Source organism: Ochlerotatus camptorhynchus, unplaced genomic scaffold, assembly GCF_037179485.1.
Source record: "Ochlerotatus camptorhynchus isolate MF236.1 unplaced genomic scaffold, CSIRO-AGI_Acam_v1.1 ptg000563l, whole genome shotgun sequence".
In the NCBI taxonomy this organism is placed as follows: domain Eukaryota; kingdom Metazoa; phylum Arthropoda; class Insecta; order Diptera; family Culicidae; genus Ochlerotatus; species Ochlerotatus camptorhynchus.
In genome coordinates, this window is record NW_027041045.1 from 1,710 (window position 1) to 66,672 (window position 64,963).

The 64,963-nt window shown below is 38.6% G+C and overlaps 2 pseudogenes; one reads left to right on the plus strand and one right to left on the minus strand.

Moving 5' to 3' along the window:
• Positions 1 to 2,940: 2,940 nt before the first annotated feature.
• Positions 2,941 to 3,618, minus strand: LOC135713529 (histone H3.2-like; annotated as a pseudogene).
• A 241-nt stretch (positions 3,619 to 3,859) lies between these two features.
• On the plus strand, positions 3,860 to 58,980 carry LOC135713528 (histone H3-like; annotated as a pseudogene).
• Positions 58,981 to 64,963: the final 5,983 nt, after the last annotated feature.

Genomic DNA, 64,963 nt, shown 5'->3' on the forward strand with positions numbered 1-64,963 from the left:
CGGGCAACTTTGCTATTTAACCCCTGTGCTATCCTCTCACCCCAGCAGGCCTGGGTTCAATCCCAGTCGGCGCCGCCGGGATGTTCTGAGGCATAACATCTCTGATCACGCCTTCCTTCGGATGGGAAGTAAAGCCGTTGGTCCCCGGTTCATGAGTTGATGGGTCGATAGGTAGGGTCCAGGTGTGGGAGCTGCCTTCCTGGCACGTCGGTAGCATTGGTGCTCAGCACGGAAAACAAGATCGATGGAAAAAAACAAACCAAAGAAAAAAAAACCCCTGTGCTACGAGACGGCGAACAGGTCGACCGGAAACTGATAGCCGAAGGGTTTCCTCGTTATCACGGACAGTTACCTTCGGGTTCTTCATGACTTTGCGCATGATCTTGATGTCCGTTCTCACATCCGTTTTGCGCGTCCTGCCTCTGCCAGGGCGATCCAACACTGATCCGAACGTTTTTAGTTTCAGAAGAATTTTCCCAACCGCTGCCTTGCTGATACTGTACTTCCTAGCGACAGCCCGGTGCGATTCACCGTTTTGCACATCACGATCCACCAATTTTCGTATACACAAGGGAATTGCTTTCGAAATCGCTGCGTTCTCCATTTTTTTGACGTAGGACTACGTCTTTGATTTCTATATGGGGGTACACAATGTGAAAACTGAAAATGGAACATCTAACCAAATTATGAAAGATTTTGAACGTTAATACCTCAGCTGCCCCTGAACCAATTTCATTAATTTTATCACCAATCGATCAGGGCTACGCTTACGCATCGATATCAATGCCTTTTATTGTTTATGTTCAACAAGAAACTATTGAAAAAGTAGTAAATTTCAAGTATTGTCCAAAAGCATCGAAATAATTAACAAATCCACCAATTACGTACATGCATATGCTGCTTCCCCAGCACAGTCGTCCGAGAGTAGTAAGTAGACGAAACAAGTCGAAGTGGCATTCGCCTCCGATCCTCGGGCGCGTGTGAATAGGGAGGATGGAATTGCGTAATATTTTGCACACTCATCAACATATTCAGAACTTCACGCTCGCAACGACCACACAAAATGCTCTCCATAGTTGTAATCTTGTAACCAAACTTGGAAACAGGGGATACACTCAAAAATATATATATAGGGGATTATCATTTGAAGTTCCTCCCATTTTGCATATTCTGCATAAAAAATACATAAAAATTCCCTCCCTTTTAGCATATTCTGCAAGAAAATACTGGTGAATGGTTTCTTTTGACTTTTTTTGACCATATCCAAAGCGATCCATCCATTTTTCCAAATTTCTTACTTAGTATCAATGGAACAGCGCCAACAATGAGGAAAAAATAGCCTTGACTTAATGGTGAAAACTATTTTTGTAGTTCTTTAAAAATTCTACTCTAACTCTTTTCTTAAATGAACTTGGTGGCCCTGAAAAGGGCCGTTTTGTTACTTGATTATTGGTGATAATACATGGCCGTGACTGTCTGCGCTTGGTGTTTTCAGTGACGGCATCCAAGTACCATAATTTGTGTTGCTACTTGGATGCCGTCCAAGTACCATATTTATTGTCATTATTATCTAATGTTTTTAATGTGCATTAGGGTGTTACAAACAAAAGTTTGTATAGCGGCAACTCTGGGAAATGTTGTTTAGAGGTCGCCCGACGAGATTTTTGAAGAAAAGTCCATTTTTCATAGCTATTATCCATTAAATATTTTTAGCTCTTTAAATTTCAGTGAAATATCACCCTTTTATATTTTTCGCAGATTCCCAAGAGTCAAAACTATAAGGGAAAACATTGCTACGGCATGTTCTGTGTCCAATTTGTTAGTTACAATTTTTCAAATTCTCTAAAATGATGTTTTTTGTTGTACATCACTGCATTCAATCATCAAAAGTGGGTATCAAACATAGCGCTAGCCACAACTTAAATGCTCTTTCCGATTGAAAATTGTTGGGTTTCATGCTTGAATCGAAAGTACCTGATGACGGCCAACTCCGACGGCAAACGGTTTCTGGGCAAATGCTTCCTCGCAATACCGGTGATGAGATCCGACCTGAGCTTGGTTTTTGGTGACATGATTTTCTTTATTGGTTCTGCTTGCTACGGAAATCAAATGGAAACTAATAAATTCTGTGATCCCTCTCCGCTCATATATCCTCCTATTGAATTCTAGAAACTTCGAAACAAATGTTATCAAGTGATTTGCAACAAGGTAGATGATTTGTATTTATCGATTTCAATGATAGTTTGATTTGCTGGTGGACATACTGCAATTATTCAAATTCTGAACTTTTCTTTCCACAGTAAATTACAAATAACTTTTTAACGGTTAAAAACTTAGTTAAAGTGTCTTCGGCAAAGTTTTTGCTTATGAAATTTCCTGTATATTCGCTGCATTGATTGATAATAACGCTATGTTTGATACCCAGTTTTGATGATTGAATGCAGTGAAGTACAACAAAAAACATCATTTTAGAGAATTTGAAAAATTGTAACTAACAAATTGGACACAGAACATGCCGTAGCAATGTTTTCTCTTATAGTTTTGACCCTTGGGAATCTGTTAAAAATATAAAAGGGTGAGATTTCACTGAAATTTAAAGAACTAAAAATATTTAATGGATAATAGCTATGAAAAATGGACTTTTTTCAAAAATCTCGTCGGGGCGACCTCTAAACAACATATCCCAGAGTTGTTGCCATACAAAATTTTGTTTGTAACACCCTCAGCTATCATTTGGAGGGTGAGCTCCCGGATTTCCAGACATAGTGCAATTTTGGGACACCCTAGTGTACATTGCTCGATTGGAATATTTAAAATTTTGACTTCAGTCTTCGCGTCTCTTATTAAACATCGTCTCTGGCTCGACCCATGTACCGTACCGTGTATGGTGAACAGTGCCAGTCCGCGATGATTTGCTAGCCCAACTCATGGGATGTATGGGACCAGGATGTATGTTTGTTTTCAAAATCTCGAAGCCAACCCCGCGTCAGAAAGCGAACGCGTGAACAAATTGAACGTACATTTTTGAGAGCATGTTTTTTAACCCGTACACGGAATAGTTTTGCTCCGTTACTGATTGCATAGAATCCACAGAACAAACTTAGCCGATCTAAATCTGAATTTTAAAAGTTCACTTAAATAACTCTCTTATGGAGTCTTTGTAGTGGCCCTGGAAAGGGCCGGTTTTGTAAGATTTTCGACGGTAAATTAAGCGCGTTCACCACGGATACGACGAGCCAGCTGGATGTCCTTTGGCATGATTATGACACGCTTGGCGTGGATGGCACACAGGTTGGTATCTTCGAACAGACCGACCAGATAAGCCTCGCTAGCTTCCTGTAGAGCCATAACAGCTTAGCTCTGGAAGCGCAGATCGGTCTTGAAGTCCTCGGCAATATCACGGACCAGTCGCTGGAAAGGCAACTTGCGGATCAGCAGTTCGGTCGATTTCTGATAACGACGGATCTCACGCATGGTAACGGTGCCTGGCCGGTAGCGATGAGGCTTCTTAACTCCTCCGGAGGCTGGAGCGCTTTTGCAAGCGGCCTTCGTTGCCAACTGCTTGCGAGGAGCCTTTCCTCCAGTGGACTTGCGAGCGGTCTGCTTGGTGCGAGCCATTTTCCTTAGGAGCGATGTGGATTCGATAAAAGCAAACTAGAATAAAAAATAAAAACGACTTCCATTCTGTTTTATAACATGCGTTTGCTGTGTGCAACCAATCAGAAACGATGAAAGAACAAGAATATAACAACTAACAAGAAGAATTTAACCCTCGAGTAGGTATAAAAAAGCCGAAATTTGAAATTTTTGTTCACTTTCGTTTCAATCTTCACCGACGATACATCTATAATCGTAAACAATGACTGGACGCGGCAAGGGAGGTAAAGGACTCGGCAAAGGAGGAGCAAAGCGTAATCGAAAAGTGCTGCGTGATAACATTCAAGGCATCACTAAACCTGCCATCCGCCGTCTGGCTCGTCATGGTGGAGTCAAGCGAATTTCCGGTTTTATTTACGAGGAAACCAGAGGCGTGTTTAAGGTGTTTTTGGAGAACGTTATTCGAGACGCTGTTGCTTACACAGAACACGCTAAGAGGAAGACCGTCACCGCAATGGATATCGTTTACGTTCTGAAGCGACAGGGACGCACTCTGTACGGTTTCGGAGGATAAATTAGCATCATCGACTCAGACAAAAAACCGGCCCTTTTCAGGGCCACCAAATGAATTAAAAAGGTGTTTTTGATTAACTTTCTTGTCGGGATTTGAAAGGTGGTAGGGATGTGATCGAATGATGATTTTTTCAGTTTAAGGTTGTTAGATTTAACCTAAGTTGGTTGTTACTGGTATGAGATTTACCACTACTAATCCAGTACCGACAATTATTTGCATTCATTTGTTGTGTTGGGGTAGTTCCAGATAAGTAGTGCGTTTCCAGTGATATTCCAATCGAAATACAAGAGAATCAACAAAAACCACCTGGGTTGTACGCGCCTTGGTTAATCTGAGGGCAATCATAGCCAAACTAAAGAGAATAAACAGAGAGAACCCCGCTAGAATTCCTATTCCTACACAAAACACAAGCTCCTGCTGCAGTTAACAAAAATATTTATTATATCATACCACGTTGTCCTAAGTCATCATTGCGTACAACTTCATTGGGCTATCCCTTGTAGTTTTTTCTACTGAATCAAGTGTGATCACGTGTTCAAATGCACCAGGTCAAGCTATTTGCTTCAAAAAATGTCAACATATCAAAACAAACAATCTAGGGGTTTTCAGTCACTTTTTACAATGTTTTTACTTTAAATTGAACCAAATAATTGAAAAAAATACCAATAATGTTATTTGTATAGCACCTGTTTTTCCTTAAATCTCTCTAATAAAGTTTAAAAAAAAACCTGTTTTTCCTACATCCTCCATCTCTTCAATGAACAAAATGTTTGGATTTCCCATAGTAATCGCCATACAAACTTCAAATTATTTGTGTAAAGTTAATTTCTAACCAAACGAGATCAAATTTTGAGAGGCTAATCAGGACCCGATTTGGAAGTGTTTGAGCACTGTGAATAGAATGTAATGCTGCTTCAAAATCAGCTATCAAATTTAGCTATCTCTATTGAATCGCGAAGGGACGATCCTTCTTCGACGTCCTCAAAATATCGTTATCTGTCATGTTATAGTTAGAGATGTGATCCGATATGTTAGAGATGTGATCGATAAAAAAAACGACCATTCATGTTAAAGATTTGAGCGCGATTATATCGGATAAAATGGATTTATTCATAAATTAATCAATTCGTGGAAAAAAAAAGTTTTTGATACAATTTGAATAAATCAGGGATTTTTGTCCCCCTTGCCAGCACGGTGGACATATCTTCGAACGAGAGCATTGCGTTGCCGAACTGTCGATGTAAGTGCTTCTACGCGATCTTCATTGCTGCCTCTCACAACCCACAAAAATGTAGGGCTTTCGGCGGTGCCATACACAGCAAAAAATAAATTTTAGTATTGCATCCAAGAAGACGAGCACGAAAATCTCATGTAATTTTTATGGCCACAAAAATAAACAAATGCAGTAAAAACAGCGTAATGTCAGTTCATGCACTGTATTAATGATTATTTTATCCATTTCGGTCAGTAATATTACACAATATTTTTGACACGATTGAAGTGCATCCACTTTGATGTGATATCAAAATTATTTTTTTGCTGTGTATGGCACTGCATACCCTAGTTTGTACAGTGGGTGGCTATTTCACCGGTCGTCTTCTCCTTCTGCATCAGCTGGTATAATTTGCGAAGTTTGTTTTGGGCACCCTGAAAGTTTTTCCCGTTATCGGAATGGATGTGTGCAGGATAACCACGACGAGCGATTAATATTCGTAGTGCAGGATAAATACGGGAGTGGATAAATCACTCACAAGCTCCAGGTGTACGGCTTTGGTGACGAAGCATACAAACACGCTGATGTAGGCCTTGGTTGGTGTAGCTCGATTGTGGATTGGCCTGATGTATACTGGGCCGGCTTAGTCAACTCCGGTCACTGAAAACAGACGGCTAGGAGTGAATCCGTCTTGAGTTAACTGTCCGGTTTGTTGCTTGGTGGGTACGGGTCAAGCACGAGCGCATCGAAAGCAGCTTCTAACGATGCCATTGATTAATCTACGTCCTTGAATTGGGCAGTATTCTTGCCGGATGGCTGCTAGGGTTACACGGCCACCACCGTGTAACAGTCTCAGGTGTATTCAAAGTCTTGTTATGTTACTTCATACTCAGAGTTTGCAATTTTCAGAGTTGGTTGGAAATGCTAACATGAAGCTTTAGTGTGAAAATTTATTAGCTCCATAATGATATTTAGAAGAGGGTAGGTGGATAGTTGAAAATGAGCGAAGGGCCAATAATGCGACAGTACAAAGTCAAACGCACACCTTTTGTCTAACCCGTACGCGGAAATTTAAATTAAAAAAAATTAATTATAGGCAAAAGGTGTGCGTCCGCCTTTGCTCATTAATGACTACGTCTGTGGAATAGTTCTAGCAACGTTTCATCACTACCTAAAGCCCCACGTTGCCGAGAGCATTTCCAGTCGATGGTGTGTTATAATGCAATTCTTCTTTACCCAACTATTGTGTTGCTCCTCTCGTCATGACCAACGTGGTCATCTCAGAGAGAAAGCAGTAGGATGGTTGTTGCGTGCTGTACCATCAGCATTGTTGACGGCTACTCCCGCCTTGAGTAGTTACATTCAAAGTGCCACCTACCCTCTTCTAATGATCATTCTCTAGCTAATAAATTATCACACTAAAGCTTCATGTTAGCATTTCCAACCAACTCTGAGTCTCAGGTGGTAATGATTGGCAACTAACCGTGTAAATGGATGGGAGCTGGGTAGGAGTTTAACTAACCATTTCCATTTCGTCCACAGTGATCAATGTTGTCTTTTCTACAGGGTCGCTTGACGTTTGACGACGATAGGCACTGATGAAACGAAAACAATACACTGTCACTCGCATCAATCGATTGTAGGAGGATGACGTGCAAAATATCGGATTCTCGCTGGGTTTGTTTTGGATCGCCACTCAAGGATGTCCTCCGTTCTTCCTTTCTGCTACTGCATTAACACAGGCCAAACTGCTTCGGGAGGCTTAAGTCACACTGTTCCATGATACCAAAGATAGCTGCCGAGGAAATCATCAACTTTCATCCCCCTTAAGACAAGATCCGCTGAATTCCGCTTGCCAGCGACGTGATGCCAACGTGATCCCGGAGTAGTGGTTGGGAATTCAGATACCCGATTCACGACGCCATTCGCAGCCATTCAAGTACGACGGTGGAATTTTACCAGAAAAATGAGGCCGATATGGCCATATCCAGTGTGAGGATGACTTTTCGATGCAATCTAACAGCGAGAACAGCTGCTGACAGTTCCAGCCGGGGAATGGATAATCGCTTGAGTGGGGCTACCTTCGATTTCGATGCAATCAGCTGGACGTCGATGTGACCTGTGGGATTGGTGGATCGGTCATAAATGCAAGCGCTGTATGCTTGCTGAGATGCATCCACAATTGTGTTGCAATTGCAGTGAAGTTTGGCAAAAATGCGTATCGGCTGACTCGGAAAGATGAAATTTTCGGTAGCTCGGTGTAGAAGGTGTTTCATTTTGCTCGTATAGTGTCACTTACTTCTTCGTACCATCCACAGGGTTGCAGCCAGAGCTCCTGCAGTAGCATTTTTGCCCGTATGATGACTGGTGCTGTAAGACTAAGCGGGTCGAAGTGGTTCGATACAGCCGACAGAATGGAACGCGGTGGGTGGTCCACTTGTGAGAATCGGAGTGGAATCGAATAGTAGCTGGTCTGTCCCGGGCTCCCAGCTAGCTCCCAATGCTGGGTGATGGGTTTCTTATATGGGTACCCAGCCCAAATGCATTTTAATCTTTTGGGCAGAAACATTACTCAATCATTGTCTTTCAAATACCTTGGGGTCTGGTTTGATTCAAAGTGCACTTGGAATACCCATATTACGTATTCGCAGCAAAAATGTCAACAGATGTCAAATGTCAAATCAATCACTTTCTCCGTTGAATTTGCGGCACATGGTGGGGTGCTCATCCGGGAGACCTCATAACGCTTTATAAAACAACTATTCTCTCTGTTCTAGAGTACGGCTCTTTCTGCTTTCTCTCGGCAAGAAAATGTCACCTGATAAAATTGCAACGAATTCAATATCGTTGTCTGCGTATTGCTCTCGGCTGTATGCACTCAATGCATATCATGTGTCTTGAGGTTCTGGCAGGAGTAACACCCCTCCAGAACCGTTTCTGGAAGCTCTCTCTCAGAATACTAATCAAATGCGGAGTGACGAGCACACTTACAATTGAAAATTTTGAAGAAATTCTTGGGCTGAACACACAATCTCGATTTAAGAGTCTACCACCACTACGTATCCTCGGATATGTGTCTTCCTTGTTATACTCCAGACCGTGCTCACTTCACCAATCGTAGTTCCTCAATTGAATATGATCTGACCATGAAACAAGCAACTCATGGGATTCCCGATCAACTTCGACCTATTATTATCCTGCGTATGTTTACTGAAAAGTACCAACAAGTCAATTGCGTGAACAGATATTTTACAGACGGATCTCGTCTCAGTGGATCCACTGGCTTCGGTGACTTCAATGAAAACTCTAGCGCCTTCCGACCTCCAGCAACCTTGTTCCGTTTTTGTTGCTGAGCTGGCAGCAATCAATTTCGCATTGGGGATGATTTCCAACATGCCCGCAGACCATTACTTCATCTTCTCGGATAGTCTCAGTTTGATCGAGGCTATTCGGTCGATAAAACAAGGTAGACACTCATCTTATTTCCTTTCAAAGGTAAGGAAGCAGATGAGTGTGCTGGTCGAAAGATCATATGTGATTACCTTCGTATGGGTCCCCTCACATTGCTCAATCCCAGGCAATGAGAGGGCGGACTCTCTCGCAAAAGTGGTTTTAAGGCTTGGGCTTAAGTCGTGACTCCATTCGCGTGATGACTAGACTTATGTCCAACCACTACTCACTAGATGCTCATCTCAATAGAATATACCTCGTGGACAGCAACATCTGTTGGTGTGTAAACGGTTACGATGACATCGATCACGCAGTTTGGCGTCCAATGTGCGGATAATGACGCCACCAGAGAGCCACTTCTGAATACCCTTGAGGCCCAAGAAAGACAACCCCATGTTCCTATCAGAGACGTGATGGGAACTCGCGATATCTGCTGTATGCAGTCGGTTTATGTGTTTCTTAAAATTTGTAGTATAAGAATTTAATTACTTTGTCTTTTGTCTCTCTTTATTAGTTTTTGTATGTCTTGTCCCGCCTTCTCGATGAGTATATACATACTGGCGACAACGCTCTGATGAGACAAAGAAACCTTACCCCCAAAGCTCCTCCCCTGATCCTATTTTTTTTGACAATGTACCTCTCTAACCTCGAGTAACCAACGGACCAACTCCTACTAAACATAGAATTAAGTGAATTTTTTTACAAACAAAGAACAATGAATTATCGGCTCCGTAAAGCTAACGCAATTAAAAAAAATTTGAACATTGATATTCGTTTCACACAAACTCGCATCATCTAGCTCCTCCTCTATACTAGATAACGCGTATTGCTGATCCATATCAAGATAATCTCCAGATTCTTCGATATCGGTTAAGATTTGCTTGTTTGTTTTATCATCTGGCCTCTTCTTAGACATTGACATGCATAGAGAGCAGAACAATTTCTCCTTCACTATATGTATTTTCACGTCACTCTTAGTATACATCTTTTTTTCCAAAGTATTTCCACGAATCACTTGAAAGGTTTTTCCCTCTCGAAGTATCAATCGACAGAAAATTCAAAGGAATTTTATTTAAATTCAAATTCGACATCGCGGAGGTCGTCGTGAATGGGAAACAAAACCTCAAAAATCAAATGTGCAACTGAGACGGGACCGATGGGCAGGATCTATAGGTGAGGCAGAAGGAAACTTTAGTCGACTGTTTCATTCATTCGGTGTTCTCGTCGGATCGAGAGAAAGAAAGAGTCGGCTAGTTTCCTTCTGCCTCACCTATAGATCTCGCCGTTCTCGCTCATCGAGACGAAACCAGTGAACTGAGATTTTTGACGTTTGACCAGCGCACCAAAACCACTCCGGTGGCAGAAACGTCATCCACGAACATTTTGCTTGAAGCCAAAGCTGTTGGTTCTTTGGTTCGATTACCTGCCAATCCAAGACAGCTGATGCAAACATCGAGAAATTATGCTCCGTCCACATAGATGTTTGATTTGTTGCGCGGCAAAATAATCGTGATAAATGTTGATGATGATGATGGTCCCACCTGATGGTTTGAGCTGGACGATTTATCTTTAAGATAATTAAATATGACATTTTAACCAGGCTAGCAAACAAAATCGAACTGGTTTCAGTTACAGATATAAATTCCCTCTAGAGTTTACAGTTGCTTCACAGCGGTATAAATGTGGAAAAGCTCAGGCGTCCAACTCTTAGCTCGCATTAGGTCCTAAGTAATATTGACAGATTCTCTTCGTCGCCTTTCTCTTTGTATCTTCATGGTCATGTAAAGACATTCCCAGGTATTTTTAGCACACAGATCGATAAAATAAGCTTTTATCTAGCATCTAATATTACAAACACAACGAGAAACGCTTATATGCTCAAGTTATTAACGAAAGAGAAAGTCGACGAATAGAATCGATCATACAAGCTTGTTTAAGGTTGCTCAAACATACACTCAAAGATAAATTAAATCAAAAAAGCTTAAAAAGTATGCAGTTTCCCGCTTCACCTTATTGAGTCCGAGCCATGATTACTTCGGCAGTAGTCATGCATGATATAATAAAAAAAGATTAAAATTCAATCAATTTTTTTTAGAATAGAATCAAAAATGATTAAAAAATATTCAAAAAAAGATAACCTACAATCTAATCAACCATGATTAAACTGGGATTGATATAAGATGCTCATTTTTTAGAAAGAGAGGATTAATTTTCAATCATTCGATATGATTAAACTGAGTTTAATGTCAAATTGATTAAATTTCAAGCAAAATGGGAATAGTTCAATTTATCAGTGTAAGTCAAACGTAAAGTCTGGAACGCGCAAAAAATTGGTGTATTTCTGTTAAAATACATTTTAAAAAAACCTGAAATGTTGCATTTTGAAGTTGAGTGTATATATATTGGTTGCTATGATGAGTTTTCAGCGTTTGCTCTCCAGTTTTTAAAATGACGTCCAAGCAAGAGGAGCAGCGTGTCAAAATTTTGCTCGCGCAGCAAGAGAATCCGACGTTTTTTTTTACGAATTTTAGAACTTGTTGTTAAAGGCCAGCTATTGGAGTATTTAAATAGTAAAAGTTTGTTGATACCAGCACAATCGGGATATCGGGAAAGTCATTCTTGTGAAACCGCGTTGAAGTTGGTATTAGCGAAGTGGAAAAATAACTTGGAGTGTAAAGTTACGATTTTTGCTGTTTTCTTGGATTTTAAACGCGCTTTTAAACAATGACTAGGCCCTTATCGTTAAGACCAATCAAGCGCTTTGGAATTACGAGTACTGCGTATAAATGGTTTGAAAGCTATTTGTCTGACGGAACAGGACTGTTTTCAATGATTCTGTTTCCAGTCCCGTGGGGAATCACCTTGGAGTGCCGCAGGGAAGTGTTTTTACGGCCCCTGTTATTTATTATGTATATTAATGACGGCAGATTTAAATGTGCAGTGATCCGAACTGTCAAACCCATAGGATATTTTTTTTTATCTAGACAAAAATAATTTGTCCACAATAGATCAGACACGAACCAATTCATAACTTTTGCATGGGGGTTCATTACTTAGCTAAATACTTCTCGCGAACACGAAGCCTGATGTCAGTAATGTGTTTTGGTCAAAAATTTTATTGTTTTTGCTATGGTCATTCATGTCGGTTTGTCGGTGGTTTAAGTATAAGCAGTTTAAATTGCATACAAGTAAAACTACATGTATGGTAATTTCGCGGAATCGATTAAATGAGATCGTTGTTGTAATTGATCCAAATTGTACCAGCTGTTCGAGTTTTTCAAAGCAACAAACTTTTGCTCAACTAGTTGATTGGTACACGTTTTCAAAGCGTTAATTAGAACAGCTGTAGATTCATCTAAGCTACCGGCCGCGAATTGAAAATCCACGCTCCTCTCAACAAAATTCGAAACAGCCTGTTTCGATTATTTTTTCCAGCACTTCAATTTTACTAATTCATCGTTGTTATTAATGTTATCTAATACATTAATCACTAAGGTCTCATGATGGGTTATTTTCAAAACAGTAACCGTAACTGAATAAATGGAATTAAAATTGGAATAAACGTGGTCAATTAAAGTTCTACTGTGCCTGGAAATACGCGTATATTCATCAACGGTTTTTTTTTAAATTGAAAAGAACTCAGCTAAACGCTTCAAATTATTCGAATTGTATTTAACACGCCAATTAATATTAAAATCACCAGCCAATATATTTAATTTACTAGAATCAAAGAATTTCTCGAGCCAGTTCTCTAAAACTTCAACAAAACGCTGGTCACTAGAACTGGGAGAATGATACAAAACACCATAATAACCCATCTTCATGCCAGGCACAACTGTATTGCCCAAGAACCAGCTACCATCAATAACTTCGTGGGTACGAAGGTTGAGTTGAACTGATTCTTTGACATAAATAGCAACACCACCAGTGTGTCTAGAATGTGATAAACAAGCAGCAACAATGTATCCCGGAATACTTTACTGATCAAAAGCTTCAGTTTCTACAATATGAGTTTCGTAGTTTGTTCACAACCCCTCAATATTAAAATACAAAAAATCAAAATGCTTCACATTCCTGGAACTTGGCTGCTATTTATTGAAACGCAAGCTGCTTTTCTTCTGATCAAAAAGTATTTTATAGAGCAAACATTCAGAAATATATGCGGCATGGGTGACGTCCAAGTTTATTTTTCGTTCTTTATTCATTTTCAAACATATAACACATCCTGATGAATGTGGGCTTCTTAGTGGAATACCTGTATAATGAGAGAGAGAGAAGGATTAGTAATTTCCACTTAATTCCACTACCTTATTTGTTTATCCTTGACAGATACGCGTATTTCGTCTACAATGTGCAGACTTCTTCAGTGTCTTGTACTAATACTCGAGTATTAGTACAAGACACTGAAGAAGTCTGCATATTTTAGACGAAATACGCGTATCTGTCAAGGATAAGCAAATAAGGTAGAGGAATTAAATGGAAATTACTAATCCTTCTCTCGCTCATTATATAACACATTTCAATACAGTTGACGTACACTCCGACGTTTTGCGTTATTGGCTGCACCTAGAGCATCTCTCACAATTTTTGCAATCCATGCTCGTGTGCCCAAATTCTCCACATCTCAACACATTAATCGAGGGAACTATCGAGCACCGATCAAACCCTACATTTACTTTTTTCGCACATAACAAACATTTATTCGTATCGACATCGGCTTCAATTACAACACTAAACTTGTTATAAGTGAAGCGTGGATTTTTAAACATGTTCACTACTTTCCAAACACAATAATAGTGAAAATTTGGCTATCTATTTGAAGAATTAAATTCGAAAACTGAACTTGAAATAAAGTCCTGTCCAAAGAACTTCTTCAATTACGTACAAAACAAATTAAAATCCGACAATTTTCCATCAATAATGCATCTTGACGACCGTGACGACGACGGAAAAAATTGTAATCTTTTTTCAAGAAATCTATACGACATTTTCTGAAGAAGATCGCGACCACGATTATTTTGTATTTTATCCAGAATTGTCAAGGGACATTGGCGTCAATCAACTTCAAGTGCAGGATATTTTGCAGGCTTTAAAGAATTTAGACGCCTAAAAATGTCATGGATCTGACGGAATTCCTCCAGTATTTTTAAAAAGTCTAGCAATGGAACTCACTGCTCCATTGTTTCGGCTTTTTAATATGTCACTGGAATCCGGAACCTTCCCAAAAATATGGAAAAGTTGACGTACGTAATTATCGTAGAATAGCCATTACATCTTGTATTCCAAAGCTTTTCGAGGCAATTGTAAATGAAAAATTATTTCTTCAAACCAAAAATATAATTACTGACATGCGTTCGACAGGACGTTCGACTTCGACAAATTTACTTGAATATATAGACTATACATTAAATGCAATGGATAATGGAAACCACGTAGAAGCCCTCTATAAGGACTTTAGCAAAGCATTTGACCGAATTGACATACCAATGCTACTCTTCAAATTGAAAAAAATTGAAATTGAGCCAGGACTCAACGTACGGTACAATGAAAAGGCTTGAATCATATTTAACTAACCGACATCAAATAATTATATTCAACGTAAAGAATTCGCCCCAATTCAAGTCTCGTCAGAAGTCCCCCAAGGCGCACATATGGGACACCATCTTTTTATTTTGTATGTAAACGACATTTCCTTCATTCTCAAATCATATCTATGCCGACGACATGAAGCTCTTTTTGGAAATAAGAAATGATGAAGACATCAATATATTCCAGAGTAAAATACACAAATTCTACACATGGTGTAAAAAAGCCTATTATAACTGAATGTAAAAAATGCAACTTAATACCATTTAGCAGAAAAAGAACACCATCAAACATTTCAATTGTATTAGGAAATCAGAATGCAGACAAATTTAGGGATTATCTTAGGCTTGAAACTAACTTTCATAAACCATTACAATACAATTATTAAAAGGGAAAATAACATACTAGGCTTTATCAAGCGCTTTTGCTATAATTTTTAGGACCCATACACAATTAAAACACTATATATTGCCTATGTGAGGTCAATACTGGAATATTGCAGCATTGTATGGTCTCCATTTTCAATCACACACGAAGAAAGATTAGAATCAGTACAAAAGCAGGTTGGACATCGTTTATATATATATATAGATATAATATATTTATATAAGCACGCTGCATGCTTATAAACATACAAACTTTAAAAGAGCGACGTTTTGTTTGTAAACGATATCGTTTCGCAGCGCATTAACTCAGCAGAACTTTTATCAAAATTACATTTTTAAGCACCTACTCGACAACTCAGAAATCGATATATATTTGCCATAACCCATCATCACACAAACTATGCAGAGTTTGGGCCATTAAATCGCATGATGGCGTCTTACAATCAATACTACGAAACCATTGACTTTTGAATGTCTTGGCATAAACTAAAACAATATTTTAACTCCATACGGAATCATACTCGTAAGGAGTAAAAATAGAATAGCAGACATTTTGTTTAAATATTCTTAAGAAAAACAAATTTGTATATGTATTTGTACAAGTCTCAACCGTTTGATGAAATAAATAAATAGATAAACTTTTACATAATTTATAGCGATGTCTACATTTTGACTTTTTAAGTAGTCAATGACGACATCGGAGGAAAACTGATCGCTCATGCACACTATTTTCAATCTTGGAACCGAAGTGGGAACAACACCTCTATATTTTTCACCCAGATTGCTTTCAATACCGTTTTTCACATCATTTAGATTAGCTCCTGTTGCACACTTAACAATAACAGAGCCATCTTTACCATTCCTAAAATTACTGACTGACGCAAAACTCGCATTTTCTTGAAAACCATCATTATCAGTATCACTATTACTAATTATTTACTAATTTACTTTTTCGCGTACGGTATTTTGGTCCGATTCCGACTGAATACTAGATACACTGCGCTGTTCATTCGTTACATCTTGGCTGAAGACCGGATGTGAATCCGAGTTACCCCCGAAAAGTTATTAGCGTTTCAAACGAACACCACCTGCTGTACTTCTGGGGAGGGCCTAACGCGCTTGTGCAGTTTATATTTTTACGAACAGGTATACGAATAGCAATGTTTGCATATGTATAACTTTTTTGTTTAACCATGAAATTGGTTGAAATTTTCACAGTGAGTAGAAAAATGTCTACTAAAAATTGGAACAGATTGGCCAAGTGGTTCCGGTTTTATTCCGGGTTTCCGAGAGCCCATCGGGGGGGGGGGGGAGAAAAGGTACCAGTCGTCTAGAACAAGGTGGTGCTGAAAATCCACAGCAACAGGCATCTATGGGTAGTGCTGATTAATATTTTAACAAAATCAACCCATAACCTGGTTCTAAATACTGAGCGTCCACCGGAAGGCCTTCCGATGACCCGGATCAACCTTAATCTGGATTATTATGTATTTTTGATCAAAGTAGGCCTTGATTATTCTCTGCAACTATATGAAATGTAGTAAATTAATGATTTTAGATATATAAGCGTTTCAATGGCTTCAAGTGGTCACCAGATGATCCGCCGGAAGATCCAAAACATCCGTAAAATTTAGTGCTACATAAATTCGATCAAAGTAGGCCTTGATTTTTCTCTGCAACAATGAGAAATGTTGTAAATTGGTGAATTTTTATGTGTTAGCTGTTCAATGGCTCCGAGTTATCACCAGATGGTCCGCTGGTAGATACGGAACATCCGTAAAATTTATTGCTGCGTAAATTTGATCAAAGTAGGCCTTGTAAAATGTAGTAAAACGATGCTATTGATGCTTCTTTCTAGGAGTATGCCTGAAGACTGTTTTCATTATTATTATAATTATTACTCAGTCTATAAGTAACCTGCTTTCTAGAGAATATGAGTAAATGGAACTCAAATTTGAGTTGAATTCTACAGCCGTGTGTATCTCACTTGTGAGTATATCAATAAAGCAGTACACCATAGTTTTACAAGCACCTATTTAAAATATCCTTCTGATACGGATATGAACTTAGTTTAACAGAATAATTAGTATTCCTTAAGTATAATCGCTTATTGCTTTACAATGCATATTATATGGGAGTATTCGCCATTAAGCAGTGGTAGTGGTTAAGTAGCATTGTCATCACGGGCAGCATCCTTCCCGCAGCCAGAGTAATAATCCGCAGCAGTAGCGTCGAAATACACTGCTCGGGCAGAAACACCATGAAGCTCAAGTAGTGGTAAAGAAACGGTGGACGGAAAACGGCGAAAGTAAACAGTAAGTTCACTATGCTTTCAAGTACTGTGGTCGTAAGAACACGAAGGTTCGAAGCAGCAGCTGAGGTACCTGCTAAACTGGTGTAGTGTGTAACCAGTATCCTGATTCACTGGTTCAGAAGTTATTAGTTAGTAAGTTTTTGAGGTTAAGGCCCAGTTAGGTCCAGGGGGATTGCCACCGTTTATTGGAACCCTAACCGATGAGATTAGTTTCCGTCGGCGGGCACTCTCTAAAACTCATCGAGCCAGTACCCCATACACGGAACTCTTGGAGTCTTCATTCCTTGAAGGACGACACCCAACAAACCATCTTTCTGAAAAAGAATTAGCACGACTTGTTGTATTAATGTATTATAACTGCTGCATAAAACATCCTAGGTTTAAAGATGTTTTCTTCATACTTCCTAGAATTCAACATTTTCCAAAATAGTTTTCTTTTGCTTTTAACTTTAAATGTTATTTAAACGTGCATCTTACTGTTTTAATACCGCTATAAAACTTGTCGTATGCAAAATCAATCTTAGTTGAATTTATAAAGCTCTTGAAAAGATTCTGTTCTTTCCAGATTGACGTAAACATTGACGGCGCCATTGAGCCGGACTATCACTTCACACAGTGATTGACAGTTTCCTATGAGGTTTTCGGAGGTTTGTTGTAAAGAGAGTTGAAAACACTCTTTTATGACATCTCATAAATTAAAGCAACTGAAAAGGCGCAAGATGTCCTATAAGTAGTTGAAAAAACTTTTAGATAACACTCTGGCAATAAAATGTACGCATTGCTGCTTACCAAACTTCTTCATGACGGATCGAAGCAGGCGTGTTACACAAGAATATAATTTTCATGCCATTGGCAAGAACATGATAGATACTCATAATAAAACTTTTATCAAGCGGAGTTGGTCTAGTTAGGAAATAAAAAGTCTCTCACGCCAAGGGCCTGTGTTCGAATCCCATGCTCAGTTTTTTTTTGCGCTGGTTTTTATGATGTTTTCAAAACATGTTATAAGACCAGTATTTAGTTTTATAAGCTCCGCGTCTTGCGCTTTTTAGGTTGTATAAATGTATTAAATTATGTAAATTAAAGTATTATTTATTCTATACGCAAGTCATTGAAAAGTATTTTCAACTTCATTATGACAAGCCGTGTTGCTTGGGTACCCTCATTTATGTATTTACCTGCATAAACGTAACCCTACCAGCACACTTGTCGCAAACGGCAACTCCTATGTAATTTATTCCAGTTACAATCAAGTTGCCTCAACCTTTAGAGACGGAACATAAATTAACAGTCAGAGTACTAAGGATGCAAAGCGCGTGACGATGCTGTGAACAAGCATGGTTCTCAATAACGGGACAGTCATGCAGTGTTGCAGCATCGTCATGCATTTTGCTCCCTTGGTCTTCTGACTGATTAATTTATTTATTTTTTAATCATAAAATTGATAAATGATAAACATTTATTTCCATTTCGTCAAGCCAGTGTAGACTACATACAATGATTATTACAATGTTTACTTACATACTATGCATTAGCTTTGTTTTTATTTGCTGCTTGGGCATAGTGATGTCAATAGTTCCGCAATGCAAATTATATAGGCGCATCATTCGATTGATTGGGCTATTTTTTGCATAGTTTGTTCTGTACGATTTTTCTGAAAATAAATTCCGTGTTCTAAGATATCGACAAGGTGTGTAAAAGTTTAATTGTGCGAGAATTTCTGCCGAATCTATGCGCATTGAAATAATGTAGTTGATGAAGAAAAGCATTGCAAATTGGCGGCGCTCCTTAAGTGTTTGTATATTGATGAGCATGCAGCGCGCTTCATAAGATGGTAATGGAAAAGCAGTCCAATTCAATTTACGTAAAGCATATAAAAGGAATTGTTTTTGGACAGATTCTATGCGTTTTTCGTGTATGGAAATGTATGGATTCCATACTAGGTGGCAGTATTCCAGAATTGGCCTTACATATGTGGTATATAATAGCTTAATAGTGTATGGGTCTTCGAAATTATGACTGAACCTTTTGATGAAACCTAACATTCTGTTTGCTTTACTAATGATAGTATTATAATGTTCTATAAAAGTTAGTTTGGAGTCTAGGATTACACCTAGATCTCTTACAATTTTGCTTTTTTCTACTATTTGGTTGCCTAATGATATTTCAATATGCGGTGTTTCAATTTTTCTGCTAAATGCTATTGCAGTACATTTTTTTACGTTCAGTTGAAGTAGACTTTTACTACACCAGGTGTGGAATATATTGATTTCATTCTGGAATTCTTCTGCATCGCTAGAATTACTTATTTCCATAAAGAGCTTCATGTCGTCTGCATATACAAGTAATTTTATTTTTTTAAGTATGTAGGAAATGTCGTTTATGTACAAAATAAAAAGAAGTGGGCCTAAATGAGAACCCTGGGGTACCCTAGAGGTGACTGAAATTGGTTCTGAAAGTTTATTTTGAAAGCGGACTACTTGTTTACGATGTGTTAGGTATGATTGAAGCCAATTCAAAAGTCCAGGCTCCATTCCTATTTTCTGCAATTTGAGGATTAATAATGGTATGTCGATGCGGTCAAATGCTTTACTGAAGTCGATGTATAGCGCTTCAACGAGCTTGCCGTCCAACGCTTTAATAATGAAAGATACATATTCTAGACGATTAGAGGTAGTTGAGCGACCTTTAAAAAACCGTGCTGTTTACTTGTTACTAGATTTTTCACCTGCTGAAAAATATTGCCGTTTACGATTGATTCAAAAAGTTTTGGAATGCAAGAAATAATAGCAATTCCCCGATAATTTCGAATGTCTGATTTTGCACCTGATTTGAAAATAGGTACCAAATAAGATGGTTTTCAAATTTTAGGGAATTTTCCATTTTTCAGAGACATGTTGAAAAGACGCTCTAGAGGAAATGCGAGTTCTTCAGAAAGGTTTTTCAAAAATATGGGTGCAATGCCGTCAGGTCCAGACCCTTTCGAAGGGTTTAAGTTTTTTAGTGCATTGAGGACTTCATGTTGAGAAAGTTGGTTGACAGAGATGTTTTTAGAAATTTCAGGAATGAATGCAAAGAAATCGCGGTCACGATCTTCTTCGGAAAATGTGGTGTATACTTCTTGGAAGAAATTTGCAAAGAAATAGTACCGTAAGACGGGGTGACATTGAAACTAGGAAGTCACATTGGGCCAAAATTGAAAAATGTTTATTGATGCAAATATCTTGAATATACAGAAAATGATGTCTAGTATATGTTTCTTGAGCTTGTGGAGTAAAGTGTAGATAACATTAACTAGTTGTTTTATTTAATTTGTGCTGTAAAGTAAAGTGTCATAAATAGTAGTAGATTTTTTTAAATGTCCACAGGCAAACAAATGTTTGAACACACTTTTATGAAAATAGACGAAGGCTACAAGCGATCTTTAACCATACACACGAAGTACATTGTGATCATAACTAAGTGTACTCCTAATAGCTACGATAAATTTACATATTTTAAGATATGTTAAGATATTTTAATTAAATTTATGTGTTGGCCCAATGTCAGCCGCCATAAGGTTTTACATTGGTCTATTTTTCAATTAATTTGAGTAAAATGAGCTTTCAATTTCAATCAACCATTTCCATGACAGTCGTAAATATATCATTGATGAATATATTCACATGCTTAACATTGTTTTCCTTGCTAAAATGTGAACGTTGTTAAGTAGGGAACGAATTTGGCCCAATGTCACCTCCACTGAAACACTTACCAAACAAAATCTTAGACTATCCCATTTAGTTTAAGGGTAGTGTCAAAATGTTCCCCCGAAATTACATTTGAACACTACCCTGAAATGAAAGGGGATAACTTAAGGCTTCGTTTGGATGTGTGGCTCAGAGATACTGATTTTTTTTATTATCCTGAAATATTTTATTTGATGATGAAAATGTGTGTCAACCTGTTTGCCAATCGATTTAAATACATGCGATTTTTGTGTGACTTACACACCTACACACTTGCTAACGACTACGCCGGAGCTGTCCTCATACGAAGCAATTAATTTTACTGATGTTATAATGAACAGCTAATATATAAAAAATCACCATTTTACCACATTCCATATAGTTGCAGAGAAAAAGAAAGGCCTACTTCGTTCAAATTTACACAGAAATCAATTTTACGATGTTCCAGATCTTATGACGGACCATCTGGTGACTATTAAGAGCCATTGAACAGCTAGTGTATCTATAATTACCATTTTACTTCATTTTACATACACACCAAACGGCGCCGGTGGTGTAGCGGTAAGCGTGATTACCTCTCACCCCAGCAGGCCTGGGTTCAATCCCAGTCGGTGCCGCCGGGATGTTCTAAGGCATAACATCTCTGATCACGCCTTCCTTCGGATGGGAAGTAAAGCCGTTGGTCCCCGGTTCATGAGTTGATGGGTCGATAGGTAGGGTCCAGGTGTGGGAGCTGCCTTCCTGGCACGTCGGTAGCATTGGTGCTCAGCACGGAAAACAAGATCGACGGAAAAAACAAACCAAAGGAAAAAAAAAAACATACACACCAAAAAATTCTGAATTTTACTAGCGATGCAAACATCCATGCATGCAAACATTCATACATGTAAACTTCCTTTTCACGTAAATTAGCAACTTGCAAGAAATGTTGCAAACAAAAGTGGACAGTTGCATACAATATATGGGATATTGCATGACATGTCTCATAAATTTACACGATCTTTAATCTAAATTTGTATGATATATGACGCTCCATTTATGTGCATCATAGTAACGGAAATTTACACTATGGCAAAGATAGATCGATGGATAAAGCACAGATCTAACGATCCCAAGGTTCATGAGTCGAGTCCGGTCTGAAGCCTAATTTTATAAGACGCGACGCGACCAATTGAAGAGAATCTTATTATTTTTTTATTAACGTCGTTTAAGAATAGAATTTAATGAGGGAATGGGCGCTTTTTCGTGGATTTTTTGTTTCCAGGTTTGGAGGATCGTTGGTGGTAGAGGCTTGATCTTGTGTGGGGGGCGCTGCCGTGGAGTTTGAGTTTGAATGGATCCCGGGTCCTATTATATTATTATTATATATTCAATAATACATATTTAAAACAGGAGCAAAACAAACTGGAAGAAGCAAAGTAACATTGTTTGATTTTCTCTAATGTATGCATGCCGTTTATAGTGCAATTAACCTTTCTATTTTTCCTTTCTAGGAGACAAAATTACATTACTTGTTGATATATTTATTTGTATACTTTTAAATACTTATTTAATCAGATTCGGAATATGAGTGATGAGGGAACTTATTGTGTTCGTGAGTCCTCCGTTTAGGCTGGATTTATTGATTTAAATCCTTAAGTTGATTTTCAGCTCTTTGATGATGGAACATTTTTAAATTAATATTATAATGATTCACTTTTATCAGCCTTCGTTCAGGAAAATACAAAAACATTGTAATGCATGATTACAATTGCATGAAAACTGTTAACTTCCAAATAACCTCGATTTTTCTGACTATTGATTCTTTACTAAAGCTTACCAATATTTTAAAAGCATTCCATATTGCGTTAAACCATTCCATGGTGCATAATAAAGAGTTTGTTCAATTCCAATAAAATATCAAAAATTGTAATAAAAAAATGTACTGCGGTTAACTTAAATTGAGCTTATGTGTATTTTGTAATACTTGTTTATTTTACATTCATTATATTTTATATATTGCATGACTAGTAAATTATTTTTATTTCACATATTTAAAATCTCATTATATCATTATAATTATAATTTTTATTTACAGAAAATAGTTGTCCTGCAGATACTGATTTACCAGAAGGTGTATCAAATAGCAAATCATTGTTATTTACATTTTATCTTATTATTATATAATATGATCTATGGTTTTCAGAATTGGACTAACCAGAGAATAAATTGAATATCATCATGCATTAGGCCAATGTTTTTCATTTGTTTTACTTTTGCAGAATTTTGCTAATTCAAGAATTATTCATGGATACTTTTTTTTTGAATCTTGTATGATCAAATATCCTCGACTATGTAGCAAATTAATTCTTTATTTAAATTGTGGATTAATTAAATAGGTAAAGTTGAGTTCAACCATACCACGGCCAATGATTTATAAATAACAAAACTTGTTTATTTTTTTGTATATGTTGCATTTCACTACATATATTATATAAATTATACATTGCATGATGTACTATTACTATTAGCTTAATATTCCAGTTACCCAAGCAAGTCATCGAAATTAATATGAAGCTGATGAAGCAGAGGAAATAACAACATTAAATAAGATTATATTTTTCGTCTGTTAGTTATTCATCACAATTTTTAGCATTATTGTTAGTACCATTCGAGCAAAATATATTTAATTGCCTTATATACACTATACATTTCAGTGCTGCATCCACCTGCCATTGTAAGCTGAAAAGGTATAGAGCTGCATCTTATTATATGTAAAAAACTTCTTCATTGCAGTAGCAACTATATTATCCATATAAATGTATTTCATTATGTCATATGTTATGTTTAATGTTCTGATATATTTCATTTCTCCATTGCATATATTTTCATTTAATAAATAAATACTGGGTTGGTAGGGAGCATCAGGGTATCATTCAAACTGAAACTGGACGATGGTATGATTGACAGCTGGAGTCTAGGAGGGAATAAACACTATCATTTTCTCTATCCTACCGATTCGATTGTGGTGGTGTGAATTCTACTCCAACAGTTTCAGGGTGATTGACGCGCCCTTCTTAACAAACCATCCAGTAGGAAGCTTAATAAGTATTGCGAATTGTGTTATTCGATTTGTTGGAGCGTATCGTTGGAAGGAGATTCTTAAATTCCCGTGGATTTCGCGTAAGTGTCTCTGCTTACGGGTCCACCCTTCCGTTTTGGCCCTTCATACAGCGATATAGTGAATTCAGATCGGTAGCTCAAATTGATCTTGCTATTAAGTGGAGCTGCATCCAAGACAAGTCTTGAAAGGATGGTGGCTACCTTACATACATACATACATAGTAACGGAAATTTACACTACTCTTTTTTAGCTGTGTAGTTGCAGAGCAAAATCAAGACCTGCTTTGATCAAATTAACGCAGCAATAAATTTTACGGATTTTCCGTATTTTCTGGACCACCTGGTGATAACTCGAAGCCAATGACCAGCGAATATATAAAAAATCACCATTTTACTACATTCCATTTAGTTGCAGGGAACAAGCAAGGCCTGCTTTGATAAAATTTACACATAAATCAATTTTACGGCTGTTCCGGATCTTTTCAAGGAACATCTGGTGACTACTCAGAGCCATTGAACAGCTAATGTATCTAAAATCACCATTTTACTACACTCCACATAGTTGCATAGTAAAATCAAGGCCTACTTTGATCAAATTTACACAGCAATAAATTTATCAGATTTTCCGGATCTTCCAGCGAGTTATGTCGTGACCACTCGGAACAATTGAACAGCTAATATAACAAAAATCACCATTTTACTACATTTCACGTAGTTGCAGAGCAAAATCAAGGCCTAGTTTAATCAAATTTACGCAGCAATACATTTTACGGATGTTCCTTATCTTTCGGCGAGCCACTTGGTGAACAGCTAACATATAAAAAATCATAATTTTACTAAATTATATACAGTTGCAATGAAAAATCAAGGCATACTTTGATGAAATTTACTTAGCAACCAATTTTACGGATGTTCCAGATCTTCCGGTGGGTCATCTGGTGACCATTTGGAGCCAATCACCAGCTAATATTTCAGAAATTACCATTTTACTGTATTCCCTATAATTGCGGAGGAAAATCAAGGCCTACTTTGATCAAATTTACACAACAATCAATTTTACGGATGTTTCGTGTCTACCAGCGGACCATCTGGTGATAACTTGGAGCCATTGAACAGCTAACACATAAAAAATCACCATTTTACAACATTTCTCATTTTTTTTTTTTTCCTTTGGTCGATCTTGTTTTCCGTGCTGAGCACCAATGCTACCGACGTGCCAGGAAGGCAGCTCCCACACCTGGACCCTACCTATCGACCCATCAACTCATGAACCGGGGACCAACGGCTTTACTTCCCATCCGAATGAAGGCGTGATCAGAGATGTTATGCCTCAGAACATCCCGGCGGCGCCGACTGGGATTGAACCCAGGCCTGCTGGGGTGAGAGGTAATCACGCTTACCACTACACCACCGGCGCCATTAACATTTCTCATTGTTGCAGAGAAAAATCAAGGCCTACTTTGATCGAATTTATGTAGCACTAAATTTTACGGATGTTTCGGATCTTCCGGCGGATCATCTGGTGACCACTTGAAGCCATTGAAACGCTTATATATCTGTAATCATTAATTTACTACATTTCATGTAGTTGCAGAGAATAATCAAGGCCTACTTTGATCAAAATACATAATAATCCAAATTAAGGTTGATCAGGGTCATCGGAAGGCCTTCCGGCGGACGCTCAGTATTTAGAACCAGGTTATGAGTTGATTTTGTTAAAATATTAATCAGCACTACCCATAGATGCCTGTTGCTGTGGATTTTCAGCACCACCTTGTTCTAGACGACTGGTACCTTTTCTCCCCCCGATGGCTTCTCGGAAACCCGGAATAAAACCGGAACCACTTGGCCAATATGTTCCAATTTTTAGTAGACCATAATTTCGAACATTTTTCTACTCACTGTGAAAATTTCAACCAATTTCATGGTTAAACAAAAAAGTTATACCTATGCAAACATTGCTATTCGTATACCTGTTCGTAAAAATATAAACTGCACAAGCGCGTTAGGCCCTCCCCAGAAGTACAGCAGGTGGTGTTCGTTTGAAACGCTAATAACTTTTCGGGGGTAACTCGGATTCACATCCGGTCTTCAGCCAAGATGTTCCCAATACACCAAAGGTGCTACATTTTGTACACGTAGAAAATCGACCCACTACAGCGCCACCTAGAGCCGCGAATGGGAAAGTGGCTCGCTCCCCCATACATTTTGTCGATTTTCCCCATACAAACTTCAAGCCGTGAACCAAATGACTTCAAATTTTGGCAGGGTGTTTCTGACCCCCAAAACTACCATTCTAGAGGGTAGCGTTTGAAATCCCAGATTTCACCTATTTTGAAACACTCTAACCTTTACACATAAACTTTAAATGCAACACTATAGTGTATCTATATACAGTGACACAAGTAAACATGAACGAAAGCAGAAATTTACAATGCTGCAGCTTACTAAACGATGCCAATAGTATGCCGGGTGAAAAAAAATGTAGAAGGGTATGTGCCTTGGGGCACGAACGGAAGCTTGACGTAGGCCCGCTAGTGGACGGAACAAATATGTTTAGTTCTTAACTCTTTCCGTTTTTGAATTGGTGGATTTTTTTCGTTGCGTCCTTGTTTGGGATTTATCGTTACATGTCTGAATTTTGATTGTGATTTTGATTTTGATTTTGATGTGACCCCCAGTATAGAAATTAAAGACGTAGTCCTACGTCAAAAATCGCAAATTGAACAAGAACCAGCTGCAGCAGCAACCGTTCTCCTACTTATCTACTATTTGATCACTACGGGGTACGCGTAGGATCAATTGTACAGCGGCAGAAGCACAATTTCACACTTAATTAATCAAATATTTATCACAGCACTACGAAATAAACTATAACGTTCGACATTACAAATACAATGGTTCAAGAGTTGATGGGTCGATAGGTAGGGTCCAGATGTGGGAGCTGCCTCCCTGGCGTCAGTAGCATTGGTGCTCAGCACGGAAAACAAGATCGACGGAAAAAAATTCAAGGAAAAAAATCTCAAGACACCTTACACGCCTAGTTGATGCAGATCAACCTTTTAAATATTGAAAGGTAATCAATAGTCTCTTGTAACGTCAAAATGTCAGCAAGTTTCAATAGACACCCTAAACCAACTGCTGTTGCAGATCAACCTCCTTAAAAATAGGGAGCTGATCTGTAGTCATCCTCATAACGCCCTTCTGTAGTCATCCAAAAAATCCTGAAATTTTCAAAAATACGTCAAATGCCGTATCGCTGCAGATCAACGTCCCAAATTGTTGGTAGATATAAGTTCAACAGTCAACCATTACGCCCTCCTGTCACCCAAACATTTATAAAATTTCTAAAGTCACATTAAATCTTGTGATTGCAGTTCAACCTTCCGAAAATTTCAAAAGAGGCCTCCTACTACTTCACAATCATTCAAAAAATCATCATGTTTTTAGACACCTCAAAAGTTCTGCTGTTTCAGTTAAAACTCGCATATTTTTGGGAGGAGATCTGTAGTCATATTTTATGCAATCCATCTTCTTTTTATTCTTTTTCTTCTTTTTCTGTGAATTTAAAGCTTATTGCTTATCGCATATTAGCTTATTGCTTACTCTCAACTTAGTGTTCTGTGTGCTTTCCCGCAGATATTAATTGAGAGCTTTCGATGACTGTACCACCTCAGACCATAGAGGTAACTCTAAGACCAGAAGGTCCCGAAGAAACATGCTCATCTTTTTGGCTCAGCTCTGGTACTCTCTTCAGTTCCAAGCTAATCGATTCACCCCTCGAAACATAGGAAAATCCACGTAACCCTCATTTCATCTGTCACACTTTCATAGCAAATCAAAACAAACATAGTGTAGTACTAGAATTTCGACTAAAATGGGCTACGCTTATCGATGTACTTGGGACCAATAGGCTAGTCAAATCATTAGTTTCCTCCGATTGATCATACTCGAAATATTCCTAAGGGAGTTGAGAAATTTTCCATCCCGAAAAATTCCTAGACCTGACCGGAAATGGAACTTTTACGTTTTGGTTTATTTTATTATTTCCAGATTTATTTATTTTTAATTAATTTGGCATTTGATTGGATTTTAATTTACTTTTAATTTAATTTACGCAAAATCAAGATTTTAAAAACTAACTTCTTATATATTTTTTAAAATTATGAAATCATTAGATTATTAAAGATATTTTTTTTATATTATAAGAAACAAGAGGCTGCAAAGTATTTGTTTGACACATACAACCTGCTATATTGGTACTCAGTACGGAAAACAAGATCGACGCGGAAAAAATATTATCTGAGAGCTGCGAGTTTATCAAGTTTCAATTACTCACTCAGTGATCATAAAACCACTGATTATGACTGTCAGATAGTGAAATTGACAGATTTTCTGTGTCAATGTCAATTACATACTTTGCAATCTTCTAATATTCAAATATGTGATAATAACATTTTATGATTACATGTACATTACATTAACACATGTTCTTATGCGAATTGAGATTTGCATCCTTGCTTTAGATATGAGCGGTACTTTAAAGACTTACTATTCTTGTAACCAGCATTGAAAGCAGAGATTCAAAACTACACTCATAAAACACGACGCGAGACAAAATACAACACTTATCGTTCTTACGACGTTAAAACATAATACAAATTTACAATATTTGTACAGTGTTACCAAATATTTTATATTTGAGTTTAAAAACTTAAAACGGAATTTTCTCAGAATGAGCATATATTTATTTCCATTCTAAAAGCACTATCGTGTTCCCAATATTTTTTTTACATAAGAAACACTTATCAGCATTTTAAAGTAAAGAATGCCAAAAATGATGAGAAACACTATTCTTTTCAATTTTATTTTTGCCTGCTCAACTAAGTGAAGAAACTCATTTTTTTCGCCTACTGTTTCAAATGTTTTTTAAAGCAAGAAAACATTAAATCAAGAATAAATTGATAACAGTGCTACCATATTTTAAGATTAATATTCCATCTAAAAACATTAATGCAATACATAGTTGAAGATGCTTATTTCAAATAACAGACTAAAGTTTATACGATAGATGGAGGAGATGAAAGTCTAGAGATGATAGTTCCGTTAGAGTACGGCAGTGTGAAAATTGCATATACATAGTAGATAGCGAGCTAGGATAACTTTTAAGGAAGGTACAAATCGGTTTTTCATCTCTCTTTACCAAGCTCCCCCTTTGGAGAGGGATTGTGAGGGGTGTGTCCCCCGCCACCACTGGCAAAAAGAGATGAACGGCGACCCGCTCAAGTACCAAAGATGTGTTTGAAACAGTTCTACCCATTTTTACCGCACTTCAGTTGTTGTTTGAAAGAAGGTTTGGAAATTGCAGCTATTGTTTACCCCTACCACGGCATGTGCTCCTGTCGCTATCTACTATCTATATGCAATGTTCACACTGCCGTACTCTAACGCAACTATCAACTCTAGACTTTCATCTCCTCCATCTATTGTATAAAAATTACTACTTTAGTCTGTTATTTGAAATTAGCATCTTCAACTATGTAAATCGTTGACTTCACGCAGAAGTAATACTAAACATATAGTCAAAAGTATTAATGGAATGTTTTGTGGTGTCGTCAAATAGCTATAACTCTAGACTGGCCCACATTTATATGGGATATTTTTATCATTTTTTCAACGGGCCAACGGGATTTGTGCCATTAGGTGAGAAACTACTCTCAGAAAATTTCAGCTCATTCGGATGTAACACGAGCTGGTGCTTTTGGCTCAAAGTTTATATGGGGATTTTTTTTCGAAATGTATGGAGAAATAACATCCCTTCCCTCTTTCGTGCATAAAACTGGTTCAGCAAACACTCAGAATTACAGCACAACTTTGCTATGATTCAAGCTAGTATTATGGAGATATTTATTCTTGAATATATAAGTATATTTTGTTCGTGTATTGCAACAAAATACAGGTAGCTTATGCAACCGTATCAACTAGATTATCAAAAAGCGAAAGGCTGGCTGATCTCATCTACTAATTGCAAGGTTTCGCGAGGAATCATCCGTGGCGGGACAGAACCAGGATACACTTTTCGCGCGAACTCGTGAATCGAACGATCTGAGTACTCCTCACTCTCGTTGTTCGAAGATCGGTTACGCACTCTTCGCGCCGCGTTCCAGAGCGTATTCATCGATGTCTAGCATGATAATCCGTCCTCGAATTGCCGCCAGTATCTGCGTTTCTTGGATTTGATGAGGCTCTTGAGTTCGCGTTCAATAGTCGAATACGCTTCAAAATGCTCGGGTTTTCCACGTTTCCGGAAAAGTTTAAACGCGTCGAGCTTTTTACGATAAACCTCAGTGTATTGCCGGTCCCACTAAGAGGAAGGAGGTTTCCTACGGAAAGACGTTCCAGGAACCGGCAGAGTTTGAGGTTGAAGTGCTGTTCAAGATCAGATTGGAGAGAAAGTTCTACCGACGATACGGCTTCATCTATCGCGGTCTTGAACGTTATTATCACATACTTTTCATGAACTTCACAAGATTTCTCTATGACTTTTGTTTATATGTACCCAATGAAAGATATGAGTCTTTCTATATGGGGATTTGCCATGAAGTATACACAGATAAAAATTCTGATGTAAACATTCATTCACGTAGACTTGTATTTATTTTCACGCAACCGAGCAACTTGCAAACAATGTTGTTTACAAAGATGGGCTTTTGTATACAATATTTGCTACAATGCATGAAATATTTAATGTAAACGTATATGATATGTAACGCTCCATTTATGTGCATCCTATTGAACAGAAATTTACACTATTTTTTCGAACTGTGTATGTCTGAGTGTAATGGTTTTCTACAAATTTTGAAATCTTACGAAGATTTTAGGGGAAGGGGTAAACTTAAAGTCTTACAGTGTCATTCAAGCCGAGGAGAGGGATGGGGTATTAATCACTCAAAAACCCTTACAGAATGTGTGAATGACAAATATGCATACATACATACATAATATTTGTTATTATATCGTTCTAATAATCCATTTCTATATGTTTACTATTCCAAACATAACAGAGACAATTTGAGGGATTTAAAAATAAAAATAGCCTGTTGCTAACTCTTTTCAGCCGGAGAGCAGAAGAAAACAAAAGAAAGGGTATAAGCTATGTTCATTTATCGCATCATTAACACAAAAAATGTTAATTATAGTAGAAACGTGCCGCAACCCACCCAGCTGCAGATTATCAAAATACTGTTTACGATAAACTTAAAAAAGGGTCGCTAGAAATTCCAAGTATAACGTAGGACAGCTTGTGGTTTGATCAGCTCCATCCGAGTGTTAAAGTGGGATTTTAAACACAAACTGTAAAGATCGATTACAGCAATGTGTAATATGGTTTTGTGAATAATTGTGTCGATAACACTGCACACAGAGCCAGTTATAATCTCCAACAAAATTAAAGTCTCCTCCTATATAGGTACACGGCGTTGTTACAAAAATCTAAAGGTAAAGCATTGCCTGCACAAATACACGAGTTTGAAATTGTGTTCTGGAGCAATAAAGGAGAAGGTCAGAAAATAAACACAAAAAATGAAGCGAATACATTCTACCAACGTTCATGAATGAATGCTAATTTTAGTCATTTAGTGCCAATGTATCTTGTCGCAATTTAAAGATGGTTCACACTTTTGCATTTGTGGAAACAAACTTCAATTCATTCAGGTCTATTTTTGCCAAAAGTGCACATGCACCTATTACTTTTTTTTTCTCGTTTATGCCATCTCAGCACAGTTCCATCTAAATATATATTTTTCTCTGCGATTTTATGAATGAGTAGAGTTAAGAGCGTGCGAATAGACGATGGTGAGTCGAGTGAAACTTTAATTTTTTTTTATAAATACTCACATGGGCATGGAACAATCCACGGTCTCGTGATACCACAAAAGGGCAAGCAGTGCAGCAGTGATGTGTGTGCAGCGGTCAACATTATTTTTTTATTAGGCTAACCATTTGACAAACAGTTACACTCTATCAGATGAATATGTAAATTTTGTCTGGGTGCGTTGGTCGATGCTCGATTGCCGATTGAATGTGGATAATGATGGTTTGGAAAGTTATGATAACTTCCCCAAATTTTCGTCTCTTCTTTGTTTCTATAATAAACGATTATTGATTCGTCCAAAACTCAACTCCAACATCAAAATATCCGTATCTGGAGGCGTTAAATTATAACATGGTCAAAATAATATGAGACAATTAATTTTATCGAACTGGTCGACGCACTAATGTTTCAGTGAATTGGATGATAAATTTACAAATTTAGATGTGTTTTATTCAACATCTTGAAGCTGAACTTTTTGTGTCTTCATTCGCTATTCAAATGCATCCAAGCTAAAATATTGTGGACTGCAGCTGAACTACATCAAAAATTGTCACTCAACTTAATGTTCTTTGAGCACTTCCACAGTTTTTAATTGAGAGCTTTCAAAGTCTGTTCTATTTTTGCATTAGTATAAAGGGTGATACTGTCAAAATTTGGTCAAGGGAAAACGCGTGTAAATCGGTGAAATCGTTTATTAGAAAATCAAATTAAATTTCTTTTTCAAGTTCAATTAGTATAAAATTCAGGAAAAATATTCAGTTAGGCTTCCGCTTTTCCAAATCCGAATTGCCGGGCCTTACGCTTGACCCCTGCCATCAGATTTTGTACAGCCACCTTGTCCACCTTCTTCGCCGCAGAAAGCCAGTTTGCCTTGAACTGCTGCTCGCCCTTAGCAGTTTTTTTGGTCTTCTTTAGGTTCCGCTTGACAATAGCCCAGTATTTCTCAATTGGGCGGAGCTCTGGCGTGTTGGGAGGGTTCTTGTCCTTGGGAACCACCTGCACGTTGTTGGCGGCGTACCACTCCATGGCCTTTTTACCGTAATGGCAAGATGCCAAATCCGGCCAAAACAGTACGGAACAACCGTGTTTCTTCAGGAAAGGCAGCAGACGTTTATTCAAACACTCTTTCACGTAAATTTCTTGGTACAGATGGCTTGCCAAACCAGATATTTCTTTGCGAACTTTGACAGTTTCATGTGCTTGAAAACATCTGCTACCTTTCCCCTTCCTTTTGCCGTATAAAACTCCTGTCCCGGAAGCTGCTTGTAGTCGGCTTTGACGTAGGTTTCGTCGTCCATTACCACGCAGTCAAACTTCGTCAGCATCGTCGTGTACAGCCTCCGGGATCGCGCTTTGGCCGTCGTATTTTGTTTATCATCGCGATTTGGAGTCACTACCTTCTTGTAAGTCGATAGTCCGGCTCGTTTTTTGGCTCGATGCACGGTTGTAGACGATACACCCAGCTTATTTGCGGCATCTCGGAGAGAGAGGTTAGGGTTTCGCTTGAAACTACCGGCAACTCTCTTTGTCGTCTCAGCGGCTTCCGGTTTTCGATTTCCCCCCGATCCAGACTTCCTGGCTGTCGACAAACGTTCCCCAAACACTTTAATTACATTTGTAACGGTTGATTTGGCAACTTTTAGCGATTTTGCCAACTTTGCGTGCGAGTAGCTCGGATTTTCGCGATGCGCGAGCAAAATTTTGATACGCTGCTCTTCTTGCTTGGACGGCATTTTGACAACTGAAGAGTGAATTCCAAAATCAAAATAGGAGCAACATTCTACACACACACACCTTCAAAATGAGGGGTGTTCAGGTTTTTTAAATGCAAAATTGAAAGAAATACGTCAAGTTGATATTGACCAAATTTTGACCGTATAACCCTTTATTGTTCACAGGGCTGTATTAACCTTTAAGGGGGCCCTAGGCCAAACAAATGTCGGGGCCCATCGAGTGCACTAAAGTAAACTTTTACAGCTATGTTTAAAGGCGACTTTTATTCAAAGTGATACACACTAAGATTTTTTTACAGGAGTCAGTATTTTTTTACTGGGTTTTTGAATTGCTGAAAAAGTCGGTAAAAATTCAAATGACCGTTATCCGTAAGGAATCAATGAAATCGACCAATTTTATTTTTTATCATTAAATGGGGTTAACATAACTAAGTATACACAAGTTCAGAACAAATTTTCTTATTAATAAATTTTCCACAGATTTTTAAACTTTTACCGAACAGTTCCGCAATTCAAAAACTCAGTAAAACCGTACTGACTCGATTAGTGTGTAGATACATTCACATTTCATTTCATTAGATGATAGTTTGGGACCTCTACACTCAAAAACTTCAACACGTTTGATCGAAGTGTTTAAACACTTGATTTTTTAAATGCATAATCACATTTACTTTAACTGTATTTCACCTTGGTTCAATGTGTTGTACACGTTAATTTAAAGTGTTTCAAACTTTGAAATGTTGAAAATCTTTCACTACCCGAATGGAAATTGTAATGTAGGAAACATCAGCAGACATCTTCAAAACATTAAATTTTAATGTGTATTACCGTACCTTTAATGTATTCAGACTTCAATGTGACGTCCAAGTAAATAAAAATACATTAGTCTCAAACGTTACATTAGAATCAAACGTCTTGGCGATGTAAAATTTAACATCAGGATACATACGTTGATATCAAAATTGAACGTTACATGAGAATCTAACTTCATTGCGATGTAATTTGTTGCACACCTATAACATCAGAATACATCCAATGACAACAGAACCAAACGTTACATAAGAATCAAAGCTCATCACGATGTAAATTGTTGCGCGCATAAAACTTTAGAATACATCCTATGACATAACAACCAAACGTTACATAAGAAGCAAACGTCATCACGATGTAATTTGTTGCACGCATAAAACATCAGAATACATCCAAACGTTACATTATTATCAAAGTTCAACACGATGTAAATTGTTGCACGCATTAAATATTATTGCTCATCCATGGTGACACTTGTATAGTTCTTGTATAGTGCTCATTATTATCTCGTTATTATTATACCATTAATACTCATGTTCATAGTTTGTCATACAAGTGTATCCGGGGCAATCCTACAACCTCATGTAGGCCGGGCGAAAAATTTACAGTGAGCCGATGAAAAACTGAATAGGTACAGTTCCTCCTCCGTTTTTATCGTGTTTGGTGGCAATCGGATGGCCAAGATCATCCGGATTTGAATCCAGCTTCCTCGGGGATGCATTGGAACTGCGAATATCGCGGATAGTCTAGTGATGTTTCATTTCTGGTAAGTTTATTTATGCTATCTTATGTTGTTGTGATGTTTAATTTCTCCCATTTGACTTTCAGATATTGAAAACTCAAACCAATCCCACCAAAGTGGTCATACTTTAAAATAGGCCTGATAGGACTAGTAACTGTAAATAATAATTAAAATCTCAAATGTACTAAAGTTGAAAAGACGCATCTGTGTCACTTGAAAAATTCATACATGTAAACCACACAAACACAAGAAATAAAGATCATTTAAAGTCAAAGATATTGAAATCGCTGCTAGCAACCTGGAGCTGGATTTTTCCATGGAAAAATCAATGTCCTATGGTCCTAAAAACCAATGTTGAGTACCCTAATTTTTTTTTTTTTTTAATTCTTTATTTAAGAGATTTTTAGCCTTAGGCTAGTTCATCTCTAGAAGTACCCTAATTGAAATAACCCTAATAGGGCTTAACGACGTGTTCGGTGTATCATCCAAACTTTTTGTGGAATTTGTGTTAAAGTTAAGATAAAGTTACGTTAAAGTTAAAGTTATATTTATGTCATAGCCATGCTAAAATTATGCTAAAGTTATGTTACAATTAAATTAAAGACTATTTAAAGTTTTGTTCATGTTAACGTTATGTTAAAGTTAAGTTAAACTTATGTTAAAGTAAAGGTAAAGTTATGTTAAAATTAAGTTAAAGTTATGTTAAAGTTAAATTTAAAGTTAAGTTTAAGTTATGTTAAAGTTAAGTTAAAGTTGAAGTTAAAGTTAAGTTAAAAGTAAGTAAAAGTTAAGTTAAAGTTTTGTTAAAGTTAAGTTGAAATAAAGTTTAAGTTACGTTAAAGTTTAGTTAAAATTAAACATTTTAATTTATGTTACAGTTATGTTACAGGTAAGTTAAAGTTATGTTAAAGTTAACGTTAAGTTAAAGTAAAGTTAAAGTTATGTTAATGTTAAGTTAAAGTTAAAGTTATGTTAAATTTAAGTTAAAGTTATGTTAAAATTAAGTGACAGTTATGTTAAAGTTTAGTTTAAGTTAAATTAAAGTTATGTCTTAGTTAAATTAATATCTATTCTATGTTAAAATTAAGTTAAAATTATGTTAAAGTTAAGTTACAGTTAAATTAAAGTTAAGGTAAAGTTTTGTTAAAGTCAAAGTTATGATAAAGTTATGTTAAAGTTATGTTAAAGTTATGTTAAAGTTATGTTAAAGTTATGTTAAAGTCAAATTTAAGTTAAAATTATGTTAAAGTATAAGTAAAGTTATGATAAATTTAAAGTTATCATAAAGTTAAGTTAAAGGTTAGTTAAAGATATGTTAAAGTTAATGTTAAGTTATGTTAAAGTAAAAGTTAAGGTAAAGTTCAGTTAAAGTTAATTTAAAGTTTTATTAATGTTAAGTTCAAGGTGAATCCTTTTGTTAGTAATTCCGAAGGTTTGTGTAACTGTCTTTCGTGTGGCTAGCTACCTATTGGCCTAATGCAATATTCAGCTTGAGTTCAAGTGAAGTGAAATCGATCAGTTTACACTTCCGGTGAACTGAAAATCTGACAAATACGCTCGAAACTTTAACTTTTAGCTTAGTTGCTGTGCTTTTTGCGAGCAGCTGCATGCGTTTACAAAGTAAACGTAAGCGAAAAAGATGAGATCCACAAAATTCGATGTCGGATCGTATCTCAGATCGTATCTGTTTATAGTTCCAGGCGAAGTGTTTTTTTTTATATGGAATTTTAAGTTTGCTTTGATCTCTATACGGTAGTTCGCTTAAAAATGCTATAACAATCGCCAAGCTCGCTGTAATGTCACCAAGTGCCTCGTCACCCACAAATTGGCGCCTATGTCAGTGGTCTAATAATTTTTAGCGCGCTAATGGCATAGTTCCCCTGCGGCATATAGAGTTTCCACAATGATATTAGGTTAGCTAAGGTCAGTTAGGTGGGAAACGGGAGCTTAAGCAATGGCTATTATACATGCATTTATGTGGTAGTCTACCATAATGGAGTTTTTTGTACAATTTTATGTTTTCTGATGGTTTCGGTTGTACAAAACATGACAATTAACTTTTCCAAAGCTTTCTTTAGTATAAAGCATTAGAGTTAAAAACATGATCTTGTAAACACTACACAACTAATTGGTAGTTCGCTAAAAAATGCTGCAACAATCGTCAAGCTCGCTGTAATATCACCAAGTGCCTCGTCACCTACGAAGTGGCACCTATGTCAGCGGTCTAATAACACTTAGCGCGCTAATGGCATAGTTCCCCTGCCGCATAGAGAGTTGCTGCAATGATATTAGGTTAGCTAAGATCAGTTAACTGACTGGTGGGAAACGGGAGCTTCAGCATTGACTATTATGTACGCATTTTTATGATGTTATCTTACAAGAATTGTGTGTAGTGTTCATGTTCATGTTTCTAATTCTAATGTGTTGTAAATATAATTTAAAGCATTTGAAAAGTTAGATTCTAATGATTTGTATATCTAAAAACACTAGTAAACATCTACACAATGTGTTCATTCAAACAACGTTTACTTTAAACGATTTGTTAATCTGAAAACATCAGAGAACAACAAACACGATAATTAAAAACATCCGAATAACGTTTAATTCTAACGTTATGCAAATCCGAAACATCCCAAAAACGTTTGATTCTATCATCGGTAAACATCTACATTAGAAAACATCAGAAAACATTTACATATAAAAACATCCGAGCAACGTTTAGTTCTAACGTTTTTTACATCCGAAAACGTTTGGTTTTAATATCGGGAAACATCTACATTAGAAAACATCAGAAAACATTTACATATGAACACATCCGAACAACGTTTAGTTCTAACGTTTTTTACATCCGAAAACATCCAAAAACGTTTGGTTCAAACATCAGGAAACATCTGCATTAGAGAGCATCAGAAAACGTTTACATATAAAAACATCCGAACAACGTTTAGTTCTAACGCACATCCCAAAACATCCCTAAAACGTTTGGTTCTAATGTCGAAATATTGAAATTCTTGGCGTCAGAACGACATTAGAATAGCAACATTTTGTTCCAAAATTTCTGATGTATACACCACGTTACCTTGCTTAAATACAACTAAATCATAATGTTTCCTAATGTTTGACATCAGGAATACATTTGATTTTGATGCTGATGTAGCCATCAAAATCAAACGTTGGGCTAATGTATATTTTTATTCGGGATCTATTCAAGTATATTGCACATTGAATCACAGTACTGTTCAAAACAGATAGATTTAAAGTGTTTTGCATTTAAATACGATGTGAATTGCTTGCTCAGAAAGGTAAACATCGAAAACAAGAGTTGTGACTTTATCCTATCAACCCGCCTCATGTATGAGAACAACCGTGGCACAGTGAGAACGAACGAAGACTCCGGCGGCAGCACACCCCAACAGTTCATGATCGAATCCCAAATCAGACCCACTAAAAAGATATAAGAAATCTCTGGCTCTGCATAAAGATGCAGTTTAATCAAGTTGGTGTCTTCAGACAAGTTTAGATTTGGAAAAAAGCGCATCTGATGAAGGGGTCGTCCATAATCTAAATCTCTTAGCAAAAAAAATATTTCTAATATTTTTTTTCTACGCTGTTTAGAAAAATAAAATAATCTACAAAGTTGTAGATCTTATCATTTCTACAAACTTTGCTGAAAACATCAATGGTTTAAATCGTCGTTTTCATAAAGATATGAAGTATTTTTTAAGGAAGGTCCCATCAAATCATTTTTTCAACCATACTTTTTTATTTGATTTCAGCATGGCATACAATGTTAGAAAGAGTTTTTTCATTTTTAACAAAACAAGCAACTTTCAAGAATACTTCAATGCGCTACCTCACAAATGCAGCATGTTAAGAGCTAATTTCAAATAACAGACTGTAGTGGTAATTTTTATACGATAGATGGAGTATAAAAATTACCACTACAGTCTGTTATTTGAAATTAGCATCTTCAACTATGTAAATCGTTGACTTCACGTAGAATTAATACTAAAACATATAGTCAAAGTATGTTAAGAGCGTTTATGTGTTCAAAACATACGATATTCTGGTGAATAATTTGCAAATTGGGGAAGCCAGTTTTTTAAACGTGCTTTGATAAATATTTTCATGTAAAAATATAAAAGGGGAAGTTATTTTTCATTCCAGGACAGGTAAATTTAAATCATGGTTTTTAGCTTAATTCTACTTAAAATTGGTTCTTTTCTGAACTAACTTCTTTTATTTCAAAGTTTAATCATCTCTTTCGGTAAAAATGTAATTTTTGTAAAAAAAAACCACACTGCTGGACAGATAAATATCACACTACAATATGTATTATGATTCTTCTAATTTTAAGAGATGTGTGCCGTATTATGTTATTGACATTATCGAAGTTATTAAAAAATATAGGGTTTGTGTACAGCGCTAAACCACATTATTGACGTAGGACCTCGTAGGACTACACGATTATTGTGGTTGCTCCATTCAATAATATTCACTAGATTAATGACACATAAACTTAATTCCCAAATCAACAATGTTTCAATTCATTATTCAAAGGTTTGAAATTAGGTAACACTCAATATCCTAAAATGAAGACTATATTTTTAGCACTCAATATTTAGTTCCTATCCCATTTGAGGTAAGGTTCCAAACATGGACACTAAACGTGCTGTAACTGAATAATAATTAAACTTATCGTTAGCGACGCCAGTGGTGTAGTGGTAAGCGTGATTGCCTCTCACCCCAAAAGGCTTGGGGACAATCCCAGTCGGCGACGCCCGATTTTCGGAGACATAAAATCCATGATCAGGGAAGTAAAACCTTTGGTCCCCGGTCCATGAGTTAATTGGTCGATAGGCAGGGTCCAGGTGTAGAAGCTGCCTTCCTGGTGTCGGTAGCATTGGTACTCAGTACGGAAAACAAGATCGACGGGAAACAAATAATAAAAAAAAAATCAATCGTAAATTAAAATGCATTTCAAATAACATTCCAGTTACATTGCAATGCATCTGACATCATATAACATTTTTATATTGCATCTAATAGGTATTGTCCACCTGCACAACTTTTCCCAGGACACCAACCTTCTATCAAATCGGGATGTCATGTTAAGCAAGTAATAAGAGATAAATGGCACACTCTCGCTACCTGGTGAGCAAGTTTTGAACTGAGCATTCCACCATCCAATACGCTTTAACCATCTGAACAACTTTGGCCAAGACATCAACCCTCGGTTTAGTTAACACGCGAAAAATTCGACACATTAATTAGTTTTGAGTAAGTTTTTACCTTATTGTTGGTAAAGCTATTACCTATGTTTGGATTACCCTTGTTTACTCCGAAAATAATTTATCCTATTCTACACATTTTTGGATAATTTTGAACGGGCTGTAAGAAGTATAAGCCACATCTCGATGAACATTTTAAAATGCTCGATCTCCATTGATCGATTCGCTTCACTGACTTTCTCTTGCGTTAATACATCTGCAGATGAACTAACACAAAAAATTACAGGTGCGCTCTTTTATAACCTCACTATCGGCTATCTGCCTGATAGTCATAGTATGTACGAGAGCAAGCGAGCACTGAATGGTTGATTATGGTAAAAATGTTTGATCGATTTTCACAAGTTTACTATTGATACACCAAACGAATCTTACATCAAATTTTAACCAAGTGGGTAATAAGATTAGAAATCCGAGCTGGTTTTTTTTAATAATTACTTTATTTGTACAGGCTTAATTGAATAAACTTTACAGAGCCGAGTTATTCTTTCCGTTATACATTATTACTGTCTTATATTTAAAGTTAAAGGAACTGGACCGAGTGCTCGCGGTTGTCTCGAGGTTAGTGGAGATTTACAATTTTACGATACAAATATTTAATTAATCCTAAAACATGCAATTATTTCTATTCACCTTGAAATCAAATATTGAAAAAAAAAACCCACACATACAAAATACAAACTAAACACATGGTTAATCAAACTTACAATCTAAGGTTAATATTCTTAAAGTAAACATATATGAGTTTCATAAACTCCAGATCGCGTCTAGCCAAAATATCCCGAACTGGAACATTAGGTTGTCTACCTCGAGCCCGAAGGGAATCATAAAAATGTGATCTGACTCCACGATACTCCGCACAAGACCAAAGGATGTGATCAGCGTCCTGGTAACCTTGTCCGCATTCACAGAGATTGTTGTCTCCCAACCCCACACGGAACAAGTGAGCGTTTAGACAATAGCGACATGAGACGAGACATCACGCAACCCTTTGAACCATGTAAACTTCGACACCTTATTGAATGTAGCCATCTTCCCAAGCTCCCTTCACTCCATTGATGTTGCCAGCTATCGAGCGACCGCTGACGATAAATAGAGAAAAATTCACTATAGGCGATATGTCGATCATAAATGTCGCCCACCTTCGCAAGTGAATCCGCCTTCTCATTGCCCAAAATTGAGCAATGCGAAGGGACCCACGCGAAGGTGATGATGAAAGAGCGCACAGATAAAGCACTAAGCACCTCTTCTCTTAAAAATACGAGTAGTGCTTTACCGGCCTAATGGAACCGATAGCCTCGACAGAACTGAGACTATCCGTAAAAATAAAGTAGTGGTCTGGAAAAAGTGAAGCAATAGTTTCCAAAGTGTAGTGAATTGCTGCCAGTTCAGCCACATACACAGAACAAGGAGCTTCAAGTTTTCGAGAGGCGCTATGAAATTCATTAAATACACCAAAACCAGCGGACTCCTCTATTAGAGATCCATTTGTGAAAAGTGCAGAATCAACATGGCCAAACTTTGCAGAGTATAATGACGGAGCAATAGGACGATGATGCCCTGGAATTCCACGGATTTCCCGCGTCATAGATAAATCAAAATTCACTGAATTGCCGACTACACGATTGGGAATATTTCTTGAAGGGCTGACATCGTGTGTTAAATATACGTAGTACAAAATCATAAAACATGTTTGAGGATTTAGCTCCAGAAGATTCTCAAAGTTTTCGATCACCAGTGGGTTCATTACTTCGCAACGGATGAGGAGCCTCAGAGATAACTCTGAAAAACGAACGGATAGTGGCAACATGCCCGCCAGCACTTCAAGACTCATAGTATGAGTCGAGTGCATGCATCCTAACGCGATACGAAGACAACGATACGGGATCCGTTCCAGCTTGATGCAGTGCGTTTTAGCTGCCGACTGGAAGCAAAAACTACCGTACTCTAAAACCGATAAAATCGTTGTCCGGTACAACGTCAGAAGATCTTGTGGATGGGCTCCCCACCACGTTCCGGTAATTGATCGAAAGAAATTGATCCTTAGTTGGCATTTTCGTCTCAGATACTCAATGTGGGATCTCCAGGTGCATTTGGAATCGAACCAGACCCCGAGATATTTGAAAGACATGGAATGAGTGATCGGCTTACCCAAAAGTTGAAGCTTCGGTTGTGCTGGGCTATGGTTCCTAGAAAAAACGACCAACTCAGTTTTCTCCGTGGAGAATTCGATACCTAGCTGAATAGCCCAAGTAGACAAATTGTCCAAGGTATCCTGTAAGGGTCCTTGAAGGTCAACCTCTTTTGGCCCTGTGATAGACACTACGCCATCATCTGCAAGTTGTCTCAACGTGCAATTGTCACTAAAACAGACATCAATTTCTCTAACGTAGACATTGTACAAAAGGGGGCTTATACATGAGCCTTGGGGAAGACCCATGTAGCTTAATCGAAAAGCTGTAGAGTTTCCATGAGAAAAACTCATATGTTCTTCTGACAGCAAAGTGTACAAAAAATTATTCAATAATGGAGACAATCCACAAGCGTGGAGTTTCTCTAAAAGAACTTCAACGGATACTGAATCAAAAGCCCCCTTGATATCCAAGAACACAAAAGCCATTTGCTCTTTCTTAGCAACAGCTAACTGAATTTCCGAGGAAAGCAACGTGAGACAGTCGTTCGTTTCCTTACCCCTACGGAAACCAAATTGAGTATCTGAAAGAAGGTGGTTCGTCTCACCCATTTGTCAAGGCGAAAAAGGATCATTTTCTCCATCAATTTCCGAATGCACGACAGCATCGCGATGGGCCGATACGAATTGTGATCCGACGCGATACAATTCGTATCAAGCTTTTTAATGGCTATCACCCTCACTTGTCTCCAATCATCGGGAACAATATTGAGCTCCAAGAACTGATTGTACAAGTTCAACATGCGCCTCTTAGCAACGTCTTGGAGGTTTTCAGCAAGTTGAACTTGATTCTATAAAATCCCGGGGCAGAATTGCCACACGAAAGGAGAGCGAGTGAAAGTTCGACCATTGAAAAAGGCTGACTGATTTCGTCTATCGAATTCGCGGTTTCACGAGGAATCAACTGCGACGGAACGGAATCCGGACACACTTTTCGCGCAAATTTAAGAATCCATCGATCCGAGTATTCCTCGCTTTCGTTGTTAGTAGACCGGTTACGCATTCTTCGCGCCGTACTCCTAAGCGTCTACAAACTGCCGCCAGTAACCCCGTTTTTTGACCTTGATGAGGCTCTTGATTTCGCGTTCAAGAGATGTGTATGCGTCGAAATGCTCGCGTGTTCCGCGTTTCCAAAAAAGTTTAAACGCGTCGGACTTTTAACGGTAAACCTCCGTGCATTGTAGATCCCACCAGAGCGATGGTGTTTTCTTATGATTTGATGATCGTGACACCGATCGTGTTTGAGCTTGAAGTGCGCTGTCGACGATGACATTAGATAGGAAGTTATATTCCTCCAACGGCGGAAGCTCTTCCACTGACGATACTGTATCGCCTATCGTGGTTTGGAACTTAGTCCAATAGATGTTACGGGCAGGCTTGCAATTGCTCATCACAGCTAAAATGCTATTTTTCGTTATTATGAAACAATGGAATACTATAATGATAATTTTTATTTGTAAGATGCAAGAAAAGGTGGTAAAGATTGTATATGACATATAAAATTTGTCAATTTTGCTTTTAGAAGGTCGCAACTAGCGATTAGCTGTAACGATGAGCAACGCGATGAGCGAGCAATCAGCGATAATAAAATCGTTAGTTGTGACCTTCTGAAAGCAAAATTGACAAATTTTATATGTCATATACAATCTTTACCACCTCTCCTTGCATCTTACAAATAAAAATTATCATTATAGTATCCCATTGTTTCATAATAACGAAAAATAGCATTTTAGCTGTAATGAGCAATTGCAAGCCTGGTTACGGCTTGCAATCGAAATTTTGATCGGCAGATGATCACTACCGTGCGGATCCTGGATTACATGCCAAGTGCAATCCAACGATAGTGAATTGGAGCAAAAGGTGAGGTCTAATCTGCTACCATTCGAGGATGGACCAGCCAAACGTGTTACTTATCCATTGTTAAGTATTGTCATGTTGAAGTTGTCGCAGAGATCATAAATCAAAGTAGAACGGTTATCATCGTATAGCTCCCCCAGCCTGTACCGTGGGAGTTAAAATCTCCCATGATCAACCATGGAGCGGGAAGTACCGAACATATGTCGAAAAGTTGTTTGCGATTACAAAGGCTCTTACCTTTAATGGTAGCCTGACATGCGACACCTTCAATACCGGGGAATTCGGGAAGATTCACTTTATAGAAGGAAAGGCACTTTTTGATCCCCAAAAGTATCCCTCCTCCACGTGAATCCTCACGATCCAATCGAATAATGTTTAAATCATAAAAAGGGAGATCAATTTCTGAAGAGAGCCATGTTTCACAGAGGGCAAATGCATCGCTATTATTGTAATGGACTAAATACTTGAAAGAATCTAATTTCGGAATAAGGCTTCGACAATTGCACTGTAGAACAGTGATCAAGTCCCCGACCTCGTTTGGAAAATTATCCATCGAAGGAGATGATAGCTGCAAGAAGGGGCCATTTTGAAGTCAATTGCTTCAAGAAGGATTTCACAGTGGGAAGCAATGTGAGGACAATGCTTTTCAGAGGATCAAAAATTTTGAGGTATTTGAGAATACCGTCCACAATGTCATCATATGAGAACAACCCAGATGAAGAAGGGTTTCTGTACCTAAAATTGGGGCATCAGGGGTTTTGAATGTCCCCGGAAGAGGTGGAAACTCGTGGGTATAGTCAATTCTGCGGAATCCAGGAGGAGTAGAAGTCTCCTTTTTTCCACCACTCCTTGATTTGGGCAAGCTGATTTGGGGTTCTTGATCGTCAACTTTCCGCGAACGGATGCGTTTTCGTTTCCGTGCAGCAAAACGGAAAGAAGTTCCCTTCTCAACCAAGTCAAAGTTAGTCTCGTCATGTGACAAAAAAGAAAAGGGATTTTTGTCATTGGTCGATGGTGTGGCTGTCTTAAGCATTTCTGCAAAAGACCGCCTGGAACGTTCCTTAAGTGAGCATATCATTTTGTCCCTGAGCTGTTTGTACGCCGGACACGACGAGAGAGCATGAGGAGGAGTTCCGTTGCAGTATATGCATTTTGGTGCAGTAGCTGCGCAGGCGCCATCCTCATGCTTCTCCTCGCATGTGGGGCAGCGTGCCTTGTTGCCACAGTGGGAGGCCGTATGTCCCAACCGCTTACAATTCTTACAAATGTCCCTTATTTGTGCCCATACTTAAATTCACTAATCGACTAAATTTTCAATGGCGACCAAAAATATCCATTAGTACCGTCCCAATGACACGTTCATTTAGATAAAATTGATAAATAGCAGATTTTTAGCGATGGGCCCAATCCATAGGCCAACATTAGAGCCATTTCCACTACAAGGGAAATTCCTGAAAAAAAACTATTTGATCAATGGCGAATTTTCAGCACGCTGTTCCGGATCTTCTCTATAAAAACTACTGGATTTTCAGCAAACTTTTGTCAAAAACCATTTGATAGATAGTCAGCAAAATTTACTTTGCTGGATGGATCGCTGGTTTTCCAGCTCAGCAAAATCCCACAACTTTTTGCTGCTTTTCAGCGAAATAAAAAGTAACAGGGTCTGTGCCTAGACGCACGAACGGAAGCTTGACGTTGGACCGCTAGTGGACGGAACAAATGTGAACATTTAGTTCTTTTAATTGATCAATCATCAATTATCTTAACTCTTCCCATTTTTTTATTTGTAAGCGTATCAAATTTGTAGTAATTATTTCAAAGAGGAAGTTGATGAAGAGAATTCAAGGGACTGTCAACTTGAGTATTTTCGATTCTTCTACCTGACTTTAAAAGGTGTATTTTGAATTTTTGTTATTTATGAATTTTTAAGTTATGTGCATTTTGGTATTAAAGAGTATTCAATTAACCCCTCACAGGATTTCCTTCCGAATTATATGAATAGGGTGGTGCGGAAAGTATCATTTGTGCAGAATATGTAAAAAAGGAAGGACTTCGAGAGATTGAACTCGTGAGAACTAATTTTATCAGAAAATTAGATTTTATTGGCTGAATATACACACAGAGCGCATTATTTCCACTTCTCTCAAATTCTATATGGATTTTTAACACTTCCTACCAGCGTGTTCTGGAAAATGGTCGGACGATGATTAATCTCACCAATACATTCGGGCCTACAATTCCACACCTTCTATTGATACCAGGTTGAGCCTTGATAGCTAGCGGGAACTGATGACCTTGACAAATGTCCAAATAATACTCTTAACAAATTTATGGTGTTCCTGAAAAGGACCGTTTTGTAGTGATGGTTGAGTAATGCTGAGCTGAGCACGACGAGCTACTAATTCCGATCCTAGCCTAGCGGTGGGACTTCTTACTTCTTCTCTATGCTTGCTCATATGAGCTCTGCAGCTCGCTGCTTGCAGGCAGCCTTTCGTTGTTGTTGTTGTTGTTGAAAGCACTCCTGCTGCTGCTGCTACTACTGCTGCTGCTGGACTGGACACTACCACTTACGGTGATTGAATGAGCACCGTTCAGTAGGACCACATCGAATTCGATTTTTAAGTCTGTGTTAGGGAATGCGCTGTTTTCAGACATCCGGTGATAATTTTGATCACCATTGCAACAGTTGGACATTTGGTTTTTTTCAATAGTGACCTATTGAAAATTAACTAAGTGTTCATTTTAGCAGATTGGTAGATACATTTCCAATCATTTGGTTTGTTTAGAATTAAAATCTATCTGCTATTGGTCGAAACCTGACCTCTTTTAGTAATGTTGTGCATTTTGGTTTTTTGAAATTGCGTGGATTCTATAGATCCTGTGGAGATCTATCTAGCCCTGATGTATGTGTTGGTAGAGGGAAAAATGTAAACTTTGCGGGAGACGATGTCTTAACACTAGAAAGCAATTTTGTGAAATATGAAGTAAAACAAATCCTAGCAAGTTCTGCATGATGATTTTGTTTGATTTTATTTATTAGTAAAGTCACCGGGGAATACCTGCTGGCGATTTGTATTTTATGATAACTTCTTACTTGAAAACAGGCAAAAACTCACAAACAGGCTGCTTTTTCATGGTATACAGTGTGATAATTCAATAATCAATAAATTATCTCAACATTTAGTGGCAAACCATTTATAAATGTTGGTAACATACAAAAAATTCTAATATCCACAATAAATTTCATATGTAAGCGCCGATTGAACCAATCCTTTCGACGTCACTACAATGGTGATTGATTAAACGAAAAAAACAAATCGTGCGGAATGAAAGCCGAGAAAAAACTAATTACACCAATAAATTCAGGCCTACAATTCCACACCTTCTATAGACAAGTTGAGCCTTGATAGCTAGCTGCTTGCGGGAACTGATGACCTTGACCAATGTCCAAATAATACTCTTCAACAAATTTTTGGTGGCCCTAAAAAGGACCGTTTTGTAGAGATGGTTGAGTAATTCTGAGCTGGGTGTTCAACACGGATGAGGCTGTCGAGCTGTGGGTGACTCGCTTGGCATATATGACCGACCCGCAGCGACTCACGAAGAGCTACTGATTCCGATCCATAGCATAGCGGAGCAGCTTCTTCCTCCTTTGATGGTTGCTTATGTGGGCTCTGCAACTCGCTACTTGCAGGCCGCCTTTCGTTGTTACTGGAGAACAATTTTCAACGCCACACGCCGAAAGCACTGCTACTGCTGCTACTGCTGCTACTAATTTCGACGACCGAACACCACCACACAGTGGTGTGGTCGTTGGGAGCATGTGGTTCTGAGTATGGCGATGAGTGTGCAAAATATTACGCAATTCCATCCTCCCTATTCGCACGCGCCTGAGGATCGGAGGCGAATGCCACTTCGACTTGTTTCGTCTACTTACTACTCTCTTTCGACTGTGCTGGGGAAGCAGCATATGCATGTAGGTATTTGGTGGATTTGTTAGTTAATTCAACGCTCTTGGACAATGCTGGACATTTACCAGTTTTCTTCCCAATTGAAAATACTTAAACACAATTTGTTGGAAAAATCTCTAAAGTAAGTACTTTGCTAAATCTAAATCTATGTTAATTTGATAAGTTCTAATAAAACATGTACAGGCTAGTTAGTGGCTGCTAGTACCGAATGGAATCCGATCTGCAAGAGGATTGAAACTCGGATTGAAAACTAAATTTGTAAGTAACTAATTGAGGTTTGAAAGTGTTAAGAAGAAGTTTTTTTTTTGCTTTATTTAACGTCGGTCTCTGTTCCGCAATCTAGTGCCAATCACCGCAGGACATCGATTGCCATCCATTTACGGCATCCGAATGTGCAGGAAGGCAGCTTCCACACCTGCGTAGGATATCGCACCCATTCACAACACATATGGGCCGGGACCAACGGCTTTACTTCCCTTCCGAAGGAAGATGTGACCAGAGATTTTTATGCTTCAGAAAAATCCCACCGACCTCGGCTGGGGGTTGAACCCAGATCCATTGGGGTGTTATAAAGCAGTCACGCTTACCACTACACCACCGGCGCCGGCTTAAGAAGAAGTTATCAATTGTGAATATATTTCAGCTTTGATCAGTCCAAAAACTTTGGCTGATTTTTCATAGAGTTGGTTTGGAAGAAATCCGAACAAAATCAAAGAAACTTATACCTCCAAAGATGGATCCCGAGAATAAAGATTGTCTGATGTGCAATGCTCCCAACAAGATCTGCGACATGGTGCAGTGCGATAAGTGCGAGCTGTGGGCCCATTACTCGTGTGCTGGCGTTACGGACGAGGTGAAAGAGCAGGATTGGCGCTGCATCAAATGCAATAATGCTCTGCAGGTTCCGAAAACCCGAAAAACCAGCAAAGACGATTGGGCAAAAATCAAGGAGCGATGGTGGATCTTCCGTCGGATCCGTTTCGGAAAGCGGAGAAAACCTGGAAGATTCGCTGAAAAAGTTGGAAGACAAAAAACGCACTCAGGAAAAGGCCTTGGAAGACGAAATGATCTTGCGTGAGAAGCGACTGGAAATGACGAGGGCTCTGCAAGACAAACGGCGTCAGATGGAGAAGGCATTCTGCGAGAAACAACTGCAACAAAACCGAGAGCTGAAGGAGCGCCAGTTGCAGGAAGAGCACGAAATGCTGGAGAAAGAGTTGGCCGAGGAAGCATCTTTTCAAGATCGGCGCAAGAAGATGTACGAGGAGTTTGTAGAAGCGAAGCTGGTCGAGAAAAAGTTGGCGGTAACATTGCGAAGGAGGAAAATGAAACGTCCCTTGAGAAAAAGGTGAAGTTCTGGCTTAAAACGCAGACAGGAGAAAGGAACTCTCCACTGACCACAGCGAAACTAGTTCAGCCAGTTGCAGGTTCATCGAAAAATAAACCAACTACGCTGGAAGAAGAAACAGGATCGGACGAAGATGAGGATGATGGATCGGAGGAAGGCGAGGATGAAGATGTAGAAGAAGGCGAGGATGAAGATAAGGAAGGTGATGAGGAATCAGAGGATGAAGATGAGGAGTTCCAGATATCCCGAGAGGAACACGAATTTCTTTCTCGCCTACTAACGGGTAAAAAGCGGCAGCCGTCGACAAAAAAGCTGCAGCAGTCTACGGAAAAGCAACAGTCGTCATCGAAGAAACAGCTGCCGACGAAGAAGAACCAGACGATTCAGCAGCAAAAGACGTCACAGCGGCACGTTCAGGCCAACGTTAAGTTGTCCAAAGAGCAGATAGCTGCTTGACAAGCTCTCTCCAAAAACCTGCCAATTTTCAAGGGTGAACCGGAGTTTTGGCCTATTTTTATCAGCAGCTACGAGTATACCACGTCGGCATGTGGTTACTCAAATTTGGATAACCTGAAGCGGTTGCAGGACAGTATGCAAGGGAGCGCACTCGAAGCGGTGAGGAGCCGACTTATTCTTCCGGAATCCGTCCCCGATGTTATCGATGACCTCCGACGTCTTTTTGGGAAACCTGAAAAGCTGCTTAAAACGTTGCTGATGAAGGTGCGCAATGCTCAACCCCTGAAAGCCAACCGCTTGGAATCATTAATCCAGTTTGGGATCACGGTTAAACACCTTTGTGACCACCTCGAGGCGGCCCACTTGTCAGATCATCTCAGCAATCCGATGTTGGTGAACGAGCTGGTTGACAAACTTCCTCTCAACTACAAATTGGACTGGGTCCGATATAAACGGGAGAAAAGAGGGACTCCGCTGCGAATATTCACCGACTTCACGAATGATATTGTTTCCGATGTGTCGGAAATTGTCGAGTTTTCTGCTCTCGGTCTGAACGAAGCCACTTGTTCCGAAAAAGGAAAACCGAAGAAAAAAGAATTCATTCATGTCCACGGTTCTGCTCCGAACAAGCCTGAAATTCCGAAGGAGGCAAAAGGAATCAAGCCGTGTTGGGTTTGCAAGCGGACAGATCACAAGTTACGATTATGTGATGATTTTAAGACGCTCAGCATCACGGATCGACTGAAGACGGTGGAGCAAAACAAACTCTGCCTTAATAACCACTGCAAAAGTCGATGCACTTTTAAAATCCGCTGCAACGTTTCCGGATGTGAAGGTGGACACCATCCTCTGCTGCATCGAGCGGAAGGAGTCGTACAGCTGCTAAATGTCTTGTGCCACGCCCACGGACGGTTGAGTCGTGCCATCATCTTCGTATGGTACCGATTACTCTATATTTCCGAAATTATGCAATGGGTGTTCTGGATTTTTAGGACGAAGGGTCATCCACTACACTAGTGGAAGAATTTGCTATTAACGAGCTGAACGTGCAGGGAGTTTGCAAACCACTGGTGGTTACGTGGACGGGCAACGTGAAGCGCTACGAGAATCAATCGAAAAAGGTAAATCTCAAACTGTCGGCTAGAGGATCTCGCGAGATACTATCGTTGAAGAACGCACGTACGGTGGCAAAGTTAAAGCTGCCGTGTCAATCCATGCAGTTCGAGGAGATCGCGGATCGCTACTCTCACCTGACGGATTTGCCAGTAGTAAGTTACGCTGCGGAGGAGCCTCGCATCATAATCGGTTTGGACAACCTACACGTATTCGCTCCACTAGAAACTCGAGTGGGGGAGCCTGGCCAGCTGACCGCTGTACGGTTAAAACTTGGGTGGAGCATCTATGGACCAGGAAATCCTGCTGTTGCTGCTACTGCAGAAAGTTACATGAACATTCATTCTGTCGAATCAATTCGGAACGAGGATCTTTATAAGATGTTGCGAACACAGTACTTGTTGAAGGACACCGGTACTTCTTGCATCTCAGTTCCAGAGTCAGCTGAAAACATTACAGGCACTGGAGAGGAAACTGGAAAAAAAAAGTCCAGAGTTGAAGCAAAATGTCCACCAACACAAAGCGAAGTACGTGACGAAGGGCTACGCGCACAAAGCCATAGAGGAGGAGCTATATGGGTGGAAGAAAATGAGGTGTGGTACCTTTTCTTGAACGTGGTGCTCAACCCTCGGAAGTCGGGTAAAGTACGTTTGGTTTGGGACGCTGCAGCCACGGTAGGTGGTGTTTCGCTTAACACTGAACTGCTCAAAGGACCAGACATGCAGCAGTCTCTGCCGACGGTGATTAATAAGTTCCGTGAACGCAGAATTGCGTTCGATGGTGATATACAAGAAATGTACCACCAGATGCAATTGCGGGCGGCAGATAAGCAAACTCTGAGGTTCCTGTTCCGATCGAATCCGACTGATGTACCAACAGTGTACGTCATGGACGTAGCTATGTTCGGGGCCACCTGCTCCTCCTGTTCAGCGCAGTTCATAAAAAAATTTGAATGCTGCCGAATTTGCGAACGAGTTTCCACGAGCTTCATATCATGAATTGGGTTTCCAACTCCAAATACTTTCTAGAAGCGATGGGCGAACAGAAAAATTTGAATGCTGCCGAATTTGCGAACGAGTTTCCACGAGCTTCATATCATGAATTGGGTTTCCAACTCCAAATAGTTTCTAGAAGCGATGGGCGAACAGAACAAATCCTGCTATCCATTTCAGCCGGGACAAAACCACACATACCGAGCGAGTTCTGGGAATCATATGGGACCCAGAAGAGGACGTTTTTCCTGATTTTTACCGATGGACGAGAGGATTACCAACTGATTTTACAAGGGGTTGAACGACCAAGCAAAAGGATTGTGTTGAGTATTTCGTTGATGCGGATGGCACAAGCGGATGCGTTCAGTAGCGAACTGAAGATCCTGATGAAGAACTTGCAACTTCCGGCCGGGACGTGGTTGAAAATCGAGAAATCCAGTCTCATTTATAAGTTGACGCCTCTAATCGATGAGAACGGACTCCTGCGCATGGAAGGTCGAACGGGATCAGCTGAATTCCTACCGTTTGACTTGCGGTTCCCGATAATACTGCCCAAGGACCATGCCGTTACCTGGAAAATCGTTCAGCATTACCACGAGCAAATCGGCCACGGATATAGGGAGACGGTGAAGAACTAGCTGAGACAACGATTCGTCATCCCACAGGTGGTCGCTAGAGTGGGGAAAGCTTGCATACAGTGCAGGGTTGCCAATAGCCACCCACGATGTCCTCGGATGGCCGCGCTACCAGTACAGAGAGTAACACCGTATGTGCGGCCGTTCTTCTTCGTGGGGCTCGAATACTTCGGCTCAATAACAGTTAGAACAGGCCGCTGCAGTGAAAAGAGATGGATCATTTTGTTCACGTGCCTAGTAGTCCGAGCGGTTCACCTCGAAGTAGCGCACTCTCTGACCACGCAGTCGTGTTTGATGGCAATCAAGCGCTTCACCTCCTGCCGAGGTCCACCATTAGAAGTGTTCTCGGACAATGTCACAAATTTTAAAGGGGCAAGTAAGGAGTTATTGAACCATGTACGCAGCATCAACGTAGATTGCTCAGCGGAGGTAACATCTGCTCGTATGAAGTGGAACTTCAATCCTCCGGCTTCGCCCCACATGGGCGGAGTCTGGGAGAGACTCGTTCGTTCCACGAAGCAAGTGTCGGAGACGATAAACGATGGGAAGCGACTGACAGATGAAATCCTGGTGACTGCGATAGCCGAAGCGGAGGATATCATCAACAGTCGTCCACTCACGTACGTGGCGCATGAATCAGATCACTTCGAAGCGTTGAATCCCAACCATTTCCTCCGTGGAGTCGCTCCGAACGAACCAAGGTACAGCGTACCTCCCGTTAATTCAGCCGTAGCCCTGCGGGACTCATATCAGCGATCGCAGGAGATAGCTGACGAGATGTGAAAGAGGTGGGTAAAAGAATATGTTCCTTCCATCAATATGCGTACCAAGTGGTATGGCGAAGCAGCGACTTGGTCTACATCGTTGACGGTGACAAGCGGAAGTGTTGGGTGCGTGGGATTGTTGAGGAACCGATAGTTGCCAGAGATGGCAGGGTACGCCAGGCCTGGGTCAGGACCAACAGTGGCGTGCTGAAGAGGGCGACAGCGAAGCTTGCGGTGCTCGAAATAAATGAGGGTGACGCTGGACCGGATGTGAACACTGGACCAGGTTCACGGGCCGGGGTATGTTGCGACCTAAACCGCAGGGCAGGCAACGCAATCCCTGTCGCAAAATGATGCACGGGGGCAGTCAGATGATTTAGCAACCTGGTAGACGGTGAGTGAAGAAAATCGATGTAAATGCCAAAACATAAACAAAACCCAAAGTGAATTAGCTAGTAGTTGGCGCGTTTATAGTGATTTGCAAAGTAAAATCTAATTTTTTGTGTTGTTTTTCTATTTGAGGATTTTAATTGATTTCTACCTATCTCATATAACACTGATGTAAGTTTGAAAAGTGAATTATTAAATTTTCCTTACTAAAATACCAAAATATGAATTAACATGCAGGTTATAAGCAGTGGTAGAATTTTCTATTAAAAATACTTAAATACATTTTTTTTGGAAAAATCTCTAAAGTAAGTACTTTGCTAAATCTAAATCTATGTTAATTTGATAAGTTCTAATTAAACATGTACAGGCTAGTTAGTGGCTGCTAGTACCGAACGGAATCCGATCTGCAAGAGGATTGAAACTCGGATTGAAAACTAAATTTGTAAGTAGCTAATTGAGGTTAAAAAATGTTAAGAAGAATTTATCAAATGTGAAAATTTCAGCTTTGATCAGTCCAAAAACTTTGGCTGATTTTTCATAGAGTTGGTTTGGAAGAAATCCGAACAAACACGGTTGCTTCAGAAGAAATGTTCCTCGTCCTTATTTCACGTCAAATAGATGGTAAAAAAGAGTGTCTGCACTATTTTTAGTGACATTTTTCTAATAAAATTAGCAAAAATATACTTTTTTCTCATTTAGACTAAGCTAAACATATTACGCACACATCCACCCACTATCCTTTAGTAACCAAAAGATAGCTAGAAAAGATAGGCTTTAATGTGTTTTGCGATTTTTTGCGAAAGATGTAAAAATTAGGAATAACAAGTAAAGTGTTCTTTGGAAAAATATCCGATTCTAAGTTATATAATCTGCGGTGTATACTGTAGCAAGCTTCACAATGCCTTTTTCAAAGCACACGAACACGCACACACATACACACACGCACCATATATCTATAGGCCCACGCACATTAGATCCGGATCGGACGCGTTGCGGCAAAGTGACAGCTAAATCTATTGTCTAACTGTCAAATTTACGTCAACGCAACGCAAACGGATCTAATGTGGGTGGCCCTTATCTCTTATGGTTCATGCGTTATGATTTTTTTAAACAAGCAGGAACGGGTGGCCCCTAGACAACCGGCATTCTTCAAATATCTTTTTTTACGTTCATTTCTCGTGAAATTTTTATTCAAAACACTTTAAGAACTTTTTATGACGCATATATAAGTTCTTTGCTGAATAAAAAAAATCATAACTCATGAACCATAAGAGATAAAAACGTTGTATCTTCAACAAAGTTGCTTTGAATTGAATGTTCTACAACTATTTAGAACACTGCTTTGGTCTATCTCAAATAATAAAAAGTTGGAAGGGTTGTATACTAGATACGACCGCAGGGTTGGCGTTGGATAACGTCTGTTATGTGTTGTACTTAATTGTGTATATTATATTTTAGGAATATTCCTTAATAACTCTTTTGCGATATCTTTCCCCAAAGCGCGTTCGGACAACTCAGGCGTTTTCATTAATTTCTTCTCTCGATTCCGGAAGTGCACGACGTATCTGGAACTACCACACCAAAATGTATGCAGAATATTGTCGGTACTGGATTAGTAGCGGTAACCAGCAGGACCTACGTTGATTTAAGCTTAACACCCGCAGATTGATGAACGCTCCGTCACATCACTTCAACCTTTCACATTCTGGCAAGAAAGTCAATTCTAAAACAACTTTTAAATTTATATGGTGGCCCTGAAAAGGGCCGGTTTTTTGTTCTGAGTCGATGATACTAAATTAACCCCCGAATCCGTACAGAGTACGTCCCTGCCGCTTCAGAGCGTAAACGACATCCATGGCGGTGACAGTCTTCCTCTTCGCATGTTCGGTGTAAGTAACGGCGTCACGAATAAAGTTTTCCAGAAATACCTTCAGCACTCCTCTGGTTTCTTCGTAAATGAGACCGGAAATTCTCTTAACTCCACCACGACGAGCCAAACGACGGATTGCAGGTTTAGTGATGTCCTGGATGTTGTCACGCAAAACTTTTCGGTGACGCTTGGCTCCTCCTTTGCCAAGTCCTTTTCCACCCTTGCCGCGTCCAGTCATCTTCTAGTATGACAATTGTAACGTCGATGAAGGTTGAAACAAAAGTGAACAAAAATTCCAAATTTTGGCTGTTTTATACCTACTCGAGGGTTAAATTCTTTTGGTTAGTTGTTGTGTTATTGTTCTTTCATCGTTTCTGATTGGTTGAACACAGCAAACGCATGTTATAAAACAGAATGGAAGTGATTTTTATTTTTTATTCCACAGTGTGCTTTCATTGCATACACATCACAACCAGCTCAGCAGACCGCTCGCAAGTCCACTGGAGGAAAAGCTCCTCGCAAGCAGTTGGCAACGAAGGCCGCTCGCAAGAGCGCTCCAGCCACCGGAGTAGTAAAGAAGCCCCATCGCTACCGGCCAGGCACCGTCGAATTGCGTGAGATCCGTCGCTATCAGAAATCCACCGAACTGCCGATCCGAAAGTTGCCTTTCCAACGTCTGGTTCGTGAAATTGCCCAGGACTTCAAGACCGATCTGCGCTTCCAGAGCTCAGCTGTTATGGCTCTGCAGTAAGCTAGCGAGGCCTATCTGGTCGGTCTGTTCGAGGATACCAATCTGTGTGCCATCCACGCCAAGTGCGTCACTATCATGCCGACGGACATCCAGCTGGCTCGTCGTATCTTAACAAAACCGGCCCTTTTCAGGGCCACCACAATAATTCAAAAGAGTTGAAGTGACCTTTCGTTCCGTTCTAGTCTAGATTAAGTCTAGACTAACATTTGAAAAGGGCGGAACTCCAAAAAAACCATATCGAGAAAATCGCTTCCGAATTTTGATGACCTAAAAATTAATCCTATTTCACGACTTTCCATTTTGTAGCATCCGAGCTACTCTCTATATTTTAGAAGGTCTTACGCTGTCCTTTACAATCAGCAGTTAAGCCATAAACTGTAACCGTTGGGTTTTGCAGACTTTCCAAAACATCTGGAAAGCCCAGCCGTAAACAATCATTGGCCATTATCACCCTGACAATGCATTTAGCATTGTCAGGTAAACAACCCCTGTCCTTCGTTAGAATGCGGCGCAATGATTCACCTTAGCGCACGCCCATGTCTATGTTTGGACTTTCTTCTCTACGCCTTCTCCACTCGGGTCAGTAGGTAAAATGTAAACGTAGTATTTAAGTAAGAGGAATACAATAAATCAAAAGCATTAACACTGTAGACACTGAAGGCACGCGTATGCGCTGCTAGTTTTTCTTTCCGACGCCGAAATCTCAACGGAACATATTTGACATATTTGATGGCGACGTGACAGTAAGCTGCAATTTTCGGACAAGTTTCAAAAGTATAAAAGTGTAGTTTCGTAAAAAGTACCAAAGTGGAAAAGAAGAAAAGTTTCACCAAAATGGGATGGTTTAATGACACGTACGTTTCAAACAACTTCGCCTCGGAGGAAATAAAGATTATCGCAATAATTTTGGTAGTACTCGTAGTACTAGTGATTGCTCAACTAATGTTTCGTGCATATCATAACCACATGAGAACCGTGGTGAAAAATGAAACAAACAAGGCAGTGATTAGGCAAGTAAGCCTTGCATAAACTTTGAAGAGCGAAAGAAGTGAAAAACCAGTATCACATAAACAAGCAATAAACACTATGGACCGAGTCAAAGTGAAAAGGCTGTTAAGAGAAAAGCCTACAGAAATTAAAAAGTACCGAAAGTGTTGTAGGGAACAGTGCTAAGAAGTTAATAACAAAAATGTACTGAACAATTAAACAGTGTGCAATGGAAAAATTAGCGTGCGGCACACGCGGTTGTTGGCCAATCTTAATTACCACAACAGAAAAACCAAAAATGGAAACCACGGAAAAAGTTACTGAGCTTCTATTAGAAGTCGATCTAAGAAACATTATAATCGTTGTGCTGATCGTGTTATTTATCGTCGCAGTCATGCTGAGCCGCAAGCTGTGGAAGTACAGCAAAACATCGGAAGCCACCACAGAGAACGCACCAGAAGTGATCATCAGGAATAACTTATTAATTCCAGAGCGGATGCAGAAGCACCACACATAGGATGCGGGCAGATGAGTAAAGTGTTATTTGTATAAATAATTATTCAAAAAAAAAAAAAAAAAATTTTTTTTCTCTTTGCAACAATGGTTAAATCTTGTAAGCGTAAATGAATAGATTACATGAGATAGAATCATGTGTAAATAAAGAATATCTAAACATAACTAAAAGTAAAGGACGCCCAAGAAGCTTACAGGGTATTTTGGAAAAAACCCAAAGTTTGACAGAATTAGAAAAGGAATATAAATCAGTTTTAACAAAAATTTATAGTAGAATAGAGCCGGACATAGCACAGGCACTATTAAATAACTACGAAAAAATAAAAGGTCAAGTTAAAATTAGTTTAAAAATTCTAGACGAAACTCCCGTTGGTGGAGTGAATATTAACTCTCAAGTCAAATCGGGCGAAGTCCCAACTTTAGAGTCATTAGCGAAAAACGCTATTGACGAAGAGTTATTACAAAGTTTAAAATTGTTAAATCAACCAAGACCATTACCACCAAGACCATTACCAAAACCAAAAATGACTAACGACACATTCGACATAAAAACGGCAACAGCCATAGTGCAACCATATAACGGTTTGCCTGAAGGGCTTGCTGCATTTTTAGATGCAACAAGTCTGTTAAATGAGCTCACTACAGCTACTCACCAGAGTATCGCAGTAAAATTCTTAAAATCACGCCTCACGGGAAAAGCCAGATTAGGGCTACCTGATACGGCATTAACAATAACTCAAATCGCGCAGAATATTAAACAAAGATGTGCCAGCAAAACAACGCCAGAAAATTTGGTCGCAAAATTAAAAGCTACCAAGCAAAAAGGGGAAGTGGATCGCTTCTGTACCGAAGTTGACACGCTTTGTCAACAGTTACGCGTTTCTTACTTGGAAAGCGGAGTACCCGACGAAGTAGCTTTGAAAATGGCCACCAAGTCAGGCGTTGAAGCACTCACAGAGGGAGTAGCCAACAATGAAACAAAAATAATATTGAAGGCCGGAAATTTTGACAATATTGAAAGCGCTATCCAAAAAGTGATCGAAAACACATCATCGTCGAGCAGCAGTGCTCAGGTGCTTATGTACCATAATAATCCGAGACAATCGGATAAGGGCAATAGAAATGATTACTCAAGTCGAGGTGGATATCACCAAAACTATAAAAACAATCGATATCAAAACAACCGGAACAATTATCAGAGCAATCATCAACGAAACAATAGGCAGAACGACAATTTCTACCAAAACAGAAATCAAGGTCACTACAACAACAATTACCAACAAAACAGAAATCAAGGTCACTACAACAACAACAACAACACTCGAGGTAGAGGGGGACAAAATAACACCCGCCGAGTGTATGCAACAAACACACAAGAAGCAAACCAAGCACCAGTGTATCATACGTACGCCCCGCAAGGGCCAAGCGTTCAAATGAACGCGCCTCCAGCACAAGTGCCAGCGGCCGTAAACCCAAATATTTTTTTAGGGAACCCGTACGGTCCAATGGAGCCAATTCAGGGACAATTTTCGCAATAAACCTGAATGCAGTTAATTTTATTAGAGTACACGTTGGGATGACCAACTCCATAAATTCATTCATAGTGGACAGTGGAGCGGATATCTCAATAATGAAAGTTAAAAATATTTTGCCAAATCAATTAATTAATAAAACAAAACAATTTAATATAACTGGCGTCACAGACGGTATTCGAAAAACTTTGGCAGAGACAACAACTTCTCTACATTTCAGTAATGGATTAGTAATCCATCATAATTTTCAATTAGTTGACGTAGATTTTCCAGTTCCTACAGACGGTATACTCGGACGAGATTTCTTAACCAAGTTTAAGTGCACCATTGATTATGAGCACTGGCTACTAAATTTCAGATTCCAAAATCACGAGATATCAGCACCAATCGAAGATAATTATGATGGCGGTATCCTAATACCTCCAAGATGTGAAGTTATTAGAAAAGTACCATATTTAAGATATACCGAGGATACTCTAGTACATTCTCAAGAAATTCAACCCGGAATTTTTTGTGGAAACACTATTGTTTCTAAGGATTCACCATACGTAAAATTCATTAATACTACCGAAAAGCAAGTACTTGTACAAAATTTTACCCCAAAGGTAGAACCACTCAACAATTTTACAATAGTAGATAGTGTGAAGGATAATAGAATAAACGATGAGAGAATCAAAGAAATAATACCTCAGATTAAATTTGACAATGTTCCACATTTTGCAAAAAACGAACTGAGAAATATTATTTTAAAATATCAAGACATTTTTAGCTTACCAAATGATAGGCTATCAACCAACAATTTTTACAGCCAAAACATTGAATTAAAAGATAGGGTACCAGTGTATATCCCTAATTATAAAAATATTCATTCTCAAAACGATGAAATGCAAAATCAAATTCAGAAAATGGTAGACGACGGTATAATTGAACCATCGGTCTCACCATACAATTCACCTATTTTATTGGTCCCAAAGAAATCGGATAACAATACAAAGAAATGGCGACTAGTTGTTGATTTTCGACAACTGAATAAAAAGGTTTTAGCGGATAAATTTCCCCTTCCGCGAATTGATACTATACTGGATCAATTAGGAAGAGCCAAGTATTTCACAACACTTGATTTAATGTCTGGTTTTCACCAGATACCTTTGGACCAAAGCTCCAGAAAGTATACAGCATTTTCTTCAGCTTCTGGACATTTCCAATTTTCAAGGTTACCATTCGGTTTAAACATAAGCCCGAATAGTTTCCAACGCATGATGAATATTGCAATGGCTGGTTTAACACCAGAATGTGCTTTTGTTTACATTGACGACATCGTAGTAATAGGATGCTCTGTCAATCATCACTTTGCTAATTTGTCAAGAGTTTTTGAAAGACTACGACATTATAATTTAAAACTAAATCCAACGAAATGTAATTTCTTTTGTACAGAAGTTACATATCTAGGTCATAAAATCACGGATCGTGGTATTCTGCCCGATGATTCAAAATTTAAAGTTATTAAAGATTTCCCAAGACCCACAAATCCTGATGAAGTTCGGCGATTTGTAGCGTTTTGTAATTACTATCGCAAATTCGTCCCGGATTTTGCGAATGTAGCTAAACCATTGAACGATTTATTAAAGAAAAATATTGTTTTTGAATGGACACAATCACATGAAGAGTCATTTAATAAACTAAAAAGATACTTGATGTCACCACAGATTCTACGATATCCTGATTTTAATAAGGAATTCGTAGTAACGACAGATGCTTCAAACTTTGCTTGTGGAGCAATTTTATCTCAGCGTTATGCCGATGGAGATTTTCCAATTGCTTACGCTAGCAAAAGCTTCACCAAAGGCGAAAGCAACAAACCGATTATAGAAAAAGAATTGATTGCCATACATTGGGCAATTGATTATTTTAGACCATACCTGTACGGCCGAAGGTTCAAAATTCGTACAGACCATAGACCTCTGGTTTACTTATTTGGTATGAAAAAACCAACCTCCAGGTTAACCAGAATCCGTCTAGATTTGGAAGAATTCGACTTTGATATAGAATTCGTTCCCGGAAAAGCAAATGTAGGTGCCGATGCTGTTTCGCGCATCATCACAAAATCTGAAGAACTAAAAACCATGTGTATATTAACTGTAAATACTAGAGCTATGACTAGAAAAAAGATAAGTGAACATACAAATAAGCAGCTCCAAGAGTCAACAGAGTCACATTCCCAGACTGATCACCTGGCAATGTGGCAAACTGAAAACCCTTCAGAGGTACATAAAGTTTTAAAACTGAGTTGTGAAGTGCACCACAACCAGCTAAAAATATTTTTATTAAACCATAACTATAAGAAGATTCTACAACAGATATCAATAACACACACGCGCGAAAATGGAAGTCAAACATTAGAGTTTGCACTTCTAGAAATTCAAAAATATATGAAAATTTACAAGAGAGACAAAGTTGCTCTATCATTGGAGGACAAAATCTTTGATAATATATCAGTAAATACACTAAAGGAAATCGCGAATAAAGCCATCTCCACGTATTCGATCATATTATATAAACTTCCGAAGTTTATTGAAAACTCAGAAGAAATTAATAAAATTTTGTCGCAATATCACATGACACCTACGGGAGGTCATGTGGGACAACATAGATTATACTTAAAAATAAGAGAACAGTTCAAATGGAAAAATATGAAAAATGACATTGCCTCGTTCGTAAAAAACTGCACTAAATGTAAGATAAACAAAACGTTTAGGCATACAAAGGAAGCGGAAGTAGTCACAACTACTCCAGCCAAACCACTAGAAATTTTATCTATAGACACAGCAGGACCATTCGTAAGGACTGCAAAAGGTAATAGATACATTTTAACAATCCAATGTAACCTGACGAAATACGTCGTGCTAATTCCAGTTCCGACTAAGGAAGCAGCCGTATTAGCTAGAGCATTGGTTTACAATTTTATTTTAATCTATGGTTCATTTTTAGAATTGCGAACTGACCAAGGATCAGAGTACAATAACGAGGTCCTTGAGCAAATTTGCAAACTTTTAGAAATTAAGCAGACATTTGCTACAGCCTACCATCCACAGTCAATTGGAGCTTTGGAACGCAATCACAGATGTTTGAACGAATATCTGAGATGCTTTACCAATACTCACCAGAATGACTGGGATGATTGGGTTAAATTTTACGAGTTTACATTCAACACAACACCTCATACAGAACATGGGTTTAGTCCATATGAGTTAGTATTTGGTAGAAAGGCAAGGTTACCGTATGGCTCAAAGACGGACAATGTACAAATTGACCCACTATACAACTTCGAACAATATGACAAGGAACTTAAATTCAGACTACAGAATACAAATACAATATCCAGACAAAATCTTATCTCCAACAAAATAAAACGACAGACAATATCAAATAACAATATAAATCCAATTTGTTTACATATTGGAGAATCAGTATATATCAAGAACGAGAATCGGAAGAAGCTGGATCCATTCTATATAGGGCCATATATAATTGAAACAGTTGAAGATCCTAATTGCACTATTAGACACCCAATAACAAACAAGAAAACATTAGTGCATAAAAATAGAGTAATAAAAAGTGTTTAAAAAGCGAAAATAAAAACGAACCAAGAGAAAATTACAAAAAAAAAATTGTGAACCCAAGTCGAGAGGCGGAATATTTAAATAAATTTTCGAAATGGTTACACCATTTTCTTTTAGGGGGGAGGTGTAGCATCCGAGCTACTCTCTATATTTTAGAAGGTCTTACGCTGTCCTTTACAATCAGCAGTTAAGCCATAAACTGTAACCGTTGGGTTTTGCAGACTTTCCAAAACATCTGGAAAGCCCAGCCGTAAACAATCATTGGCCATTATCACCCTGACAATGCATTTAGCATTGTCAGGTAAACAACCCCTGTCCTTCGTTAGAATGCGGCGCAATGATTCACCTTAGCGCACGCCCATGTTTATGTTTGGACTTTCTTCTCTACGCCTTCTCCACTCGGGTCAGTAGGTAAAATGTAAACGTAGTATTTAAGTAAGAGGAATACAATAAATCAAAAGCATTAACACTGTAGACACTGAAGGCACGCGTATGCGCTGCTAGTTTTTCTTTCCGACGCCGAAATCTCAACGGAACATATTTGACATATTTGAATTTTCTGGATGATTTTATAAGCTTGACATATAGTTAATAGTGTAATCTATCATCATGCATAACTAAAAACTCAAAAAAAGTTTTCTTTGTCGTGAAATTGAGAAGAAAACATCATACGCTCTGATAATTTCATACATGTTGTTACCCCCCAGATCTTCCACACTTTGAACTGCCAACACTGGTGATACGCCGTGGAAGTACACCATCGGGATTTTTTGTTTGTTGTAAATTTTGTGAGAGTGGAATTACGCCCGGAGATTTTTTTTGGTCTTCTTTTTGTTCGTTGTTTACACGTGAAATATCAATCGGATGCGTTTCAAATGAATCGGGCGTGACTAGATACTACAGAATCAATACGTTTGGCATATTAAAACAATATAATTCGTTGTTCTGGTGCAAGGCATAACAACCAGTAGCATCATCGAGTTGAAAGTTGGAAATACGCCATGTAAGAATAAACGTTTTTGATGATATGAAGTGATATTTTCTTCTACTTTTTCGTGTTTATCGAGTAGTTTGTGAACTGTTCTCTCTATATGTACCAAAATATGGTTTGTTTACATTTTGGCTCTTCCGCCCCTTTCAAATGTTAGTCTAGAAGTAACGAAGTAGAACGTGTGTGGGGGTTTGTTTTCGAGATTTTGAAAACAAACCGGGTCCGGTATATGATTTGGAAATGAATTTCACTTTATTTTCATGTAGCATCAAAGTGAAAAGGTCTTTGCCCAATCCACTAGAAAATAACATATGGTACTTTCTAAGTAAATTTTATTATGTTTTCAAGATTCTCGTTGTTAAGAATTTTAAAACTATTTTTCGAGATAAAATATGGCTCTGCTGAATCTTCGCAATTAGAAAATTAATCGTTAAACTCTTTCTTGATAATGTTGTGGCCCTGAAAAGGGCCATTTTTCCAACGCGCTCGGCGTAGTTGCCCTTGCGGAGCAGACGGTGAATACGACCGACTGAGAACTGCAGCAGCTGGGCATTCCATGACGGCGGCCCAGTATACCGGAGCACTG